The sequence below is a fragment of the Populus alba genome, chromosome 14 (genome assembly GCF_005239225.2).
Source record: "Populus alba chromosome 14, ASM523922v2, whole genome shotgun sequence".
Classification (NCBI taxonomy): Eukaryota; Viridiplantae; Streptophyta; class Magnoliopsida; order Malpighiales; family Salicaceae; genus Populus; species Populus alba.
The window spans coordinates 10,305,056-10,376,469 of record NC_133297.1 but is presented as its reverse complement, the minus strand read 5'-3'; the positions used below and the strand labels follow the sequence as shown (position 1 = coordinate 10,376,469).

The following is a 71,414-nucleotide window of genomic DNA, read 5'->3' as shown; positions in this document are numbered from 1 at the left end:
TTGAAATAAGAACAGCCAAGAAATTTCAAAATAAAGCCAATCACAACCGGCCATACTCCATCTGTTTCGCCGCCACATAACCATCCACAGCATCTTCACCGTAATAGCAATAACAACATCCACAGGCAGCAGCATAATCCGAGGAGTATAAATTAACTAGTTATATTTTAAATTTATTTTTTAAAAATTATTAATTTAAATTTTATAAATTTTAAGGTTATTAGAAATTTATATAATTGTTAACTCTAAAAACCATAGAATTAATTAGAATACACGCAAGTTAACCTGGACACTCATGTTAATAATAATAAAAAAAAAAACATCACCATATAGAAATTTTGAGGGGTAAACCTTAACCGGTCAAGTTTTAGGTTTGATTTTTAAAAATTTATCGGTTTCAAGTCTCATAAATCTTAGGACTGCTAGAGATTTATATGGTCATTAATTTTAAAAATTATAAAATTAATTAAAATATATATAAGTTAGCCCGAACACCTAAATCCATAATAATAAAAAATATATATATATATATATATATAAAAAAAAAAACCATCCACTAGATAGAGGATTTCAGGAAAAGGCAAAAACGAGACTCCATCCATAACAGTAGCGATAACAGCATAAAACAGTGGCAAAGGCAGCAGCAATAAAGGATATCAAGAAAACCCCAAACCTTAGCGGCACTAACCAGCACTGCCAACCGTACAAGTAGCAGAACCACCACAATAGTAAATAAAGATAATTAATTGTTTACTTGATTTCGGGTTTTTTATTATGCTTTACTATTTATTTACTATTTATATAAACTATTTGTTTAATTGTTTTTGATTATAAATTTATGTTTGTGTCTCGGTTGGTTGGCACCGTGTGTCAGCCTAGGGATCAAAGATTTGAGAGCTGGGAGAGGCAATAAAAACAAAATAAACAAAGACAACGTGCCATTTATCCTCTTAATAAAAATATTTAAAAAAAATGCCAAGCGCAAGGGCATAGCTCTTTGCCTACTAGCGCTAGGCTTGATCATTTTCTCTTCTTTTTTTTCTTGATTTTTTAGCATTCTGAAAAATATTCATTAGATTTGTTTACTTTTTTAATTTTAATATAGTTTTTAAATATCATTATAGATTTTATTTGAACTTTAATATTTTTTCAATTATTATGTATGTAATATGAAAACAATCATATTAATAATAAATTATTCAAAAAAATTGATTCAAAACAGGTTTTTTTAGAATTTGTAAATAGATTTAAAACATGATTTTATTATATTTATAATTTTTTTTAACTTTCAATTACACATGAAACATGGATATATTATTTTAAAACTTTTTGTTAACTTGTTGTAGCAATTATATTTGTTTTTTAAACTAGATAATTAATATAGTTAAACCTTTGTATTTGCTAAGATAAATAAGAGATTCATTGATAATTAAATAAAATTATCCTGATGAAAAAAAACTCAAAATAATTGTATTTTTAAGTTTAATAATAATACCAAAAATATTTCTTAGATTTTAATAATTTTTTATATTTAAATTTTTTTTACCCTCACAAACGATACTATTGACATGCTAACTATAGTTAATTATTTATACATGGGACAAAACCAGGTTGTTGGTTCTTTATAGTCTACACTTGTCTTGTAATGTTACTGTAATTACATTCTATAATCATTTTTTTTTCACTAACATGATATTATACTATCAATTTTTTTAAAAAATAAAACGTATTTATCACTCTTTGATCTTGTAAGGTGTTTTTTTGGATTAATTTTTTTGCACTTACATTAAGAGCCTGTTTTATATTGCAATAGTTATTTATTTTCAAAAATATTTTTTTTTTAGAAATGCATTAAAATAATATATATTTTTTTTTAAAAAAATTATTTTTGATATCGATACATCAAAATGATATAAAAAAACAAATACAAATTAATTTTGAAAAAAAAAATAAAAAATTAATTTTTTTTCAAAGCTTTTTTGAAACTCAAAACAAACTAGTATTATATTATTTTTATTTTTATTTTTTTGTCACAACCTCCTTCAAATTCTACTTTTTAATAAACCCACCAACTAACTAACCCAATCGGATTTCAATTTTTTTACCACGAGTAATTTGCAATTTCAATCTAGAGCTTCTTTTATTCTTAGAAAACGAAAAGAAATAAAGGGGGGAAACAGTGCTGTGTGGAAATAGCTTGAAGGAGGGGCCTGGCAATAACAACTGTAATTATTATTATTATTATTATCAGTACTACTTAAATACAAAATTTCGCTAGAAAACAAACGAAGAAAAGAGGAAGCAGACAAACACTTTCCTGCGTGCGCCAAACGCCAAGGCACGTGGTGACAACGGGTTCCGTCTCGACTCTTTTAGCTTGCCTAACCCCACTCCTGATTATCTACCCAAACTACCCCTCCTCTATCCAAAATGCTATTGACAAAGACACGTGCTTGTCGCTTTGTTCGTGACAAAGCGCGTCACGGCGTGCCTTCTCTGAGATCAAGTTATCCTTTAGTCCCTATTTCTTACACTCTATTATAATTTAGTCCCTTTTTCTTGAAGACCTATAACTTACTCCCTTAATTACAGCTGAAAATTGTCTTATTGATCCATTTATTTTATATAAAATATGAATTAAAGCTCTAAAATTAAATTATTGCATAGAAAACATGTTTCTTGTTTCAATTATCGGGAAAGGATTGATTCAGTATTGAATTCAAAATAAAGGGACTGGAGTATAGCTTGCTCGTCTTTTTTTTTGTCAGGGCACGAGAGTCTCAATTTTCTTTCCTTCTTTTCTTTCCAGGGTCATCCAGTGTGGGCTTTGGATTTTGTCGTATTCAATGGAGCTCTGTTGACTTTATCAGTCGTGGGTTTCGGACACGTGTCTTCCTCGTAGAGCTCGTGTTATTTGATGGGTCCCGCCCAGGTTCAGATGTCCTTCCTCGATTCCTCTCAAGAACAAGATGATACGATGATGAAAACACCTCTCTCTCTCTGGTGGGACCTTGTCCAAGGTCCCTCATGATGGGTATTATGGACTCTGGCTCTGCCACGTGTTTTATTCAGCTTGCTTTTTGAGGTGTGATTGATGTCAGCGTTGATGGATTTTGTAAGTGTTTTTTTAAAATAAATGTCTTAAAATTATTTTTAAAATCAATATATTAAAATAAGATAAAAACATAAAAAAAAATAATTTAAAATAAAAATATTTTTAAAATATAAAAAAACCATCATTTTTTTCCTCCCGCCGCTGATTTTGATTGGTGAAAAGAATACGTAGAATACAAGATATAGTATTAGCAGCCGTGATGATGTTGTTAGCAAGAACAAGGGCAAAGGAAAAGGGAGAGAAAGTGCTCCTCACTTTTACCATGAGAGACATGCTTGTATAAATTAGTGTGTACTTAAAAAGTAAATGGAGACCATTTGATTTGCTTGTTCCTTAACAAAAGTCATCAAATATAGTATTCCTAAGATTCTTCATCATTTTTTATTAATTACGACCACCACCACCCTCCTGGTCATGACACGTGTTACTTTTTAATTCAGGATTCCAAACTATGTTTGCTATTGGTCGATAAAATAGAGGGGCAAACCCACAAGATGAATGAATACAATAACATATGTGATAAATATACTCAAAATTGCAAATTATTTGCTATTCTATATGTTGCTATAAGCATCTTGTGCGTAGCTGAAAATAGCTTTTTGGGATTTATATTTTAATTAAATATACATCAATAAAAATAAATATTTGTATAAAAGCAGACCAATGAAAAACATTTTTTTTATCATGATTTTCTTTGTTGATCCATTGAATAAAATATAATAGCAACAAGAAAAAATATATTTATGAAAACTATAATGAATCGAAACCTCATGAACATATTTTTTTTTTTATTTTGATGAAGAGTTTATTAGCATCGGGAAAGCAAGTTTCGTTTAAGAATCAAGTCTAGATATTTTGTATGCAATTAAAGGAAAAGAAAAGAAGAATAATTCATGTAATAAAATTCTATAAGAAATTTATAATAAAAATTAAGAAAATAAAAATTTTAATTTCATTGAATATTTATTATTGTTTTTTTTTAATATGTGTTTTAGGTTTTATATATAATAATTAACGAAATGATTGCTAATATTACTAGAAAAATCATAATGTTATTTGAAAAATATGAAAAAACAAATAAAAAAAACAAAAGAGTAATATAAAAAGAGTTAAACATATGGGCTTTGAAGGGTAGGCAAAAAACCTAAACACGTCGTCGAGTGATTACTAAAGCCTTGACTTTCTTCATTTTGTTTTAACATGGAAGGATGAAATGACATTTACCTTTCTTTTAAAAAAAAAAAAAAAACAACATATCATGGAGTGGTTAAGATTCCAACCACAGGAGGTGATTGACAAGTCGAGGTTTGAGTTTTTAATCCAAAAACTTATTTTTTAACCTTTTTTTTAATTTTAAAACACCTAATAAATATTATGCAAGCCTTATTAAACTTATTTCCAACCTCAAAACACCTTTTAAATGGTAAAAAAACCCACAAACTAAATGGAATATAAAAAATAATCCTTTTCTTTTGGTAAGATGAAATTTAAAAATGCCTTAATGGCATGCTTCTTTGTAAGATGCACCTATCAATACCAAGATTAGCTCTTTTTTTGGGAGAGGGGGCTGAAAGATGGTTAATCGATATCTTTGTTGCTCCTCCCCCTTTCCAAGCCAGTTTTTTTTATCTTAAAACCTAGCGACTGAAACGTAAAAAATAAGTGTAAATTAAGATTTTTTAAAAATAAAAATATACATTTTCACTTGAAAATGAAAAAGGGACCTTTAATTTACTTGATTTTTAATTTGATTCTTCTTCTTCTAATTGTTTTTTATAGCATAAATTTTTATTATACTTACTTAAATTGACCTTCAACTAAAATTTAAAAATTTATTAAACACCTTAAATTTGCAAGAATTTGCAAAGAAAAAAAAATCTCAACACATAAAATATCACCAAATATAACATGCAAGGATGGAATTGAAAAAAAATAAAGTTTAATGATAGAAATGAAAATTTTAAAAATAGAAATGTTTAAAAAACAATGTGACTAAACAAACATATAAAGAGGTGAGGCACCTGGTCTTAGGAGGTTGGGCCTACACGTTTAGTTTGACATAATAGAGATAAAATCAAGTGTGCACAAGCGCATATTTAACCTTGTTTCCTTTTGATTAAAATAGTGTGGATGACACTTTATTACCATATTTTAAAATAAAAAATAAAAAGATAATTCATTGTTTATAGAGGTAAACAACACGTTGTCTACTGATAAAATCTCTAGCCACTAAATGTGGCACCTTAAGTACTTCAATAAAAACATTTTATTGGAGCTTTTTTTTTTTTTTTAAGAATAACTCATTAACACTGTGATTAACGTTTTTGGTTGTCAAAATATGATGAATTGACCCTTTTCTTTCTCCTTCCTTGTTTTTCCAGCAGCTTTCTCTTTTTTCTCAAATTTCAAGAGCTAAAATGTAAAACAAATGAAGTCGAAGACTAAAATGTGAAACTTGTTAGTCCAATGGTTATTAGTACCCAAGAATTATTTGTCTTGATGATGATGACATATTATAAGCATTTAATGTGTGTTTCAAAGTACTTTTATTGTAGAAATTATTCAACGTTAAACTGAAGTCATGGGCTCCTTGTACGCAAACTTGACTTTAAGATTTTTAAGCTTATATTTCTTACATGATCAAGTATTTATAGGATTTAATTTGGCATCATAAAATTAATTTCATTCATGATCGCCTTTTATAAAGACTTGAATGTGAATTTATTGTAATCTTCTTTTCTTGTAAAGAGTAATTATTCTTTTGTGAGAGATAAGTTAAATTGTGAAAGTGCAAGTGACACTTAAACTACTTGAGTTTATCATTTGGATACAAGCTAAAAAAAAGTTGTTTTAATTTTTTTAAAAAAATTATGTACAAGGTTTTCTAATATTTAGCCAATAAAAAACTTAGGTGATAAGTTTGATCCTTTGATCATGAGCCCAAAAAAAAAAGTGCAAGGTTTTCTAATTCTTACCTTGTAAAAAGATTAGGTGATAGGTTTAATCTTAATTCTATAAAAGAATCTAGCTTGATCTTAAGCTTGTAAAAGAATTTTGTTTAGACTTGAGCTTGAAAAAAGATTGTGTAATCATTTGGTCTCACTTGTTAAAAAGATTGTGTGTGATAATGAACACTTGAATGGAGATTTAAGAAGTAGAGTAAATGATTGTTTTAACCACTATAAATTTCATTATGTCTCTCTCTATCCCTTATCTCTTTAATTGTGCCTTTTGAGATTACTTGTTGGGTTTCGACATATTCGAAGAAACGTGGGTTAATTTTGATTCAATCTCCATAAGTTTATCAAGTCTTTCAAAACTCTTGAAACACAATGATAATAAATAAATAAATAAAATAAAAAACTTTAAGGATGAAATTTTAGTTTTTCATGTCTCATGGACAATAAAAAAGGATTGTCCTTTTGTTTTTGTGTTAACTTTGATCAATTTTTTAAATTTCTTAATTAATAAAATTAAATCTTATTTTGTAATATTAATCATTAATTTAATATTGAAATGATTTTTTAACATCGCATATACTTCATATCACGCAAACAACACAGATCATGAGATCTAATATTATTTCAACATGATAAGATGAAATTGAAAGGGACTATAATTATATAATTTTTTTTTAAGGACAAAAAAGAAGAAGAGAGAAACCAACTTAGCTACACTGTAGCTAGGTGTTGGTGGACATGAGAAGAAACCGTGAGAGATTGATGTCTTGTAGCATTTATATATATAATTAAAATATGACGGGAAAAATGTACTATTATTTTTCTAAATATAATACCATTGTGTAGATATAAATAAACCCTAATTTACTATTGTAGAAACTGCACTTCATGTTGGGTTTTTTTTAGAATAAATTTTAGAATTAGAATCTATCACTTTTCATCGATTTTTTAATTTTTATTTTCTTGAAGGGGGATCGAATTTAATTTATATGCAAAAGGTACCTCGCCTCTTGGACTATTCGTATGGGTAGAATAAGTTTTTAAATAAATTATCAACTATGATCAATACCTCGACAAGAATTATCCCTAATTACCCTTCAATTTAAAGCTTTTTTGTCTTGCTTTATCCACATGATTATTGCTTTCAATTTTTATAGTTGATTCAATAAATTCAACAAAAACAAGACTACATTACTAGGCAATCCTTTTGTAATCTTAAAAAAGAGTTCTTAATTATTATTTATATAATCTTTATTTATCTACTTGGTGATAAAAGATTTTGAGTGCTTTATTTTAAAACATTATAAGCTATGGATGTTAAATTTTTATTAGTTTCTAATATAATTCATGAATATATACCCGTTAGTATTGTTTAACAAAATTCGAATAATTTATGTGCATCTCACGTTACTAAAACTAGTAAATATAAAAGGGTAGATTATATTTTTACTCGTATATTGTATCAAACCTTACTATTCAAATTGATAATAATAACAATTTAATTATTGGCTGCGGTGTAGTTGATGCTCCTCCCGTTTTTGTTTTCTTTTGTATTTTTTATATTAATATAAGTGTTCGGGCTAGCCTGCACATACCTTAACTAATCTCATAGATCTTAAAGTTAATGATTATGTAAGCTTTTAATGGCTCTAAAGTTTGTGAAACTCGAACTGACGATCTTTAAAGAACAAATCTAGAACTTGACTAGTCAAATTATGCATCTTAGAATTTCCACCCTTTATTGTTGTTTGTGCTTGTAATTGCTTTAATAAGTGTGACATCCTTTTTTCTTCTAATATAAATTTACTGTTCTGATAATAATTGTAACAAATTTTATAATTTAAGTAGATAATAATAACATTTTATTAAATTAAAATAAATTAACTTACAAATATATAATTAAAATAAAAAGATAATTTCTAAAGAGGTTGCCCAAACCTCTATAAAAACATATTCGAGGTTTCCAGATCTCCCATAATTTAATAAAAAAGTATGAATAATGTTTTTCATAGTTTTTTCTATAGTCCCAAAATTCTATTTGGCTAATATTTAAATAGAAAAAAAAAATCAAATTTAAATTGAAAAAATTCCTATTAAATAACTTTTGAATTTAAATAGATCTTGCTGTATGTGAAGCCTTATATATATATTCACAAAAATCCTTGTGCATGTTGCACTGTATCACAAAAAATACGAAAAATTTATGAGGACAGCATTTAAAACAAATTAAAAAAAGATTACTATTTAATGGTTAAGGGTAATATTGGAACTCTTTGAAAACTAGAAGAGCAATGTTGTAAGGTTTTCAAATTATAAGGATAAAAATGGAACATTATTAAATGTACAAAGGGAAATAAAGTTCACCTTAAAAAAATTACATTGCAGTTACAAAATATATTAAAGAATATGAAAAAAAAAAATGGTGTGTTGTGTACTATTCCTCTTGACCCAATCCATGTTAATTGTATTATTCATATAAATGGTGTTTGTTTTTTTTTTCATTTATTAATCTTTTTTTACTTACAAGTATTAGCATGATTTTATACGTTGAAATATTTTTAGTTTCATTCTCTTTAATAAATAAAGTTTTGATGAATATTTTGATGATAAATTAAAGATTAGTTTCGCAAAATAGAACTTAGTTGTACTTACGCAATGAATTTTAAAAAAACAAAGATTAAATTTAATAAAAAAGGGATCTCCTTTGAATATTGGTGTGGAAAAAACTCAATTTGATCTCCAAGGATTCTCTGTCTTTTCAATTTCAATCCATGGCTTTCTAATTAGCCAATTTCAGCTATTTTCTTATTTGTTTTTTTTCAATTTTCATATGATTATATTTTTTTCTCAATTCTTTTTAATCCCCTCCTTTTTATTTTTTTTGAAATATATATATATATATATATATATATATAGAGAGAGAGAGAGAGAGAGAGAGATAGATGTCAAAAATTAGACTATGACATTCTTATCAGTGCATTTCTTTTTCTTTTTTTGGACAAAAAACATGTATTTTTTTTTTATAAATAACATGGTTTTTTTTATGGAAACCTAACATAATTAAAATAAAATATTCACAAAATTTAAATTATTTAAATAAAAGAGAAAAAATATATTATTATTTTATTTTCTTGAAGGGGGATCGAATTTAATTTATATGCAAAAGGTACCTCGCCTCTTGGACTATTCGTATGGGTAGAATAAGTTTTTAAATAAATTATCAACTATGATCAATACCTCGACAAGAATTATCCCTAATTACCCTTCAATTTAAAGCTTTTTTGTTTTGCTTTATCCACATGATTATTGCTTTCAATTTTTATAGTTGATTCAATAAATTCAACAAAAACAAGACTACATTACTAGGCAATCCTTTTGTAATCTTAAAAAAGAGTTCTTAATTATTATTTATATAATCTTTATTTATCTACTTGGTGATAAAAGATTTTGAGTGTTTTATTTTTAAAACATTATAAGCTATGGATGTTAAATTTTTATTAGTTTCTAATATAATTCATGAATATATACCCGTTAGTATTGTTTAACAAAATTCGAATAATTTATGTGCATCTCACGTTACTAAAACTAGTAAATATAAAAGGGTAGATTATATTTTTACTCGTATATTGTATCAAACCTTACTATTCAAATTGATAATAATAACAATTTAATTATTGGCTGCGGTGTAGTTGATGCTCCTCCCTTTTTTGTTTTCTTTTGTATTTTTTATATTAACATAAGAGTTCGGGCTAGCCTGCATATACCTTAACTCATCTCAAAGATCTTAAAGTTAATGACTATGTAAGCCTTTAATGACTCTAAAGTTTGTGAGACTTGAACTGATGATTTTTAAAGAACAAATCTAGAACTTCACTAGTCAAATTACACATCTTAGAATTTCCATCCTTTATTGTTGTTTGTGCTTGTAATTGCTTTAATAAGTGTGACATCCTTTTTTCTTCTAATATAAATTTACTGTTCTGATAATAATTGTAACAAATTTTATAATTTAAGTTGATAATAATAACAATTTTATTAAATTAAAATAAATTAACTTACAATATATAATTAAAATAAAAAGATAATTTCTAAAGAGGTTGCCCAAACCTCTATAAAAACATATTCGAGGTTTCCAGATCTCCCATAATTTAATAAAAAAGTATGAATAATGTTTTTCATAGTTTTTTCTATAGTCCCAAAATTCTATTTGGCTAATATTTAAATAGAAAAAAAAAATCAAATTTAAATTGAAAAAATTCCTATTAAATAACTTTTGAATTTAAATAGATCTTGCTGTATGTGAAGCCTTATATATATATATTCACAAAAATCCTTGTGCATGTTGCACTGTATCACAAAAATACGAAACATTTATGTGGACAGCATTTAAAACAAATTAAAAAAGATTACTATTTAATGGTTAAGGGTAATATTGGAACTCTTTGAAAACTAGAAGAGCAATGTTGTAAGGTTTTCAAATTATAAGGATAAAAATGGAACATTATTAAATGTACAAAGGGAAATAAAGTTCACCTTAAAAAAATTACATTACAGTTACAAAATATATTAAAGAATATGAAAAAAAGAAATGGTGTGTTGTGTACTATTCCTCTTGACCCAGTCCATGTTAATTGTGTTATTCATATAAATGGTGTTTTTTTTTTTTTCATTTATTAATCTTTTTTTACTTACAAGTATTAGCATGATTTTATACGTTGAAATATTTTTAGTTTCATTCTCTTTAATAAATAAAGTTTTGATGAATATTTTGATGATAAATTAAAGATTAATTTCGCAAAATAGAACTTAGTTGTACTTACGCAATGAATTTTAAAAACAAAGATTAAATTTAATAAAAAAGGGATCTCCTTTGGATATTGGTGTGGAAAAAACTCAATTTGATCTCCGAGGATTCTCTGTCTTTTCAATTTCAATCCATGGCTTTCTAATTAGCCAATTTCAGCTAATTTCTTATTTGTTTTTTTTTCAATTTTCATATGATTATATTTTTTTCTCAATTCTTTTTAATCCCCTCCTTTTTATTTTTTTGAAATATATATATATATATATATATATATATATATATATATAGAGAGAGAGAGAGAGAGAGATGTCAAAAATTAGACTATGACATTCTTATCAATGCATTTCTTTTTCTTTTTTTGGACAAAAACATGTATTTTTTTTTTATAAAAAACATGTTTTTTTTTTATGGAAACCTAACATAATTAAAATAAAATATTCACAAATTTTAAATTATTTAAATAAAAGAGAAAAAATATATTATTATTTTATTTTCTTGAAGGGGGATCGAATTTAATTTATATGCAAAAGGTACCTCGCCTCTTGGACTATTCGTATGGGTAGAATAAGTTTTTAAATAAATTATCCACTAGGATTAATACCTCGACAAGAATTATCCCTAATTACCCTTCAATTTAAAGCTTTTTTGTTTTGCTTTATCCACATGATTATTGCTTTCAATTTTTATAGTTGATTCAATAAATTCAACAAAAACAAGACTACATTACCAGGCAATCCTTTTGTAATCTTAAAAAAGAGTTCTTAATTATTATTTCTATAATCTTTATTTATCTACTTGGTGATAAAAGATTTTGAGTGTTTTATTTTAAAACAATATAAGCTATGGATGTTAAATTTTTATTAGTTTCTAATATAATTCATGAATATATACCCGTTAGTATTGTTTAACAAAACCCTTCTTTCTCATTCATGTTATTTTCTAGCGAACATATTCTTCATTATAAGAATGTTTTTTTTTATAAATAAAACTTAGCATTACATGAAAATAAAATCAATCAGAAAATAAAACAATCATGCTATAATAGTTTTGATGCTCTGAAATAAAAAATGAACGAATAATTAAGTTAAAAAAATATATAAAGAATTAACATAAAAAAATACAAAAAGAATTATTGTTATTGAGTATTCATGAGCAATAATTTTGAAGAATATTGCATATATATATATATTAATTGAAAATATTAACATAAAACGCTCAAATCTTAGCTAAAAATTAAGGAGAAATTGGAATGTTTTTTAAACTTCATTATAATAATCTTAATTAAGAAGAATTTTATTCTAAAATAAAAACAAAAAACAATTTTATTTTTTTAAAAAAGTTAAGGGCTAGATGTTTTGGGTTATAGAAGTCCAGGCCTTGAAAAACAATTGTTCTACGTTGTTGCGGGTAAGATTCTAACTTGAGAAAAGCTGCAGACATGATAGATATGTGTTCAAGTATAATTAAAAAAATCAATTGAGAAATATAAAGATAATGAATGCTCTTTATTAAACGAATTGAAAAATATGTGCACAAATAAATCATAAAAAATAGTTAACGCTTATTAAATATTAAAGTGTGAAATTTTGTTTTCATTTTATTTGTTTTGTAGATGAATTTTGATCTCCAAGCATATATGATTTTTGTTTTTAAAAATATATCATGCGAGTATAAATCATCTATTTAATATTTAAAAGGAGCAAATTCTTTTTAAAATTTTATTACGGTAATTAAAATAAATATTCTTTAAACTGTAATGATTTAATTTTGAGAAAAACAAATGTATTTCTCTTCTCAGAAGTACCTTTTCTTATTTATGTTTTTTTTATATATATAGAAAAATGATTTTTTTATTAACAAAATGGTTATTTGAATAAAAACTGAAAGTAATTAAAATAAATATCTGTTAAAACTAAAATGATTTAAGTTATGGAAAAAAATATATTTTTTAGTCAAACCTTCATTTTTGTTATTTATTTTAATTTAGATAAAAAAAAATTATTCTTCAAAATTCAAAATTATTTTCTTCTCCCAAAACCACGACTTCTTTTCTATCTCTCGTTAATCAATTCAATTTTCTTTCCTTTCTATGTGCCAAATTTGTTGCTAGGAGTCAAAATCCGGCAACAAATTAATCAGTTAGAAGGAATAATCATAAGAGGTGGATTTCTTCAATCCCATAGAAGCCATTTGAAGCCCATTCCGAGCATATTAAGATCAAATAGGAGGCCATCTTCTTCGTCATCTTCAACTGCATTTTGATTGAAGTTCTTTCTCTCTTCGAATCAGGCCTGTCACCTTCATTGTCGTTTTTGCTAGGGTGGGCGGCGCTCTGGAAGAGCAGAGTCCCTACTTCGACTCAAACTAACCCGAATCAAGCCAAGGCAACGAAGAATTATGGAATGTCTAAAGTGAGGGAATTAACTTCATTTCAAGCTGCTCTCTCTGTTCTGCAGATACACTCAGGATATGAATGGACTGTGTCTTTTTCTTGGAGCTCCTTGCTAGTGATTCTGGTTAAAACGAAGGGAGTTCCTGCAGTTCCTCTTATTATGTTCGGAGGAGAGTGTTCTTCACAGGATAAAGAGATGGTGAAAGAATTAGTATTAACTTCCCATGGTGTTGAGATTATACAGCACAATCTAAGAACACATAAAGCACAAGCTGAGATGGTAGGATTGGTGATGAATTTATGATTGTCGTCGTCGAAAGTTTCTAGATTTGGAGGAGCTGACGGGCTTATTAATTAATTCTCTCTCTCGAGTAATAAATTTGTTGAATTTTTCTAAGTGCTGCTATTTTGGTTCGTTGTATTTGGGTTTCTGAATTCCTGCAAGGGGAAAAGGATGAGGATGGTGGCTAAAATTTTCTTAATTTGATTACAGAATTTTTTAGCCATATAAAAGTCCTATAATTTTTATTTTTACTTCTTGTTAATACCTTTTTTCTTTATTTATTACCACACATAATTTTTTATTTATGTGATCAAATATACACATAAACTTTTCAATTTACATTTTAATTTTTTTATGTTAAAAATGCATCAAAAAAGCTTGCATGTATAAATTTTTTGTAAGTGGACAAAATATTTGACCATAAGTGATACATTATCTGATTTTTATTTTTTTAAAAAAAGCACCTACAACTTGATACAAAAAAATAAATAAATAAGGGTAACAAGGACTCTAAGAGTATCTTCAATGGGAGATGCTATTTTAAAAAGACAAATTGATAAAATAGCATTTTGAATAGTATAAATATAACATTTTTTACCATGCATATTCCAATGGAAAAAAGCCATTTGAAAAGCCAATTCTATTAGAGTAGAATAAAGAAGTGTTTAATTTTTTTTAATGATTTTGATGTTATTTTTTTTCCACACGGCTAGATTTAATTGGCTTATTCTTTTGTTGGCCCCACTTGATTAGTTTTGGCTTTTTTGAGAGATATGTAGGAATAACATTTGTGAAAGAGAAAAGGTATTTTAGCATTTTGTTTGGCTTTCCCCTTGAAATGTACAAAACAAACAAAAAAAAAAAAAATATTAGTTTTTTATTTTTGGTTATCAATTTAGCTTCTCTATTGAAGATGCTCTAAGGTGCTTCACTCCTTCACTTTTTTTTTATTTATTTTAGCTTTTTTTTATTTAATTTCATCTTCTTACTTTTCATTATTTTTTTATTTAACCTTTTTTTCTTACATAACTCCACTGGATAGATGTAAAAAAATATAATATAAAGACCAAAATAAAAACGAGAGTTTTCCAGTAGATCAAGGCTTGGGATTCAATGGTGATGATTTTTGCCTTAATATTGCCAAAAAAAAAAAAGTAGATCGAGACATTGGAAGTCTTGTAATTTTAGGTTGTTTTTCAATCTGTCTTCTTTTTTGCTATTTTAATGCTATAAATTGGTTTATTGAGATTTAGAGGGTGTTTTTTATATGTTTTCGTGTGAAAATGGTTAAAAATAATTTATTTAGCTTAAAAGTTGAAAATCTGACTTTCCAACGAGTTTCAGTAACCATAAACTAGGCAACTTGGAGATGTGTCGTTTACTATCAAATAAAGCACTGTTTGATTTTTTTCAAAGAAAACAAAAGATAGATAATATGTCACCCGCCTCTTTAAAAACAAATATAAAGAACGTTAGATACGCGGGCTAAACCTTCTTATGTTTAGGTCGAGGCATTGGGCATGACCCATCTCATTCTTTCTTTCTTTGTTTTTTTTTTTTTTTTTCGCAATCTAAAAAAACTATTTAACATGATAATTCTTCTACCCTTCAATTGTAGTTTTTAAATAATATTATAAATTTTAATTAGAATGTTAAATTTTTTTTCAATTACTATCTAACCAATATGAAAAAAATAAATAGTAATAGTAAATTGTTGATCATGAATATTTGCTTAAAATTAAATTTTTATTTTTAAAATTCATAAATATATTTTTTGCATGATTTTATAACATATATTATTTTTCTTAGCCTTCAATCACATATAAAGTATGGACACATTATTTTAATTTATATTTGTTTAACTTGCTTTAACAATCATGAAATGTTTTTTTTTTAAATAATGATTCTAGTTTAAAAAATGCCTAAAATAATCAAGAGATATTTGAATTAAAAAAAATTAATTTATATTTGAGAAAGATATGTTTCCTACTTATTTTACATAGCTTAAATTATTAAAAGCTTTTATTTTAATTATTGCTCTCTTTTATCAGGAAAAGTGTGCTTCTAATAAAAACAATATCATTGTTTTTAAGAAGATAAAAACAATTATGATGATATAATCAAGTGTTTCATGGATAGTTATGTATTAACATATGATGCAGCATTTTGATAGTAATCTGGTCATTGATATTGAATGAAAATAAAATATTTATTATAATTATAATTTTTTTTTTTATCAAAGTAAGAACCCATGATAAAAACAAGATTTAAATTATTTATTTTCTAAAAAAGATTCAAGAGAATATTTTGTTTTGTTAACAACATCCGTTTTTTTTTTTTTGTGTTGAAAAAATAAAAAATTTCATCTCACATGTAGAATGAAAACTAGTAATTTTTTTAACAGTTGGACGTTCTTTTGTTTTTTTTTTTTAAGGAATTCAATCTTTTAAAAAATATTTTGTTTTTTGTTTTCGCGTTTAGAAATGCAATTATATTCGTGTTTTTTAAAAAATTAATTTTTTAATTAAAAATTATTTTTATATATTTTTTTAAAATAATTTTGATGTGTTAATTTTAAAAATAATACTTTTTAAAAAATATATATTATTTTAATATATTTCAAAATAAAATATATTTTAAAAAGTAATACATTCAGGAGGAGTGTTTTGTCGTATCACCCATGTATGGTAACGTGTCGTTTGTCTATGATGACGATCCTGCTCTAGCCATGAACGTAGTCATGTCATGGATCGCTTTCTGGGCGATTGGATGCCTTTCATATTTCCATAATCCATATTTCGACCATAGTTTAACCGATGCTCGAAGCTAATCTTGTTATTTAGATAATTGTCATGCAAGAAAGCAATTTTTTTATTTTGTTTTTTTCAAGGAAAGGAAAAAAAAAATTTCTGAAAGAAGGATGGTAGCTTTTTTTCCTATAATAACTAGAAAAAAGGAAAAAATAAAAAAAATACAAGCAAGCATGTTCAAACAATAAATTACATAAATCTGAGTTTCATACATCTGATAATTGAAATCACATAAAAAAAGGTAATCTCATTCCTCCTCTCGCATATTCTCATCTACTCCAAACCATAATATATATTTGAAATTAGATACACGTGCAATATTATTTTTCCCGTATGTCAATAAAAAAAATTCAATGGCAGCCTATCAAAAGAAAAGGAGAATAAAAAATCAAATAAAAAAAAAGAGTCCATGTTCCCGGGCCTCGCAGGTGGCCCAGGCCCGCGCACCTAGGTTGACTAATTTTTTTTATGTTCTTTAAGTGATGGAAGACCTGTAATCTGCCTCCATGGTTTTTTTTTACAAATTTAAATATGCAACATGTTCGTTGTTTCTACTTAGATTTCAATCATAATAATGGGTAAAAATTCAATATTGATGTGTTTTTTATCGGAACCTATCCATTTTATCTCTCATTTATGAAACTAGAGGCCTAAAAATAAAGAAAATAAAGTTTTGAAATAAAATAATTGTATTTTAAAAAAATTGAGAAACCCAATATTTATAACTTGGAAGGTATGAGGATCAAGGTGAATTTTTCATGCTATTTTTTAAACTACCACACATTTTCTTTTCTTTTCTTACTTTTGTACCTTTTCTTTCAATGTTACCCTTGCTCAACAAATTTAAAGTAATTAGGCTTTAATTTAGACCCAAGAAGATGCACTTGGCAAAAAAAAAAAAAAAAATTTTGCCCGAACATAGTGGAATATGAAGGCATGAATAGTATTTTTTACTAAAATAATTTTGCCAGAACATTTAGAGTTTCATATAATATAATATTGCCATTCTTTAGCTTGTAAGGAAAGCACTAGTCCCGCGATATTATTTTGATTCAGAATTGAAAGATCTAAATATAATAAAAAATAGATGAATTAATTTACCATAAAAAGTTGTTAATCTCAATGAAAGCTAACGTAAAAAGGTGAAGGATAGATGCACATTTTAATATTTGATATCAAAATAAGAAGTTATAAACCATAATAATCCTATAAAAATCAAATCAAAATAGATTATGAAACCAAATCTTAAATAATTAAATATTAATTTTTTTAAAAAATATTAATTAAAAAAAAGATTCAAAAAATAATTGAAGTTAACTGAGGTAAATCCATTAAATTCAAGATCCACGTAATAAGACTATGATAATCTTATAGAAAACAAACTGTAAATTAATCGGAATCAACTCGACTTAACCTATTAAATCCGTGACTTGAGTCATGATGCTAGGATGACTAGATAGAAAAAAAATCAAAATAAATTTTGAAGTATGGCTCCAACAAAAACCTAATATTAAACGATAAAAATAAAAAAAAATCAATTTAAAGAACTAAGTCAACTCAAGTTAATTCGCTAAACCTCTCTCGGGTCAAGTGATTTAGATAATCTCATGGGAAATAAAATAAAACAAATTATAAGATTTAATTTTCAATCAATAAAATATCAAAAAATAAAATAGAAAATAAACCAATTAAAAGAGAAAAACAAATATTAACCGGGTTAACCTATTAAATTTATGACTTGAATTATGAGATTAAAATAATTATATAAAAAATAAATTGAAATAAATCATGAAATTTAATTTTTTTCATAAAATCAAAATTAATAAAAAAAAGACATGAAAAACACAATCAAAGTGAATAATATTTTCTGTGGGGATGCAATTTTATTTAACGGATGCTCATATTTTACTTTATTAAATTAATCTAGATTAACCAAGTCAAAACAGGAGAGGGCTCCCCTATGCTATCTGGCTTCACTGTTCATCAACGAAACGTGGAAAAAGCTCGCATGAAAAAGTCACCATCCTAATTCGAAGTCCATTCTTCTTTAGAGCCTTGTCTAATTCAAATTTCCTAGGAAGACTAACGGAAGAAGACTATATATATATATTTTAAAAAAACAAAATACTAACTCATTTGTTATTGCGATATAATCATATTTGTAATTCTTTTAGTTTTCAATTTCTTAGATTATTTTGATGTATTAATATCAAAAATAAATTTTTTTTAAAAAAATATTATTTTAATATACTGCGAGAAAACAATTTAAAAAAATCTATTACTTTTCAATTTTTTTATATAAATACATTAAAACAATAATAATTTTTAATTTTTAGAGTTTAATTTTTATATCAACAAATCTCCACATATGAGACATGAAACAGGAAACAGGAAACAGGGGATCCGTTGCATGACATAAGGCACTAAATGGAAAGTTGGCAAAAAGGCTAGCGAAAAGGGCGAGGGCAATGAGCAAGTGGTGTAAAGCTGCCGTATGCACCTGCTTTGACAGTTGTCCGAATTAGAATATCCTTAATGATGCAACGGTTGACTGAACCGGGACTTCCAGAACAACTCCCTCAATCAGCCCCCCGCACCCACCTTTTCTCCCTTCTCCTCCTCCGGGAAAGGAACTGGACAGCCCAGAACTGCTGCTGCTGCTGTTCTTTATCAGTAATTTACATTAGCTAATTAGAATGTGAATTAGGGTATATTTTGTACACGATATCCATTTATTTATTCATACCTAGTCAGGATTCGTGATACCTTTTGATTTAAAAATCAGGAGAGGTGGACAGGAGCCTATAGCTCGGGCCCCATCACCACCACCACCGGCCTCCGATCTTCTTAGTTTAGGTCCTTAGGGTTATTGCTATTAGAATAGAAGGGGTGGGAAATGGGATCCAAGCCGTGGCTGCACCCAGCTCCCACCTATCGGACCTTAGAGACTTACTGGGATTCCGATGATGACGCTCCTGGCTCTCGATGTGCTCACACCTTGACTGCCGTTGCTGCTACCAAGTCTCAAGGTCCTCGACTCATCCTCTTCGGTGGTGCCACCGCTATCGAGGGCGGGGCTTCCTCCGCTCCTGGAATCAGTTAGTTTCATCTCTCTCACACTTTTTTATATTGAATTGAGATTTAAGCAGCTGCTGCTTTACTTACTTAATTGTTTGGTGTAGGATTGGCTGGAGTCACCAATTCAGTTCATTCTTATGATGTTCTTACTAGGAAATGGACTAGGTAGGTAACACTATTCTTCTTCTTCTTCTTTAATAATTAAAATAATAATTAAATAACTTTGGATGATTAATTTTTGTTGTCTAATGAACCAGAGTACAACCAGCTGGAGAGCCACCGTCTCCAAGGGCTGCGCACGCGGCAGCTGCAGTTGGTACTATGGTTGTTTTTCAGGTGATTCATTGTGAATCAGGATTTGGTTCTTTCTTTCTTCTTCTTCTTCTTCTTCTTTTGATTTGTTCAGTTAATGTGAGTTTTTGACAATTATTAATGAAATGTATATATGGCTTAGGGTGGGATAGGTCCTGCTGGGCATTCCACTGATGATCTCTATGTGCTTGACTTGACCAACGACAAATTCAAGTGGCACCGGTCGGTTACTTTGCTTCCATTAATCAGATTTAGCCAGCAGTTCTTTATCTTCTTCTTCATGTTGCAATTTCCCCCCCCCCCTTTACTTGGGTTCTTGGCATGGAACTCATTGCTATATTTTTGTACATGTAGAGTGGTTGTACAAGGACAAGGACCTGGGCCTCGATATGGCCACGCAATGGACTTGGTTGCCCAAAGGTACCTTGTTACTGTCAGCGGCAATGATGGTAAGCATATTTTGCTGTTCTTTTTTTATTTATTTATCTTTAAGATATTTTTGTTCCTTTCCACTAAAGTAATTTCAATTGAAATGTGCTATTATGCATTAGTGTAGGGATCAAATCCTTTTTAAAAATCCTGTGCTAAAAACTGTGTTTTCCATGAATGTTCTTTGTTTGATCATTGGCATTGAATTTTGTTTGTAAGATTCAACATTTTGATAGGACTTGTTTTCCAAGTATGGGTGCAGGCCTCTGTTGTTTCTTTATACTTCTGTGAGGTTATCATTGTAAACTGTAGACATCTTGTCTTTGGATTAGCTTACTCTATGGAAGGACAGCTGTCTTATATGTGTAATTTTGAATATTTTTATGTTATTTCAAGCCAGAAGAACATATGCTGATGCTTTGTGCTTATGATTATGCCCTTTACCATGCTCTATAAACCATGCAATGGTGACTTTTCCAATTATTCTCTAGGTAAAAGAGTTCTATCTGATGCCTGGGCTCTGGACACTGCCCAGAAACCATATGTATGGCAGAGGCTAAATCCTGAAGGTGATAGACCTACTGCTCGAGTGTAAGTGTGTTTAGTACATCAACATTTGCATAAGTGTTAAACTTCCCGGTTTGTTATTTCCCATCAATTCATGTTTCATGTTTGACATGATATAGCATTATTTTGTAGGTATGCAACAGCTAGTGCCCGTTCAGATGGAATGTTTTTGCTTTGTGGCGGAAGAGACTCCTCTGGCACGGTATGATCTGTTGTTTTCAGGGGTTATAAAGCAATCAATTCCAGTTAACTATTCTGTACACTTAGTTGAGATCTGCAGTTTGTTGTGCAGTAGATATTTGTTTCTAGTACAGCAGAATTAGCATGTCAGCCTAGTGTTCTTCCTCCTGGCTATTATTTTATTTTACTTTATTTATGAATAGGCATGCCTAGTCTTGGTGTGCTCAATGTGTAAGTCCATATAAAAAGAGATGGGAGATCAAGGTAATCAAACTAAATAAAGTATTCCAACTTAACTTTGTTCAACTGAAAATTTGACGTGCCAAGACTTTTATATGGGTAGAGCCAGAGTGCACTGGCCTTTAACCCAAAACCACTAGATGCATTCCCACACCTAGTCTAAATGAATGGGACCTTTCTTGTCCTCGCCCATTTGTATAAAACACTTTTCTTTCTACAAGGGTGGTAACTGGAAGTAGGGTATAATGTTTGATAAAACACATGGAATTGTTGGATAACTCAAATTGAAACTTTATAACATGGATTGTACGCAATAAAGAAGTCAAGTGAGAAAGTAATTGTGGACTTGAAAAACTTGAAGAAATGAGCATTTGGTGCTTTTTTGTATTTATTAACCTGCTTTGAAAATATAATAAAAAGAGGTGAATTATGGTATAGTGCATTCCTTTTCCATGTTGCAATTGTGATGAGAAATCAGAGTACTATTTCTATTTTGGAATAATTTCCGTACTGTTTCTTTGAAATTTTCTGTCACCTTTTTTCCAGCTGTAACCTTTCTTCTGATTTTATGATTTTTTCTCTATTAAGGTGTAAGCAATGACATGTTGCAGCTCCATTCTCCTTGTTTATTTCTCGACCAACAGTGTTGTATTTTGGATAAAGAAATTTTTATTAATAATGTCATTACTGTTTGCATTTCAATCTTATTGATTATAAGTGCACTTAAACAGCCACTCGGAGATGCTTATGGACTTCTAATGCATAGAAATGGTCAGTGGGAGTGGACTCTTGCACCTGGGGTGTCTCCATCACCAAGGTATCAACATGCTGCGGTAAGTGATCTATATAAGTCAGAATCTTTTAATTTCTAGATTATGCGTAGATCATGAAATATATCTTTTGCAGTAAAATACTAGTTTAAAATGTTTGACAGGGCTCAATTACACAAGAGGATCTAGAAAATTGGGATTATAAGTTTTGAAACTGTCTTTTCATATGTTTACTTCTGCATATGGACACAGCACTTCATTATGAGTTTCTTCCATGTCATTCATAAGTTTGACGTTGCTTTCTATCAGGTTTTTGTTGGTGCGCGTTTGCATGTTACAGGAGGATCCCTAAAGGGAGGACGTTTAGTAGAAGGGGAAGCAGCTGTTGCTGGCAAGTTTTTTTCCCCTCAACTGTTATCATCTTTTTTCTCTACTTTTATCATCTTGAAAGATGGGTTATATTGTAATCTCCAACAATTTTTCACCGTGACTAGTGTTGGACACTGCTGCTGGTGCTTGGTTGGATAGAAACGGGCTAGTGACTTCGTCCAAAACCAGCAAGGGACATGCTGAATATGATCCTTCTGTTGAGTTAATGCGTCGTTGTCGCCATGCATCTGCTTCTGTTGGTGTTCGTATATATGTCTACGGTGGTCTAAAAGGAGGTAAAGTTTTCTTTTCTTTTCTTTTTCATTGGGAGGCCTATTGGTCAGTCTATACAGTAGCAGTCCTCCCTTCCCTTCATCTCTCCAGTTCCTATGTGAGCAGGTTTTAATCACAGGTCACTTGGTCCAAGTGACCAGCATTATGTTCAGCAATCCCTGACAACATCATAAAAGTTAAATGGAGAGGACGACTCATAGAAGTGGAATACAAGTATCTAGGAGTAGAAACTCTTTGGCCGAAAAATATGTTTAATCAACCTGTTGTGCTTGGGTTCCTTGATGATTGTTTGATTGATTAACATTACTTTAGGACATTTCACCTTCTATGGACCAAAAAATATGTTGGAGAAGTACATCGATATGTGGATTTTTTTTGTTTGGATCTTGATTCCAACAGCTTAACGTTTCTTATTTCGTACCAAGTAACTGTGTTAAGCTTTGATGTGCTATGTTTGTTCAGAGCCAGTAATTCACCAATCCTAATTGGTTGCCCTAGTGTCAACTTTAATTTTTATTGCATCACAAATATGCAATTGAAGTGCATTCAATTGTGGATCTTTTAGATCCTGGTTATTGATTATCTGCCTAATGGTAACTGAGTTTTTCCCAAGCACCCTAGAGAAAACAAGCATCTGTAATAAGTAATAACAGCAACCGGATTGGATTTATTGCAGGAGACCTTAATTATCTTCTTGTTTATTTAGGTTGTTATGCTTATTTAGGGACCCATCTATGGTTCCTTTTCTTCTGCGTAACCTGGCATTAAGCCTTAATCATGAAGGCCTCATGGAATTCATTTTACTGCCACGTGGTGTACAAACTTAAGAGATGCACATTTCATTGCCAATTACTTTGTTCTCTGCAGATGCAGTGCTAGATGATTTTCTGGTTGCTGAAAATTCCCCGTTTCAGCCAGACATCAATTCTCCCACAATAACATCTGAGAGAGCCTCAACAATAACAAGTCCCAGACTAAACCATTCAAATTTAAATTCTTTTGGAACTTCTACTCCAGATGGTGGACCGGAGATCCCTTTATCTGGTGGTATCAGGTCTCAATCATATCCCTGTCTCTCATGTCATGTCAACCTGTTCTTATATAAACTAATGGATGTATTTTCTGCTGTAGCAGCATGGACAGAAATTCCATGGAGAAATTGAGGGAGGCATCTGCTGCTGAAGCTGAGGCAGCCAATGCTGTCTGGCAAGCTGCTCAGGCAGCATCTACCAATTCTGCAGAAGAAACATCTGTATCTGATGACAACTTGCAAGCTGCAGAAGCAACTTCAGATGGCAGTGACAACGAGGCTGATGTTCGCCTCCATCCTAGAGCTGTATGCCCATTTATCTGTGGTTTATAAGAGTGGTGCAGTCTTTCTTTTTTGGCCATGTTGCTGAATCATATTGTCATGTTCTTATAGGTGGTGGTTGCTAAAGAGACTGTAGGAAACCTGGGTGGGATGGTGAGGCAATTGTCATTGGATCAATTCGAAAATGAAAGTAGAAGGATGGTTCCTATGAATAACGATGCATCTAATCCTGCTAAAAAGTTCACCAGGCAAAAGTCTCCTCAGGGCCTGCATAAGAAGGTAAGACTTGACAAATTTATGAGTATTGATGACTCTTCTTAAGTGCTTCTTCATGTTTGTTGTTATCTTGCAGATTATTTCCACTTTGCTTAGGCCTCGGAACTGGAAAGCTCCTGCTAATAGGAGATTTTTCCTGGATTCTTATGAAGTTGGTGAGCTTTGTTATGCAGCTGAACAAATATTTATGCAAGAGCCAACGGTTCTGCAATTGAGAGCCCCGATAAAAGTCTTTGGTGATCTTCATGGACAGTTTGGCGACTTAATGCGTCTATTTGATGAATATGGATTTCCATCCACAGCAGGAGACATTACGTAAGTATTACATCGTAGCTCTTATACTTGTGTGGAACGTGTCAAGTAGGGCTGATCATTTTTGGTTCGGTCTGGTTCTAGATCAAAATAAATAACCAAATCAAAATTATTATTTTTTCAAAATTTTGAACCGAATCGAAAACCGGTTCAAACTGACCAGTTTCGGTTTGGTTTGGTTTGGTTTTTTTCCTCTTCCAAACCGGTTCAGTTCGCTAGCTAGCTTGAAAATCTAGGAAATGATGCAGTTTCTGTACAAGCAGCTCATAGGTTCCAAAAAGGGGATTGCTTTTAGTAACCCAATCCTTATCAAGTAGACCTGTTTTGGTGCCCGTGAGCATCTTTTCATGAAAAACAGACATAATGCCATAAATTGAGTTCCTTAACACATCAGCCATGGCACAAGCTTTTTCATATAGAGGACTGCCTTGTTTTTTTTTGTTGTCGCAACATCTCTTCTTGTGCTTGGAGTATTCCATTTAATAGTAACTAGCCCCATCAACTTTTAGGGTTACAAGCTTGTCTTCTTCCCCATGAAAGCTTCAATAGCAACTGAAAAGGCTCCCTACCAATGAGTCATGGCTCGTTTGAGTTGAAAATTTAGTGTGTTCAAGTTCGACGAACAAGATGAAAAAGTCAAGAACGAGTTTGTGAGGTTCGTCGAGTAGGTGTTTGTGTATGTGTCTGTGTGTGTGTGTGGGGGGGGGGGGTTTTCTAGGGTTAGAAGAAGAAATTAAAAAGTAGATGGGTCTTGAATGGAAAGCTATTTATAGTACCACACTACCACCGGTTTTTTTATTTCTATTTGAACCGGTTTGATACGGTTTATTCGGTTTCAGCCTTTTAAAACTGAAATTGAACCGAACCAAATTGTTTTTTAATTGGTTTTTTTTTTCATGATTCGGTTTTCTCGGTTATATTTTTTTCGGTTATCTCGGTTTAATCGGTTTTTTGTTTTTTTTGCTCACCCCTAATGTCAAGTATGGTGCAAAGGGCTGATTAATTGGGGAAACTGGCAATGCGGAAACTGAACCATTTAATTGATGGTGTCACACATGGGTGCCCTATAATTGTGGGTTTTTAACATGGTGTTTGGACTAGGGTTTTCAAAACTATCATTTAACAATTGGTGAAGGCTGGGTGCGAGGCATGAGTGATGACAACAATTGGCTAGTTTGTCCTTTTCAATCAAGATGGGTAGGGGCCCAAAAACTATGTTGCGACCCATAGTGGGGTGTGGTTGAGAATAATTCATGTTGAAGCAGGGAAGTGTGACCTAATTCTAGTGCAAAGCTGAGTGGTTGTGTTGGCAAAAAGTAATAAAGTCCCTCTGCTTGATTGAGATTATTTATTCATGCCTTACACAAACCGGTGGCAAAACTAGTGAGATGGGGGTTTGTTTCCTGGGAATGGGGGTAGGGTAGGAGCTAGAAAGATGTGCACACAGTAATAGAGATCCATATTCTTCATATGTACTGACACTATGACATCTGATGGGTTGAATTGTTGTTGGTTTTAGCCAACCTTAATAGTTGAATAAAGGACAGCTGGTTAATGTTTCACGTTCAAATACACAAGTTACTGGTATAGCATCTGTGTTTTCAATGTTTCACACATCTTCAACTTGTATGAATGCTGTAAATATACCTCAAGAAAGGCATTGTCATCAGCAATTGACAGCAAACACCCTACCCTAATTTTATTGATTGGATATAAACCTGAGTTCTCTCCAAGATTGAGTGTCTTTCTTGTTCAGTGATCTTGTTGGTGGATCTCATCAATAACTATTGCCTTCAAAAAGGACTTGTCACTACCATAAGAGAAGCACTGAAATTTTTAAGCATTTTAGAGAAGTCTACTCCTTTTCTTTTTCGTGGCGTCCACTGACTTTCTGAAGAAATCATGTCCTTTGACACATTATTGCCTATATTCATGTAGCCATCAGCTTATGTGAAAATAAATAATAAATACATGTATGCAGGTTGCTGTTTATGTCATAATTGAGGGATGTCCATTAGTAATTTGAACCCTCGCTTTTGAGTCCCCAATTTTGACATTTTTCTGTCCAAATAGTTGTTGCTCTGTAGTCCCTCCCTCATTTGATATTTACATCTATGACAAGTAGTGATTGATGGACACCTTGTTCCATCAATTTGTTTGAAGATTCACTACATGTCCTTTAGCCTTACTTTTTTCAAGCTTCCATTTTGAAAACTCTTTACGTGATACAGGGCCTCCAGCAAATTAATAATTTTAGAACAGGTTGTGTGATTTATCTCTGTAGTTGATTAACCATACTGTTCAATTTTATGTTTTTCATGGTTTAGGTATATTGACTATTTATTTCTGGGAGACTATGTTGATCGAGGGCAGCACAGTTTGGAGACCATAACTTTGCTTCTTGCTCTAAAGGTAAAACTTGTGCTTTCAGCGAACAAAAGTTTCATATGAAGTATATATTTTGGCCCTGTCTTTGTATTGATGCTGCTGTACCTTTTATTATGATTTTGCAGATTGAGTATCCTGAGAATGTCCACTTGATACGTGGAAACCACGAAGCTGCTGATATAAATGCGCTCTTTGGTTTTCGTATTGAATGCATTGAAAGAATGGTATGGATGAACGGGCAATGCCAAGCACACACTAAGATAGTTATCCAGTAGGACCATTTCATTTTTTTTGAAAACATAAATGCGATAATAGCATTTGTTTTTACAGGGAGAGAGTGATGGGATATGGGCATGGACACGTTTCAATCAACTTTTCAACTATCTTCCACTTGCTGCACTTATTGAGAAGAAAATTATCTGTATGCATGGTGGCATAGGGAGATCCATTCATTCAGTGGAACAGATAGAGAAGCTTGAAAGGCCCATAACTATGGATGCTGGATCTATAATTCTAATGGATCTTCTATGGTATTCTTCACTCGAATTTATTTTTACTTGTGATCTGTCATTGCTTACATTAATTTGTATTGTGAAACTTCTCCTTTCAGGTCGGATCCTACAGAAAATGATAGCATAGAGGGGTTGAGACCAAATGCTAGGGGCCCTGGTCTTGTCACCTTTGGGGTATGCATGCCAAACTTTTTAAATGTTTTATGTCAGATGGTTTTTATTTATTGTGTTTGGTGTTGTATGATTGATCACAGGCAATATGTTCCCAGTCATGGCGAATACAAATAAAATTTTAACTAAAATATAGACATCCCATTAACCTTTGGTAAAAAGCAAGTTAGCCACACAAAAATTCAGAAAAAAATACTGTATTTGCTACAAACACAAGTTATTTTAATATGGTGCAATATGCATTCCTAGTAGTTTGCTTTATGCATACTGTAGTTAACTGCTGCAAGAACAATACCCTTTTTCTTTCATTTAGATATGAACAGCCAAAATCATTCCTTTCAAATTTGGAAGAAAAACAATGCCTTTTGCCTTCTACCATTAAATGTGGGATGTAACCTCAAAGATAGTTTAGGACTTAATTTGCTTCTAACGCTTATTTGGGGAGCCAAAATAAAATAATTCAAAGTTGAGAGATTGGTTCGCATTTGACTAAAAGTTGAGTAGTGTTAGCATGTTTTAGCTTGAAGATTTAATATGATACATATTGAACTAACCAGGGAATTTTGAGCAGGACCACTCAATGCTCTTTATGTTAATTGTGAAATACTAAGTGATGTACCGCATCAAAGTTCCAATGAATCTATACTCTCCCATGATAGCATCAGTTTCATATACTTCTTTTGGCACTGAATCTTTAAATTTGATGCCTTTTCAAGTTGCACATGTAATGAAGTTTTTGCTTGTGTATCTTTTATGTCATTGCAGCCTGATCGTGTAACCGACTTCTGTAAGAAAAATAAGTTACAGCTAATCATTAGGGCACATGAATGTGTTATGGATGGGTTTGAACGATTTGCCCAAGGGCAATTGATTACTCTATTTTCTGCAACCAACTATTGTGGTAAGATAAATAGCTTGAGTTTTCTCCTGCTAAACTCAAATTTGAATCCTAATGTGATGTCTTAATCCAGGGACTGCTAACAATGCTGGAGCTATACTGGTAGTTGGCAGGGGTTTGGTTGTGGTTCCAAAATTGATTCATCCCTTGCCGCCACCCCTTCAGTCACCAGAGACATCTCCAGAACATGTGATTGATGATACATGGATGCAAGTAAGACTTCTTACTTTTTCAGTGTTGGTAAATCCAACGAATCTGGAAAGCCCATCCCTTAACTTGCACATAATTGTTTCCTTCACGTTCCTGTTGTCTTTCAGGAGCTTAACATCCAAAGACCTCAAACTCCAACACGGGGTCGCCCTCAACCTGATCATGACAGAAGCTCACTTGCGTACATATGATGATGCTACAAGACCAGTTTTTGTATTTTATGTGATTTCATTGCAGCACTTGTTTTTTCTGGCACGCTCGACCCTTTTGTAGCCCAATTTTAATCAGCGCGTCTCCCACTTGGCACGAGTTTGGTGCTTGTTTTGTATTGTCAGATATAGAAGTTGCACAAGATTTGAGAATGATCCGAGGTTTAGCTGTTGTTAACCAGTGAGTGTAGCCTATATATAATTTAGCCTGCAGAAAAGATGGTATTGTATTTCTACTGTTGATAGTTTATAGGGTGATCAACTTTTGTAAAATAGACAATTTTAGAGTTCTTTAATTTATATTATATTCATTTGATTTTGATCAATGGTGTGTTGAGGCATGTAAAAGTGACTTCGCCACAGCCGAAATGTGAGTGTCAGTTCCAGCAAGCATGAGAACCAGAATTTGCTAGTTCTGCGTAATTTATTCGGAAAAACTAATTCTGAGAAGGGGCGGCAAGAAAACATTTGACTCCGATTTCTGAAACTCTTTTGCCACAACCATTGCAATGGACATTGATGCGTAGATTGCAATCTATTAAGGTAATGGAGGAAAGATGCAGGAATGTGAAGAGATAAGAGAATCCTTCACGTAAATACGATAGTGTATTCTCCCACCTTCTCTACAGCTCCCCCTCTTGCCATCCCTCGAAACAAGACTGTTGGATCTTTAAATCTTTAACATCCAGAGCGTCTGTTATCAAGTTGAGAATTAGACAAGATTATTTTAAAATAATTTTTATAAATTTAATTTAAAATCTAAGCTAAGCAAATAAGGTAAAGATTTTCAAGTTTGAACTATTATACTGAATTTAATATTAATATCAAAAGTTTTTACCAGATGATTTTTATAGAATAAAAGACAAAATCAAAATAAATTCATGAAATCAACATCTTTTATATTGACTCTTAAAAGTCGGGTTTAGCTCAAAAGCAATAAACCAAAACTAGACCAGACTCTTTAATTTTTTCAGTTTTCTAATCATTTTTTTTTGTTTTCTCAATTCAGTATTTTTTGTTTCTTTTTCCAGTTTTATTGATTTTTTGGTTTTTTTCTCACCCTACTCGGCCCCATGTCAAGCTTTATTTTCCTTTCTTTTCTTTGCTTCATAAACTGCACTTGTTGTGCTTAGACATTTACGAGAGAGAGGAGAAGGTGGCGAGTTGATGGGACAGTGCAGGCCATAACTGGGAGCAGGCTTTGTTGCCACGCGCTAGACACTAGACAGTAGTACAGTTTATTTTTTGCCTTCCGGTTAAGCTTTTGTGGATGCTGCTGTGGTGCCATGCTTTTATGTCATTTAATTTTTAATTCCATTTAAAACGACAGAGCTAAACTTCAGAACCTGAACCTGCTTATGATTGGGAACGTAATAGAAAGAACGATGCCGCTGGTAGCCAGCCACTAGCACTACATTCTAGCCCAAAAAAAGAGAAGAAAAAAGCTAGCACTGAGGTCGTGACATGTATATTTTGTTCGAATCCCACAACACTCTCATCACCCCAATCTTCTGTTCAGCTTCATAAAACGACATGCCTGTGGTTTCGGATGGGTATGGAAGCCTCACCCATTTCTCAGTCTTGAGCTCTGTAACATCCACGACACACATCTCTGATTCCTCCAATATCCTTCCATACCATTTGCCTTGCACCTGATGTACCTTTCCCTTACCAATCTCTTCTCCTTGCCCGTCTACAAGCACAACAAACTGCCCTGGCTTGCACTGAACAAATTCTGAAGCACCAATGTCAACGAAGTCTGCTAATCCTATCCCAGCCTCGGGATCTTCAAACACGCCAATTTCTGATGTGTTTTGATGGCCTCTTGAACTCAATGTGATGTTGTCTTCACTGGGGCTCTCAGGCATGTCCTGCCGCTGTGCTTGTCCAACTTGTTTTTCTGGAAATGTATTATCAACCTCCATTGGTGCACGGACATCCTTGCCTGCACGAGCTAACCTTGCTTTGCGATTGTTGAGCCTGTGGTAGCACAGAAATTGACAAACTCGTTAGACACATAACAAAGTCCAGGCCTATCGAATTGAACTTCTGTGGTATGGTAAAGAAACACCTATTTCCAGTTTTGACCTGCCATCTAGGCACCGTCTATCCAGAAAATCAGGAGGCATGTATAATGACATACTGATTGAAAAATCAACTTCATATAATGAGCAAATGGAAAAAACTCTCAAATGAGTACAAGTATAAAACTGAAAAGCCAGAAGTAATTTCTCTAGAAAAATAAGAAAGAAAAAAAAAGGTTGAAACCAAGAATGCCAGTAGAAACAACAAAAATTAGTAACTGCAGGTGTAGCAGTAACAGAAGATTTTGCAAGTGTCCTAGAATTAGCATTTAACACACCTCAATCTTTTCAGAGTTTGCATCAATAAATCTTGTAACCCAATATGTGAAAAATAAAATGTCCTTTTACCAAGTGTTCTTGGACACCTGTGTTTTACTCCTATCCTGTATAAGAAGCTTGCCATGAAAACATTGCAAAGAGAATCAACTTTTAAAACCTAAAAGAAGAGACATTTCAGTAATAACTGAATTTTGCAATTATATCCTATTATGCAACATTAACAACTAAAAGAAGGGTAATGTAAGCGTTCACATAAAAATCTTTTCTGGGAAATGGCTATATCAGGCGTCTATTTACAAGTGCAGCTGACACCATCCTCTTTTAAGCGTTTTCGGTAATGCCACATTTCATAGCCAAGAAGTTCCTTGAATGTAAACCTTTTATCCTTCCACAAGCCATATTAATTATCAAGAGAGTATAACCTGGAGAAGGGGGGATGCATTCTTAAACCATGGAGAAGGTGAGACTTCCTTACCAATTTTTCAGTTGTGAAGGTGTAACTTCTGATCCCTGGGAAGCACAATAAACTTGTTAAGCCAAAAAAGAAATTTAAAAAAATTTACAGGTGATGAGTTGGGGACACATGAATAGAACTAACTTACATAATGAATGATACAAAGGAGAATTTTACTTACATTAAGACTCAATTTATCCGCCCATGACTGTAACGCTGCTGCATTTCGCTGCATCTCAGGTTCATCTAGCAGGGCTTTCTCCATAAGTGTGATTTGATAGTCATTCATAATAGTCCGCTTCCTTTTTCTTGGCTGCTTTTCTTCAAAATGGGGACTCTCAACTTTCTCACCACCACAAACTCCCTGACAACCATTTCGTTTTATATGCTCACTTGATTTTAGGGAGTCACCATTCACCACTTGACCTGCATAAGTCTTCCCTCTAGTGGAACTTGTATCTGAACCACTTGTTTCAACAGTATGAGCATCTCTATCAATCTCTCTTAAAACATCAGATACACATGCACCAGGTTTAGCTTTGTCTTCCTTAATTGCATCTTCTGCTTGATTCCTTTTTTTTGTGAAACTAGGCTTCTGCTCTTCTTGGATAGCTGAATTCTCTGACATTTCCTCTTTTTGGATATCTGTCCTGTGGTAAAGATGTGAAGGTTCCTTCATCACCATAGGTGATCCGTATGCCCCAGTGCTTTGAGCTTCCTACGAGGAATCAAATTTGTTTGTAAGAAACAGTGTAGGATTTGATGAGAAAATCAACACCAAGAACACTTAAAATGCCTTCCTCAGAAACCACTATGATATAATTGATCTTAAAATTTTGACCTTCAATAAAATATGCAGTAACTTCTAAAGTTTCAATAATTATATGATATTAAAAAATATGCTGTCGCTCAGTTCTAAACTTTAATTTGGATTTCTGTCAAGATATCCCTTTGTCACCAATAGCAAAGCCAGAAAATTCTTTTGGTGGGGTTAATTGATAACTTATGCCACATCAAAATACATATTTTGATACACAAAATCTTGGTAAACTCTTAATATATCCAAAACAATTAACTAAAAATAATTGTTAATGAAACGGTGTACTATTCTATGAAGTGGATGATGATAGTAAATGAGTTTGATTGGATTACCATGAAAAGCATGGAGAGCTCAAGAGCAGAAGCAAAATAATTAATATGAGTAATAGAGAACGCAGATGCCATGGGAGAAAAGAGATAGATGCAATGTGTAATAGAGAACATATTACATGAGAGACAAAATATAAGTAACGAGTGAAGTTGAGTAACATCAATTGTAATGTAAAGAATCATTAGTGGAGAATCATACAAATGAACACCGAGCAACATTTCCTCTTTATGTGTATATTGAATAGACTACTTTTTTTTAATAGCATTTCATTTTTGTAGCTACTTGGATGTAATTCACAAAGCTTAAACCTGATAATTTCCTAACTTCTTACATAAAAGTATAAAGTTGAATCCACTTACATGGATCTTCTTTTCTGTTTAGTTAATGCATTGAGTTCAATCTAGACAAAATAAACAAGGTAAGTACTATCATACCTATATTTTCATAGTTTATTAATTTAAAAGGGTCAATTGACCCCATTATCATTTTCTTTGCCCTGCTTATGTTTGTCACCTTGATGACCCTCCAAATATTACAGCCAGTGATAGAACCGCAAATCAGATTTTTTAAAAACCGAGCTTTGATGTCAAATGCCACATCATCATAATAAGGTAATGGATAATTGTGACAAATAAATGAACTTGTATTTTAAAAACAAAAGATATTAACCTGAAGATGCTCATCAATAGTAAGTCTAGAGAACTTATCCAAAGATATTGACCTCTCAGATTTGATTTCCTGAAATTTTTTCAGCAGCAAAATGTTAGCACATTTAAATTGTGAGGGACATGAAAAAGGAAGTTGGAGCAGAGAGAAAACGAAAACACTATTAATTATTGAAGGACAAAACCTTACTTGAACTTGGTTTTCTTCAAAATCAGTAGGATTAATCAGTGATTGTAACTGGTTAAAGAATACCCTTCAATAAAAATTTAAATGAAAAAAGTAAGCTAACTGTATCACTGGAATTCACATAGACGGTATCGTATGCATATATATACATGCACAATGTATACACCCCATATGTGAACTACAAATTGTTAAAAAAAATTATATAAACCTACATGACATTCCAGCACCAAAAAAGACATTTGAAGTAACATACAACATCTATCCACAACTAGCTAATGAAACTGAAATCCTCAACTTCATTGGCATTACACCATGTGCTATCTTAGTTGGCATTACAACTAGCTCCTAGTTGTGCTATCTTACTGTTTTTGCTAGACATTCCTGCAGGTTAACACATTTCTCTTTTTAATTTGAGGATATTGCGATGATGCAGTGCAAGAAGAAAGTTTAAATCAATAAATTCAGTTAATTTTCAGATTGTCATTATTTATAATTCTTATGTTATTCAGGAACTTAATCTATTTCTTTTTCAATATTCAATATCAATTAGGAGCTCTATTATAATGATTTCTTTTGTTTGCTATTTCATTTAGAATTCCTATTTCATATTAAATGTTAGGGCTTTTAGTGTACCCATATAAACACGGATATTATGTATATAGAGAAGGGAGAAATAGAACGTGTGGATTTTCTTTTAATTTGTGGATTTCAAGAACTCTAGTTTCTCGTAAATATAAGAAACACCCATTATATATTTCATGGGTTCTAGGCCATTTCCCACACTTTGTCTCCTTCTCTACATTAATTTGTTTCAGATAATCCTTTCCCATGTCATTTCTGCTTCCAATCCAAGCATTGAACTTATTCTGAATTCCAGACCTTTTCATCATGCTTAAGATCTGAGAAACCAATGGTGAAGGTGTTGAACAACATTTATGTGATGCAGAGCAAATGCAATTACCAATAACGTTCAACAGTTATGGTCTACTGAGGGGAAACCTATCTAACATCTAAGAACCTCTATCCTAACAATGTAGTGCTGATTATAGCAAAAGCTGTCCAGAAGTATTCAAGGATGTTGCTATTCTTTAAAATTAAGCACAAAAAAGGAAAACAACAGCACTTGTTGCAAAACATCCTAAAAAATTACAGGAAGAAAGTAGTGTGGTTGATGTTTAACTCACCTTAACAGCTGTACATCCTCCTCATTCAAAAAGTTAGGAATTAGAGACTCTGCATGACTTAACAATGAACCTACACATGCAAGTTACTCATAAGAGACTCCACTAACTTTTATGCATCATATCTATCAAGAAGAAAATCATAGGAGAATAAAACTTACGAAGGTTCCTGCAAGCTGTTACGGCTCTTAGAGCACCAGAAGTAAAGGAAAACCCAGGCAATGATTTAGATGGGTCCATCCGCATGCACTCCAGAAACTTATGAAGGAACAAGTTTCTTTCCTGCTCTGTGGATTAGAATGAAACATTGAATTACATAATCCATTCAGCAGCCAACAGATCAATCTTGATCAATATTTACGAAGATTGTGAGAGAAGATTCACCTTCACATATATTTGGAACAAAACAGTGGAGGTTGGCAATTAGCTTCACAAATAATGAAGTTCTTTGATGTGCATACATAGCTTGGGGCATGTTACTGGGAATTAAAGTAATTTCTAAATTTATTGCATTTGATTGGTTCGCTGCTGCAAATGTGTCCAAAAACCACCCAGCTGCTGTAAATGCGTCATACTCCAGAGTACCATCTTCTTCTCTTGGTGGAAATTCAGAAGAACACCAAATTGATAAAAAATCTCCATGAGGGAGCGAAAATATAGCAGTCAGAACTTTGGTCTGTGGAGCATATTGACATTTGAAAATAGAAGAGGAAAGTCATGAATCTCTCTTCATGGCAGATGCTTTAAAGCATGATGAGTTGAATATACACAGCATAACATAATTACACGTATGTTGCAGTGACTAGAAAGATTTTAACAGCAGAGTACAACAATGAATTTTTTTGTACATTAGGTGGTATATATCTAAAATTTTAATGTCTTTCAGAGTATTTGGGCAATATGGTGTACAAAAGTTACTCAAAGCAATTTAGCAGAAGTAGCATGGTGGAACTAAGTGAGTATCATGCCTAAGAGTCCAAATGATGAACTTACAAAGCATGTTGTGATATAAGATCTAAAATTTGAATCATCTGAGAAGATATCAGCCAGACGCATTGCATTGAGTCGCAAAAGCCCCATGGGAAAAGTTCTGTCTGAACATGGACTAGGATGATTGGGATCTTTGCTAAGTGCAGCCTTCAGTAATTCAAGAATCTACATGAAAAAGTATATTAATAGCAAGCATGGTAAAACTTGGCTTCAAAATGAAACAAAGAATATTGGAAACAGTGGGTTGAGGCAAATTTGGTTTGAGGATCACCAACAAATGACACTGGCCAATATCTCTCCTGCAAAATAGATCTTTGTTCAAGATTACTGAGGGTGGAAAGAGATTATCAACTTTTCAAAATGCTTTGGTTTAGCAGATGTGTCAGGTAAAACAAATATAATTAGCGTTCCATAAGCCTGCCTCTCCACATCAAAAACCACTACATGTACTAGCACATTTATTAAACTAACCTCTAACACTACAGACTTTGCCAAATCAAGGCTCCATGGAGAGCTTGCAACCTCATCAAGGTAAGAAATGCTTTCTGCTTCACACAGATGCAATAGCTGAATAAAAACATATGATCAAACAGAAGAAGAAATCAAGGATATTTAGACAAATAAGGGAATAAGAAGTTAAACTCGATTATGATGCAGCTTAAGCCTTGCCACTGCATTAAAACTTACAATTGATAACACTTTAGCCTTCAGTCTAGATACTGCAGCTACAACTGTGAAAGAATCTACAAAAGGAGGCGTGATGTTTAACTTCAAGATGGCCCGGGCCAGAAAAAGAACACCTCCCCTTCCACATAGTTCCTGGAATAATATTATACACAGATATTTTACCAAAAAATGAAAATGATGAACAGCAAATAAGAATATTAAACATGAGATGTTCAGTTTGAAAATAAAAGTAGACTTATTACTTGTATGGATACCATTGTCAAGATCATTGATGCATATACAAGTTATAAATTATAGTTACCCTAATGCAATGTTACACAATCAAAATGTTAGTCCTGAAAATCTCCATGTTTCTCCCACTCACTTTCCTGCTTTTTCACCACATACAATCACATTAACTAGATACTTCTTCTGATTTGGTCCAGCAAGAAGTATTTCTCCATCTTATGTAAAACACAGAAAAACATTGAAGCTGGCATCTCCTGGCATACAACGTTAACCCAGACATATAGAATAAGATGGTTCTATTTTAGAAACCTTGTTCCTAAGAAGGCGCTCGCGAAACATCTTTTGCTGGCACAATGACTGAAGAGTCTGTAAAGAAGCCTCACATTGTTGGCAGATATAGTTAACTATTTGTTCAGCTGTTGGACTTTTCACGTGAAGGCCAGTATGTTGATCTGATAGCTTGACCTGAAGAAACCTAATGGCTACATGAACAGCACCAAAAGCTGCATCCATAAATATGTCAACCTATATGAGAAAATTCATTATCAGAAAGTCCATAAATGTCTCTGCCTGCAGAGCTCAAAATAAAATGATAATATGACCACAAGTAGTTGATGAAAATGAATATAATAGATCAAAGAATAAAAACAAGAGAAGATGCAATATTAGGTGGCTCATCTTTACTCATTTTAACAATCAAGTGCAATCATCTTTATTATTGTTCAAATAGATTTTCAACTCTGAATTTTGTACAATCAAGTTCAAATGTTGATGCGTATCAGCATAAGTCTTGCATGTCTAATAACAAATGACCTAGAATCAAACCCATCACACATGGAATACACGTGACCCCATCGCCAAGGTGATCTTTTTTAGGGAAGCATCCCTCCAATCAACCCATTAAAATTTTTTATATAAAATTTACAATTTTTTATATAAAATTTACAATTTTTTTATTTAATAAAAATATAAACTTATTCACGGATTGCCAAAATAAAATTCTTAGAACCCACAAAATAAAGACTGAGATATTTTCTATTTATCATAAAACATTGTGATGTCATCAAGAACAATAAACCAGAGTTGGTCATAACCAAGGCTCTAAACACAAATAAATGAAAGCCCCTTGTCAAAGTATTCAAGAAAGCCCCTTATCATTGCACATCTATTGAGTCAAGAAACATAGAACTTCCTCCAACCAAATGCTATGATGCTCAAATTCCCTGCATATTTATAAAGAATAAGGGCTGCCCCATTCCATGAATTTGGAAAACCACAAAGGGTACTCCATGAAGCCCAATCTATTATCGTCCAAAGTAATTTTGGATTACAAACATTCCAAAACCATTCCAATTAAACCCCAACTTAAATCATTGGTAACACTTAGTGGGTGTTTAGAAGTGTAGTTGTGGTTGCTTTTCAAAGTGTTTTTCACTTGGAAATGAATCAAAATAATGTTTTTTTTTTTTTTAAAAAAAATATTTTTAGCCAAAACGATTTGAAAAAAAAAATTGACGTGTTGCACTGTGTGCAGCCTTCAACCACACATCAAAACCTCTGTTCAAAAAATAGAATAAAAGGTTGTGACAGCAAACTGCAGATAGATGGTTGTGAGTTTATAGGTTCAATGTTTTATGGTGATTTTGTAGGTTGAGATGGTGGACTGGGATAGTGGTTACAATTTGAGAAGTTTGTTCTTGGGTTTTATGGTTATTGGCAGTGGAAATGTGGTGGTAATGGGAATAATTGAGGTTTCAATTGTGACAATGGCAGTGGTGAGAGTGCAAGAACAGTGGGGGCGTGGTGTAGGTGTTAGTGAAAAAGAAAAGGAAAATTTGATTTTAGCTCAGTTTCCCAACATCTCAAAGCCTAAATTAATGGGAAAAAAGGTATTTGGTCAATAGGAGGGAAAACATTCCCTTCCAAACAATAACCTTGAGCACACATGTAACTTGGGCATTCTGGCCTAACTGGTGGTGTGCTGATTCCATGTCACTTCTTAATGGACACATAGGACACTTAACTGACATCCACATTTGACTTGATTATGTGAAATTTAGAAATTGAAAGATCTATTATAACAAAATTAAAGATCACGCACTTGATTGCTAAAACTAGTAAAGTTTAAGGCACTCAATATCTCATTCTCTCAACAACAAAAAAAGGCTTTGCAGTGATCCCATGAATATAGTCAACCCATTGCTCTTAAATATCCACTTAAACAAATCATGTGGAAAATTTGTACCTTGGGATGAGCAAGCAGTACTTGAACAAGATCTTGCCATTGTGAAGATATACATCCTGACAATAAATGCAGACTGGATGCTACAAGTGCTGAATGCACAAGTAACAAAGAGCATGAATTAAGGTTTTCCTACATCACAAAAACAACCTTGGTAAACTTGAAGAGTTTGGGAAGTAAACCATCAGAAGAAAGTATTAATGAATACCTGTCTATAACCACTAAGAACAATAAGTAAATAAAACACCAGATCCAGTAGCTGCTCTGATACTTTAACATCATCAAGCAAAACCTGTATATATACGCAAAAGAGCATTAGAGAGAAATACATTTTACTTCAAGTTATCGTTCCCAAATTCTTACAAACATAAATATCTGATGGTGAAAAGAACAAATCACAGTTGCCCAAGAATAAACAAAGAGAATGATAGTTTACAGAACAATGGGTAGCATCCAAATACAAGTCCATTTAAAGATAAATAATTACAGATACTGACAACAAAGAACACAGTGCCAACTAGTTTAAAGTAACTTCCAAATGCAAGTACTTAGAATAGCTTCAGCATTACAAAGAAAAACGAAGCAGATGAACAAAAGACTTCAATATTTGATCCAAGGATTCATCACTTAAAGTAAAGTAATAGGGAGATGGGGGAACTTATTTAGAGTTAAAATTAAAATAGTGACCATCCCTACAATTTGTCAAGGTTCACAAGCACAGCAAAGCCTGACTTTAAATACATGTCCAAACATTTTCGATTGATGTGTCAAAATCCAATTGCTAAGCAAAACAGAAAACAAAACTGATGATACATAAAAATAACAATAAAGACTAGGCAATGATTGATAAAAGCAACCTGCTCGAGTTTACTGTTCCGAGGTCCTAGATCACACAAGGAATGCAAAAGCCGAATCCCACACAACAAATATCTCAACAGCGATTCATCTCTATCAGATGACATAAGCACTGCAATAAGGTGTAAAGGAAGAAAGCCTGCCAGTTTTTCCACGTCAATCTGAAAAATAATGTGATTTAAGATGCAAGATGATGTAAAATAAGAAAGCATAAGTGTGATGATGATGAGCTTGTTTCCTAACCTTTGTCGTTGATCCCTTTTCAGAATGAAAGTGAATGGTAAAATTTTCAGAGTCCCTCAACAATTTGTTAAGCTCCTGAGAGCTAAGACCGTGTAACTCTTTCACTGCTGAAATTAAATCAATGACCTGTTCATACAAGCAGATACTTGTCCATGTTAGAAAGAGGGAGTGACTGAAGAGAAACAAAAATGAACACAAAACACAGTTGAATAACTAAACAATGAAACTGATAAAAAAAGTCAGTCATGTTAACGAGACATTAAAGAAACTCAACACACAAAAATAAAGTGAAAGAAAGAAACAGAAGAGTTGGATGATTGAAAAAATAAAATGATGAACCATGTGAATTTCAGAGATGATTTTGCCATTACCCATCCAAAAGCAAATAAAAACCACAAAAAAAAAAAAAAGCGGAGTTAACAATGCTCACTTGTTCAGCCATAGACAGTTCTTCCTTAGCAAGCCTCATACTAGAGCCAAGACAAAAAAGCTGACCAGAGAAAATAATGAACCACTGCAACCAGAACAAGAAATAGAGCATGAATGCTGACAATAACGTAAGGTGCTCAAGGCTAAAAGCAGCTAAAGGAGGGGAAAGGATGAGGGCAGGCATATGAACAAAGTACAAGCCAATTCTTCAAAGACAATGAAAAAAGAGCTTATTGAAATTAATCTCCCTGAGTTTCTAACAAATAATATAATACCAGCTATTTTTGGTAGCAGACAGTGCATCTGCTCAAAAAAGTAAGAACTAAGAAGCACCCTGGATGAAGCAAATAATGTAAAGTTTGTAAACTTGCACTTGATATTCCAAAATCAAACAATTTTCTTGAATTCTTATTTCAAATTTCAGTTTCACAACAGAAATTTTTGATGTTGCAACAAAAAGAGTTACCGAGGCAGGAAAACCACCCCAAATTCTGATGTGTGTCATAGGAAACCCCCCCCCCCTTTTTTATACAAGCAACACCACCATAGGTGAATTTCCTGGACCTATGAGTACCCAATTGACTCATGGAACGGTGAATGGGAGGCCCAAACCCAGGCAGGTGATGCAAAGATGGAACTTCTTGCACGTACCAGTGATGGGAATAGAAACCGTACAGCATCTATATATTTATAGAATGTAGGAAGCCCTAACTCCTCAATTATTGGCAATGAAATCTCTAATTATTTAGGATTTAGTATTTCTTTTAATTATGTATTTAGGATCTAGTCTAAAAAGGAAAACTTAAGTTATTTGATTGTCATCTTATCATTCTGTAACTTAACTAGTTACTCCGTAATTGTGCTAGTTACAAATAATAGAGTACAATTACAGCTCAAAAAGTACACGGTCACTTTCAAAAAGTACTGTTCACTTTATGACAAGTCATGATAAGTGATTACAAATTATTAAGTACATTTACCTACCGAGCTATTAGAAATTTATCTTGTAATTTTATTATTTAACTAATTTCTCCATAAATCTGGTAGTTCTAAAAAAAATCTGATAGCTGTAAAGATTTAAGTACAATTCTGACAGTAAAAAAAATACCTAGTTACCTTGAAGAAGAAAAGGCCACCATTTACATCATGCAAAACCAATTCAAATTATCAGAAATCAGTAAATACTTTACTTAATGCATTGTAAACCTTATCTTGTCACTTTGTAAAGATGAAGGTGCTACAATTATAACGTTTTCAAGTAACCGCCACGACAAGCACCTCTTCTCAAGCAATTCTCATACTATATTTATTATGGAAAACCATACAGCCTTATTTAGTGAGTTTAAGAAATCCCAAGTCCGGAGCATTTTGGCAATGGCAATATCAAATATTAGGAATCCCCAATTATTTAGGATTTAATAACGTTTTAATAATGCATTTAGGGTCTAACCTCAAAAGGAAGGATAACTCGCTCTATTAGAGGTCAACCTCCTCAGAACAGTTACTTTGAATCGGTATAAAACTTAAATCCATTTTCTATTCACATTACAATTAATCAACTTTTGAAGTGGAACCCTGTCAGTACAGTAATGGAATGTCTCACATGCAAGTAACTCCCAACCACCACATGCCCGAAAAATTAAATCCAGATAAAAAGGAAATGTCCATTCAAATGGAAGTGGGTTTCGTTTATTTTAGACAAGATTCAAAACCCAGAAATCATAAAGTCCCTAATCACTCCCTAAACTCGATGCGGTGTCATTTTTTACTGACTGTCAAGTAACTAATTCTATGATGATCAAAGAAACACAGAATCTATTGACTCTTCCACACGGCATCTTCGAATTAAAAAATGTGAAAAATCTGAAGACATGCACTCATTATTGCGAGAGCTAAGCTGAACAAGCTATGTGTGTGTGTGTAAAAAAAAACTAGATTTCAATTTCAAAGTGAAGTGAACGTTGAAACCCTAAAATGCTAAGGAAATAAAAAAAGGGCAGAATTGCAAGCAGAAAAGGAAAAATAATGCAAACAAAAAAATAAAATTCAACAACAACAGTGAATTAAGAGCTAACCTTTTGAACGGTATCAAAGAGCTAAGCGCCCACAAAAAAACAAAGAAGCAAAAATAAATAAATTAGCGGGGTTTCTTGGTTTTGGGCGTTTGAAATTTTTTGAGGCCGTGCTGTGTGTTTGTTTATATGATTGAAGGAAAGACGGAGTGGGCTACGTTAATAAAAACCACAGGGTTATATGTTTTTTCTTGTTGATTGAAAAATGGAAAACCACAGGATTGCTATAAGAAAAAAGTGACTCCCTTTTTTTTCTCTGATGCGGGAGGTCTGATTGTTTGCTAGATTTCTTTAGTTCCTGTTTTATTTAAGTTCAAACTTAGCACTGTATATTTGAAAATATACAATTTAGTCCTTTGACCGGTCGATTTCTTATGATCGATGTCCTTCTACAAATTCGTTGTTTTTATATTTCATGGAGTAATGCATAATGAAGGAAAAGAACACGATGTTTTTAAAATCTAAAATACTCATAAATAAGGTATTTTTGGTTGTTTAGATTATAGATTAATTAAATGTTCATTTGAATAAATTTTTTCTTCTAAGTAAAGGAAAAATATTTTTGATATGTGTCTTAAGATATCTACAAAAATTCATCTTTTGAAAAATTTGAGGATCCTTGTATTGTAAAATAAATAATTTCATGGATGTGTTTTTTTAATGTAGAATTTTAAACCTTTTATTTTTATTTTGGATAATTCAAATAGTATTTATAGCTCATGAACTTTATTTTAAAAAAAAAAAAAAAAAGTTGAAGAGTCATTTTATCATGTAACATAAATGTGAGGAAAAAAAATTTCTTACACATATATTGATAAAATAATATATCTCTTACACATAAAAAAATATCTCATAAACATAACAAGAGAATATATTTTTAATACATTAATCCAGAAAAAAATATAATTAGCTTTCAAATGAGGTTAGGATCCAAAATTATCAAGTGCACCTCTAGGGCCAGGCTTGGTGGCACATCCTAAGCCCACAAGATGCTGGGTATTGGTTTGTAACCGGAGCCCACCATCCAGATTCAAGTATATAGCCCAAGTCTACAAGATATTAGATGTAGATTTAGTAATTAAACCCGTTTTTATTATAAACTTGTGCTAAAAATAAATATTTTTCTATTAAATATTAAAAAATATTGATAAATATTAGTTTATCAATGATAAATAATCACAATCAGACAAAATGGCGAGCCATGCAAGTGCAATCAACTTTTTGGGTAGTTATTAGATGTATTATTTGGTTAAAAGAAATTTTATAACTTTACATATTTTTTTTATTTTCCTATAAATATATAATAGTTTTCTCTAAAATGTGAATTGGATAGTGATGTTTGGCATTACAGATCAAATTTATTTTTTTAGCCTTAAATTAATTTTTCATTTGTTTTTAGATTATTTTGATGTATTGGTGTCAAAAATAAAATTTAAAAAATATATATATTATTATAATATATTTTTAAACAAAAAAATACTTTAAAAAATAATATCTATCTTGTAAACGCACATCGATATATTGAAATTAAGAAAAAGAAACAATAAATGCTGTAATAAGATGATAGCATGCAAGAGAAAACAAAGGGACTAAGTTGTAGGTTTTAGAAAATAAGAAACTAAGTTATAATTACACTCCAAACTGAGAGGGACTAAATAGCAATTTAGTCTCAAGAGAATCCAGAATCAAGGCCCTGAGCCTGACCGTGGGCGTGGGCTGGGGCTCAGGTACAGGCCTCTCGGTATTTGTGGGTAACAACATAGTAAAATTTATGGCATTTTAGGTCTTGGAAATTCAGAGGGATGGTGACCAGCTGCAAATTGCGTAACACTATAAAGTATAAACCGCTGATAAACCCTAAAAAGAAAATAAAAGAAACTACAATGGCAGACCTTCTTGTAGAACAACCCCAAGAAATCACCATCTCCAAAACCTTCCCAACTAAACCAAAGCTAAAATCCAAACCGAAAACCCCATTAAAAACCCCTGAATCCAAATACTGGTCTTCCTTCAAATCCCACCAAATTTCAAACCTCATCTCCTCCATCCCTTCCATCGATTTCTCACCTATATCCCCACACCACTTTGCCGCCGCCAATTCCGCCTCCCTCACTCTCTTCTCCTCCCGCACACTCTCTCCCGCCTCCACCATCTCCTTCTCCGATGTCGTCACCTCCTGCTCCTTCCGCTGCGACGGCTCCCTCATCGCCGCCTCTGATCTCTCCGGCCTTATCCGGGTATTCGATGTCAAGACACGAACGCCACTTCGTCGCCTGCGGTCCCACGCCCGCCCTGTTCGTTTTGTCAAGTACCCGTTACTAGATAAGCTCCATTTGGTGTCTGGTGGTGATGATTCTGTAGTTAAATACTGGGATGTTGCTGGAGAGAGTGTGGTTTTGGACCTGTATGGTCACAGGGACTATGTGAGATGTGGTGATTGCTCTCCAACTGATGGAGAGATGTTTGTCACTGGGTCTTATGATCACACTGTGAAGCTGTGGGATGTGAGAGTTGATAGTAAAGAATCAGTTATTGAAGTGAATCATGGAAATCCTGTCGAGGATGTGATTTTTTTGCCTTCAGGCGGAATGGTTGCTACGGCAGGAGGGAATAGTGTGAAAATATGGGATTTGATTGGAGGAGGGAAGATGGTTTATTCTATGGAGAGTCATAACAAGACTGTTACTTCTATTTGTGTTGGGAAAGTAGGGAAAGAGAGTGGAGAGGAGGCTTTGCAGTATAGGATTTTTAGTGTGGCTTTAGATGGTTATATGAAGGTTTTTGATTATGCAAAAATGAAGGTTACTCATTCCATGAGGTTTCCTGCCCCGCTTATGTCAATTGGATTTTCGCTGGATTGTATGACTAGGGTTATTGGGTCTTCCAATGGGATTATATTTGCCGGGAGGAGGAAGGCAAAGGAGGATGCGGGAGAGAGTAAAGTAGGGAATTTTTGGGCGCTGGGCAATGTAGAGGAACCGCGGGCTTTGAGGCCAACTTATTTTAGGTATTTTCATAGGAGTCAAGGGGAGAAGCCAAATGAGGGAGATCATTTGATAATGAGGCAAAAGAAGGTGAAATTTGCTGAGCATGATAAGTTGTTGAAGAAGTTTAGGCATAAAGAAGCATTGGTTTCAGTTTTGGGTGGGAAGAACACAGAGAATGTGGTGGCTGTGATGGAGGAATTAGTGGCGAGGAGGAAGTTATTGAAATGTGTTGTGAATTTGGATGATGAGGAGCTTGGGTTGTTGTTGGGCTTCTTGCATAAGCACTCGACTATGCCAAGACATTCTGGTTTATTGACGGGGTTGACCAGAAAGGTACTCGAGATGCGGGCTGAAGATATTAGAGCTTCTGATGCATTGAAAGGTCATATTAGAAACCTTAAAAGGTCGGTTGAAGAGGAGATCAGAATTCAACATTCACTACAAGAGATACAGGGTGTAATTTCGCCTTTATTGAGAATTGCTGGGAGAAGATAAAACTTGAAATGGGTTATAGTTCGCTGTAAGGTGCTCTAGTGTTGTGAAATGCTGAGGTTGTCATTATTAAACCTTGGCCGAGGTTGTCATTAGTGAAGTTCAGCAATTTTGTGGCATCTATGTTCTTATTTGGATTCTTTTCAAATTTTGAGATTAGTATTGTTGTTTTAATCAGCAGATGTGTTCTTTCTCTAATTGTAATTGTGGTTACACAAGATGGTGTTTACCCGTTTTTGAATTGAACTGTCTTTCCCGTCAAATTATCCGCAGAAGAGATGGGAAAAAAACAGTGTTTCAATCCTAATTAATATTGAAAGTGCTTTCACTGTTAGAACTACATTGTTATTTGTCCAAGTGCTTGCAGTATTCTGTCTTGAAGCTCGCAGTTATTATCTTTGGTTATGAACCTCTGCAATATTTTTGCATAACATGCTGGTCTTTTGCTGGTTAAGCTTCGGTTTAATGGTTTATGCTGTCACCACAGCCTCGCTGTTCAGAAATTATCACATAGCAGGCTCCTGGCCTTTCAACTTTTTGTTTGAAGTGTTCGTAATGCTAATAGTTAAAAGGGGGGAGAGAAACCAAAAATGAAATGAGAACAAATTTAACATCTTTTAGAACCATTAACCATAAGATGTGAGATTATTATTGTCATTTATCTATTGATATCTGAGAAAGTTGCTGGCGTTTTTGTTGTTATTGATACTCCTGCTGGTCTTCTTGTTTGATGCCTGCTTTGCTGATGATCCCTGTCCAGATTATGCATCTTTGCTCATCTTTTATTGTGACAAAACATTGATGGGCACCTTGCTGGACTTCATGGTCTGCACCCCTGCGGCTTTGTTAAAAAGCACAGCCTGTTTTTCACCTGCTGTTATCCTTCTATTCCTTGACCCTAGTTCCACTTTTGTTCGCCACCATCTCTGGCCACCGCTAAATCTGCAACTAATTAATTTGTATAATTTCATATTCATTCCTAGCTAGATAAGCAAAAGAAATAAGCACATTTTATTTATATTTTCCATCCCGTTTTCGTATTCATTTCCTGGATTACCCGGCAGGCCATTGTTTGACAAAGGTGTTCACCGGGATGAGGACAAAAAAGACATTACACAGCCAGCCTGCAAACTTGTCAGCCGGGGAAAAAAATATACAGTCCTGCTCATAGATTTATTTAATCCTTATTTTTTTGTTTTTATTTATGTTTTGAATTATTTTACAAATTTGATTATTCTTTTTAATTTTATAGTTAATTTAATTTTTAATAATATTTAGGTTTCACCCTTAATATTTTAATTTTTAACTTTAATTCTTAGCCCTTATATCTAATTTTATTTGTTTTTAATTTTTAGATCCATAATCTTTAATTCTTTTTTTTTTATTTAGTCTTGTTTTCTTGATTTTTTTTTTTTGGATTCATTTATTAATTTAATTTTTTTTTAATTTTACCTTTCAATTCAAGATTTTTTTATCCTTTGTATATTTTTTTTTTCAAATGAAGGTTTTATTCTGCTATTAACTATTTTTTTATCCTTTAATTTTTTTTTTAATTTTATCATTCAACATTTGATTTATTAAGATTTAGTCTCTTTTAGTTTTTTTCATTGTTTTTAGGCCCTGCCCAGGAGTCGATCTGGGAAAATTCTTGATTCAAGGATCTAGTGGGTTGATCCAGGTTAACTCAAGTCAATCAAATCCCTTTATTTTATAAAAAAAACCAAAACGATACTATTTTGAAAAAAAAAAATTGATGGGTTTTAACTTTTTTTTGACTGAATTTGTCTCAGGTTAACCAAAACATTGGTCAACTCGAGTTTTTAATTGTCTTGCACTGAAAGAATCCCCCCCCCCCAATTTCTTTTGAGACTTTATCCGGTCTAAGCTACTAGTGAGGTCATGGGTCAATCTGTAGGGGCTAGCCAAGTTTTAAAATAATAGCTTTTTATATGTAGTGCTCTCAATTTAGTTACTAGCCAGGGTTAGGGTTTGAAAAATTAACATGACTTGACATCATGTTCTTTCATGATTACATCCTTTGAAGTTGTTTATTTTGAAAAATAAACTTTGTTATTTTCTTCAATTTTTTTATAACCAAGTTATCCCTCTCTTATAATCTAGGTGAGAGGTTTGTTCATGTGACCCATGTTTTTTTTAGGTCACTTTTTTATATTATTTTTTATTTTGTCGTTCAAAACTTGATTTTTTTAAAAAATTAAACTTTTTGTTTCCTAATTTATCTTCTACTGGATTATTTTATTTATGATCCTACTTGCAAGTTTTGATGACCTCACCTAATTCTGCTGGTGCTTTGTTTTTAAAGTATTTTTTTCATTGATTTTTTTTATTTCATCATTTTCACATTTTAATTATTAGGGATTGACGAATCATTATTTTTTCAATTATCCTTTTATGATGTCGAGTGATGAATTTTTTTTTCTTCTTTAAAATACATTGGTTGTGCTTGAGCATTGTTTTTTTTACATTGAAAAAAATTTAGCCCCGCATGCTAAGCATGAGCCAACGATCTAGTAATAAACTACTGTTATTACCATTATTATCACTATTAGTATTATTATTAGTGATATTATTAGTATTATACCATTACCATTACATTATTATTATTATTATTATTGAAATAAAAAAATTAAATTTGATTTGAAAGGATAAAATAAAAAATTATAAAAACTTTGATAGAAAAGCAAAGGAAAAAAAAAAAATCAAAAGAAGAAGAACCAAATGAAATCAATATTATTCTTATTGGAAAAAAAATCATAAATTTGATTTCAAAGATAAAACTGAAAAATCATAAAAATTTGACAAAGAAAAAAAAAAAAAATCAAAAGTAAAAAGACTGAATCAAAAGAATTATATATATACAAATTAAAATCAAATGATTAAATTAAAAACAAATAAAAAAATAACAAAAATCAAAACTAAAAGAAATGAATTTGACACCAGGAACAATGAGGATCAAAGTTTATTTTTTAGGATAGGAGAGAAAATAAAAAGAAAAAAAGTAATCGGCAACAAACAAATTACTTTTAGAATGACATGTGTTGCTTAAAATGCATAATGTCTTCCACGCGCTAGCGTATTTTTCATTTAAAAACTATTAATGAAATAATAAATTATGTTATTGCCCTTAATTAAACCAATAATTACAAAATACTGATAAAAATACTTCAATACCCCTATTTCAATGGTTTAATTGTTTTTGACCCTAAGATCATATACATAATCTTATTCTTATTGTATATTAAAAAATTAAAAAAGACAAAACACCCCCTACCCTGCAATGTTTTTATTTATTTATTATTGTTATTCTAGGGGTATTTTTGTTCTTGGATTATTCATAAATATATTAAATTGACAAAACACCCTTAAATAAATCTATAATAACTAATTTGCCGTTCAAAAAGATAAAAATACTCTTAATTTAAAAGCAAATAATTTTTTTTTGGAAAGCCATAAACGTCACATTATTACAGTGAATAATGAATTTTATCTATAGTTATAGGAAAATCACCATTCTTTTTAATTGTTTTTTTATATTCCAGATAAGAGTATCTATGGAAAAAACAAACAATAAAACACTTTTTTTAGTTTATTTTATAATTATAACTTTAACGAAATAAAAGGACGGATTTATTTAAAAATAAATAAATCAATATATATATATATATATTCATTAATTATGCAAAATTATAGATTTTTTAAATAAAGATTTGAAAAAAGACCGCTGTTTGAAAAATAAATAAATACGGCGGCGTTTCCGAAGGGCTCCAGGATCGCAGCTGCAAATAAACGAAGGACACAACGACACCGTTTATACATTGTCCGGGGAAAAATAACTTGCGTGTCCTCTTGACCGGCTTCCCCATCAAGCAAACAATCACATATAAATACAGAAAAGCACTCCCACTCCCTCTCCCAGCCAAAGCAAAGCAAAGCAAGGAACCCAATTAATTGTCTTCTTCTTCTCAAGCTCAGAACTCTCTCTCTCTCAATCTCCATAAAGCAATCGATCAAGAAGATGATGATTCGAATCCGCAGCAGAGACGGGCTGGAACGCGTCTCTATCGACAACCCAAACATCACAATTTCCCAATTCAAAACTCTAATCCAAAACCAACTCCAAATCCCTATCCACAACCAAACCCTCTCCACTAACCAAAACCTCCTCCTAGCCAAATCCCCTCCCGATCTCCTCCAATTCACTGACATGTCAAACCCTAACACCCTTCTCTCTTCCCTCAACATCTCTCACGGCTCCATTATTTTCTTAGCCTACGAGGGCCACAGAACTATTGCGGGCCCCGCTGTTCACCCTGCTGGTTCTTTCGGCCGTAAGATGACAATGGACGATCTCATTGCCAAACAGATGAGAGTCGGCCGGCAAGAAAATCCCCACTGCGATTCGGTGTCGTTTGATCGCGATTGCGCTAATGCGTTCCAGCATTATGTTAATGAAACGCTCGCGTTTGCTGTTAAAAGAGGTGGGTTTATGTATGGAACTGTGTCGGAGGAGGGGAAGGTTGAAGTCAATTTCATATACGAGCTGCCGCAGCAGGGTACTGAAGAGATTTTGATGCTTTTGAGGGATTCTGATGAAGAAAAAATAGTGGACGCGATTGCGGCGGGCTTGGGGATGAGGAGAGTGGGGTTTATATTCAATCAGACTATAATGCATGACAAAAAGGATTATACTTTGTCGAATAGGGAGGTTCTTCAGGCGGCGGAGCTGCACGCTGAGAGTGAGTTGAAGGAGTGGGTTACTGCGGTGGTGAAGTTGGAGGTGAATGAGGACGGGGGAGCTGATGTGCACTTCGAGGCGTTTCAGATGAGTGATATGTGTATTAGGTTGTTTAAAGAAGGATGGTTCGAGACGGAGATTGGGGAAGATGTGGATCCTAAGTTGTCTATAATGAAGAAAGATGTGGTTGTTGGTAGCAAGGATGTTAAGGAGGTTGATAATGATTTCTTCTTGGTCGTTATTAAGATTCTCGATCATCTGGTATGTTTTACATCTCAGTCTTTTGCCTTCTTTAGTTATTGCCTTTGTTTGTTTGTTTTTTGATATTGTTTTTATATTTGTGCTCTTATACTTGACTGGTTGCTTTCTTGTTTTCTCTTCTCTTCATTGATTGATAGTTGACTTGATAAAAGTTCTAAATGGTCCATGAAAGCTGACTGTAATACACCTTTTGACTTGTAGCTTTGAATTATGAACTTGCTAGGAGGTTCCCTATTTCACCAAGTTAAGCTGCTTCTTGACTTATCCAATTTCTTAGTGAGGGGAAGGGTTTTAACATTCCGGATAATGTTGAAAGCAAATAAAATGAGGGGAAAAAAAGAATGGAGTTTGAGAGCCAAATGATTAACATCTTATCATATGAATTAGAGTACTTCAGAGGGAGTTGGGATATGATTCTATTTTTGGGTCAGGGCTTAACATTTTGCTGCCCACGTATTCTCTTGCTCGTGCTTGCACAAAGTATTACTTAGGAAGTGCTGGCTTTCACTTTTTTTTCTTTGTTATGTTTACTGAAGTACATCTAGTTTTTGAATATCAACTTGCAGTCTAAGCTTTGAAGATCCTTTCTCTTTATATGTGGGGTGATATTGCTAGTTATCTTGCTATGGGGTTTGTGAATACAAACTTCTAAGCTCCAAGAAGGATATATCTGTTTTGTGAGGAAAAATTCTCTCTTTTTTCTAGACTTTCTGCAACTATATATGTGTTAATGGCTAAGCTAGAGTCATTGGAATTGGTTATCAATTTTTACTCAAACCATTCTACCTCCAAGTTTACTTGTGCAGATTGCTAGAGGTGAACTTTTTTTATTTTCCTACGTGGTCCTTTTCTTTTTACTGGGTCTTGGATGACTATGTTCTTTGTTTGTGTTATCAAAAGTGAGGTTGCACTGAATCTAATAGGTGTGCCTTGTGCAAGTTATCTTTGTGTGAGTGAGTGTCTGCGCATGTGAGGAGGGGGGGGGGTTGAGGAATTGTAAGAGCCATCAGGTTAATCACGGGGTTGAGGAATTTTAAAGGCCAGCAAGTTAATCATGTGATGTTTGAGGGTCTCATATAGGTAGTTTGCTCAACAAATATTGAGAAATAATGGTCAACCATATTTGATAACTACAAAGAGTGGAGATGTCTACAAGCTATAAATATGCTAGACAACAAAGATGGCAATGTCGTGCATCCAACAAATCATTATATTTTCTGGATGGGGGTTTGTGGTTATTTTATTACTGGCATTATACAATTACAGTTGTGTTATATTTTATGCAAAAACAAGATGGAATATTTGTTGTCGAGGTGCATTTAGTTTGCCAACATATACATGAAAGGTATGATTATTTGGAGTATTTGAGCTTCATATTGTGAGAGAGCCAAAAAAAAATTTTGTGTAGCATGATTCTTTTAGGGTGGTCTGAGCATGATTCTTGCTTCAAAACAAAGAGAAGCATTTGAAGGGATGGTTTAGAGACATAAGTGGTGCCAGGTGAGGGATTCTGTTTTAGATGTGCAGTCATGCAAGCCTTGGAGGGAGATTGGGTTAGAGTATGAAGCAGTCTCCTTTGGTTCTTCAAAAAAGTAGTTTTCAAACGTGCTTTTCAGTCCTTCCAAATATTTATCAGATTCAAAGTCATCTAGCAGTTGTATAAAACAAGTGATATACTTTCCATGGTATATTGTTGATTGTCTTGAAGAATATGTGCTGAGATGGTGTTTCTACATTACAGTAATGAGGGAAAAAGCAGCACTTATCCTGCAGCATGAATTACTGTGGGACCAAGCCTCCTAGCATACAGCATTCATAGGATGAGAGGGCTATATACTACAAGTTGTTTAGTCCCTGACGTGTGTGATATAAATATTGATGTCTCATGCCTGAAATTTATTTGATGCCATTTATTCAATTTCCATTCTGGAAATTCAAGTGTACAAATGGCTCAGATCCACCAAGAAAACAAATGGGTCAATAATCAGTGGGCCATTTGTCAGTTCACTGCCCCGTTATTTGAATCCGGGGGGGAGGGGCTTGTATATCAAATTCATGCAACAGTTAAAAGTTTGAATGGTTTAGCATTTTCTGTTCTGAGTAAGTTCATCGGTGATGCTAGATCATGCTTGTTGTTTACATAATAATTCTTGATATCTCAAGAACTTATATTTTTTAGAGCATGACACGTGCAGAACTGCTTGTTCCTTTTTTTGGCCGAGACATGAGAATGATACTATTCGTCTTATGTTAGTATTAGTTGATATTTAATCTAGATTGTATTCTCTTATTCGTGGAAAAAAAACTCTGGTTTTGACAGAAAGATGCAGGCTTAACTAGGGGAAAATGAAAATTGAACAGCATTAATATTCAGTGGTGGTTTTGCTTGGAAGCCTTTCATTCCTTTGATTCTTTTTTTTCATGCCATAATGAATTTCTAAGATACAAACAGCACAATCCTGGATAGTATATCTTTTCTGCTGCATCTTGTGGAGAAGTTCAATGACTTTTCTCGTGGATTATTTAACGCAGGGCCCTCTTTCAACAACCTTCCCCATTGAGAACAGGATTACCCAAGTGACAATGAGAGCATTGAGGAGTCATCTGGACCGTGCAAAGAATCTTCCATTTGTGAAGAGAATATCTGATTTTCATCTCTTGCTATTTCTGGCCAAGTTTCTAGACCTCAATTCTGATGTTCCAGCATTGGCAGAGTGTGTGCTTACACAGACAGCAGTACCAGAAGGTTATCAGCTCCTAATTGAGTCCATGGCTAATACTTGATGTTGCTTGAATACCCGATTCTTGGATCAATCCATCTTGTCCCCCGTGGCAATTTCTGTGCATCAATCCCTGGAGCTTTTTATATTACTTCTTGGTGTATCATATGGGGCTAAAGGGAGCGTTCTGCCTCAGAATTTAAGTTATACAGTGTCTATACGTTCAGCCATTTATATTTATAAATTTAAAGTGTCTTTTCATTAGCTGGTTTGATAATAGGTGTTTGGTGAAACGAGGCAGTGACTGTAGTTTGATTTCTTTTAGTAATCGGAAATGCTTGATGTTAGGACTGTGTTTTCATAATGTTTGATTCGAGTAATTTTCTGATCCAGCATCCATGCTTATCCGAAGTATCCACGACTAGGGTGGCAAAGGGCTGGATTTGAAATACATTCATATAAATGCTCTGTCTGAAGTGTCGAGGACGAAAGATGGCAATAGATTCATAGCACGTCCGGATCTAATTTCACCCCTCGTGGACTCAGGCTCTCACATCTAATCCCAACGTGTTTGGGTTCACGGGACTGTCACGCCCTATTAAATGGTGAAATTGCAACGGACAAATAATCTGTAAGTAGTAAGTACAACATCTTTATAATTTATTGAAGCACGTTGAGAACAACCACCCAAGTAATAAATGGGTTTCTGGTTCCATCACCAAGCAATCCTTATTCTCTTGCTTCTTGCCTTTCATGGGAACAGCAAAAGACAGTAACACCATGTGACAGATGACAGCTTAGTTCGAATTGACATGGTGAAATACTCTCACCAAGTAATATGGAATAAACTATTTAAACAAGAAAACAAAAACTTTCAGGAATTGATAACGCTACACTTCTTTCTGATCTCCCCTGACGTGCCATGAAGAACCCCGATTGCTCCCATTCTCTTCATTGGTTGCGCAGATTGTCTGAAGAAAACATTTGAGTTAAGCAGCTCTCCAACAATCTTGTTCGGAGTTCTGTTTGTTAGAAGGGCTGCATCGGATTGGAAGAGACCCTCTCGCTGCTTAAGTATAGCGAAGTAAGCGGTATCGAAATTCCGAGAGCTGCCAGGGTCTATCTCTACCGTGGTTGCTGCGTCGTTAAGAATTTTGCATTTGGGTTTTTTAAGAAAGCAACGTATGTTGGGTTCAGGGAAGGGTCTTCGTCTCCTTTTCCTGTGAAGTTGTAAAGCCGGTTGCTGACCAGGTTGCGGTGGCCTGCTCCAATGGTGTGTCCCCCCGCATGCAGCATGGTATTCAGCACGTCAAGTTCCTGCTCAATGAACGTGATCGCTCTTGAAAACTAACTGTGTGTTAAGTTCCTGCTTCGTTGCTTTATACCATACCTGATAGTACAACTAGATCATGAACAGTGAGACCTTTGCTCTTGAAACTTTGAAGGAGCGTCGAGAAATTGAAGAATGGGGAAGGAATGTCTGTCAAGGCCTCCAAGCTTCAGAGACAATCTTCTACCCACAACTCTGGGTTTTTGAACTGCACGCGTGCCAAAGTTGTTGGGACCGAGTTTGAGAAGGCGTGAAACTTGAAAGAATGCGAAAGTATGAGTTCTATTTCAACTTGCTGTTATAATATGCATGATAATAATGGCTACCAGAAAATTAAAATAGATTTTTTTTATTGGTATTTTATGATGATATTTACTCATTAAATTTGCCTATTGCTAACTTCATCGGTAAACACTAATAAATATAACTTTATCGCTTACTTCTAAATCGAGAGAATTAATTTAATCAAAATAAAAAAAATCAAACAATACAATAACGTGTAAGTTTTTATAAACATTATCGTTACCGATAGAATTATAGTGAGAATTTTTCTTGACATATATTATTTGTCTATAAAATCACTCGTTTTTTTTTATTACCAATAAATTTTTTGATAGATTAAAAATTATTAATAAGTTTTTTTTGAAGGCTAGTTTTTATCTGTAATCCAATCAAGAAATACTCACCTATGATATATTAAAGTAAATATCGACAGAATATTTTGTCGGTAAAATTATTAAATGTGCCAGTGGATTGAGTAGAAAGACTAGTATTTTGTAGTACCTGGAAGGCAACCGAGTCCCTAGCAGACAAGGCCAAAATATCAGCTTAAGATACCTTTCCTGGACATGTGTATCAAAGCCTGCCAAAGACAGATTTGGAATTGCATCTTTCTCCGCGGTGTTATTTGCTGTTGAGTTTACTAAAACAGAGGCATCGCAACCCTGCCTGCAGGATTTAATCAAGTTCCGATCCATGTTACATCTCAATCAATGCAAATTATTAGGAAATTAATTAGAAACAGGTAGATCTTTAAATGCTTATCCATGTCCACCGCCTGTTCACACAAGATCCTTCTGTCAATTGTGCTAGCAAGGAGGTGCCAGCAATTTTTTTGCTCTAATACTGTGGAAATATATAAACCGGTCACATATGCTAAACCTAATGTGTTCTTAGGAAAGATGTTAAGAGATCCTCTCTGTAATTATATACACCGATCACACATTTTGTTTAATTTGAATTTATGTGTTGCCCTGTAAGAATCTAATACTACACCTGCAATTATACAGTGAATGTATAATTCCTTTTATTCTTAAAAACAAAACAAAAAAAGAGAAAAAGCATTGCAATATATAGATCTATATATATATATGTTGCTTTTGGCAGCATGTGCGTGCATGCATGGAGAAAACTGCGAGTATTACAAAAACCCAGAAGACTGCATTGCTTGAGTATTGCTTACCCCGACGAAGCAGCCATGAAAATGCGTTCTCAATAGCTTTGCAGGCAACGCGTCTCCAAGTGAGATTAAAGGTATCTTGTAGAATTTCTCCCTCAACCCCACCTGCAGCCTGACAAAACCCAGAAACAGTCAAGACTACTACTACTTACACAAGCAAAGATTAAGGAGCCTATCTTCATATCGATCTTAGTCGACCTTGATCGAGCACTCCAGCTAATTCCTTCTTAAGAAATACTAAGATTACAATTACAGTATAGCTCTTCCTTTTATAGCAGTGAAATGGAATCTTTCCCATCTAAGATCCAGAGATAACACAATCGATCCATGCTGTGAATACGATGACCTTTGTCAAGCACGCAATATCATGACAGCCGACCTTTTCCAGGTCAAAACAAATGATAAAATGGGGCAATTACCTTCCAGATCTTATCAGCTATAATCTTTACCAGCAACAACGGTGGGTACAGATGGATGAGGCGTATATAGTAATTAAAGAGTCATCTCCATATATAGCTTTGAAAAATTACTTGAGATACAAGGAACGGTAAAATTAATGAAAATTAATGCTACATCTCAACTATTTTTTATTTCAGAATAATCCTATAGTCTAATTTGTTTGTATTGGAAATTTATGCTTTCCTTATTTTATCTTCTTACATCCTTCATTCACTAGAGCATATATAAATTATTCTATAAAATAATTAATAAGGTATTACTAGTTATTTTTTCTATTAAAATATTTGTTTTTAATAAAATTCCCATTTTTTATAAAGAATTATAAAAAAGGCAAAGGACATCCGATAACAAAGGTCAAAATAACTAGTAAATAATAATTAGAATATGAAAACATTTTTCTATATATTCATATTTTGTTTTAATTATGATGATTTTTAGTATTGTGATTCAATTGTATTTTTTAAAAAATAAAAAAATATTTTTCATATTCTATTTAAAAAATAAAAAAATATTTTTTTGATATATTAATATTAAAAATAAATTTAAAAAATAATAAAAATATTATTTTAATATATCTATAACAAAAAAAATATTTAAAAAAAACATCAATTACCATACTCCAAATAAACACTCAATGATGGTTTACCAAGTTAGGAGCCAAATCTCGGAGTCCATTCATCATTTGAGGTATAATAACAACACCTTCCTTGTCCCATGCCATGATAATTGTGTCATGGCCAGCATTTTTTCTTGAAATAATTGACAATTTCAATCAAAATTAATTATCTCATTCATTGAGAAATTATAATACGTACATATAATATTTTGTTATATTTCTTAATAATTTTTTTTTTAAAAAATAGCTATTATATATCACCCAAATATGCTAGAAATTGCAAAGTAAAAGAATTATTTTATTTTTTGATTGGTTGACTTTGTAGTTGCCATTATTGCACATATTAAGATCTCAACTTGCATGTCAGCTGTTAAGTGTCTGCTGTATCGCTATCAAAATCATAACACTAACAGCTGGTTTTGAAATGCTAAAGATTGATTTCATCTGTTAAAAAGTTTAAAATTGATTTCAATTACTATGTTTAGGATTAACAGTGAAGCAAGGCATTGAAATTCAATTTGTTAAAATATCCACCGCTATAAATCACAGCTCAAGAGTAACAAAAACATTGAAAATACTGTTTTTTAAAAAAGAAAAATAAATAAATCATGGGATAAAAATCAATGGAACTCCGTCATGATTCCTGCTACAGTAGCAATAGCTGGGTCTCAATTGTTTTATCATATTTTTATGTTATTATTGTTTTATTAATACAACTTTAGCATTATTATTAGAAAATAATATAAATTATATATTGAAACATCACCTATTAGCTTAAGCTTAAGCTTATGAATTGAATTAGTTCTTTTAATCCGAGTTCCTTGTATGAACTTTCTCGTTTATTTTACTGGAAAAGATGCAACAAATAATTTTGAAAATACGAGTTAGAGTGATGATGCTAGAGAGATGATGGAAAAGTATGTTGTGAGATAGATGTAACAACAGTCTCAATGAATCGCCTCAACGTAACACAAGGTTTGGGAGGAACAAACCCTAAAGATGAGAAGCCTGGGTTTTTGATTAAGATCTTGCAGCAACTCGTGCCACTCCTGATCTTGGGCTTGGCTCTTGTCGTCCGAACCTGCACCAAAAAAGAGGAGAGGCTATGATTTATCAGGATCTATCCTTTTGAGGGGTTAAATATGGATTCAATCAGTTTAATTCTAGAAACACTCTTTAGTTTTGTTTCTCCCTGTTTGTGCCGAAGATGCTTTAATTTAGTTTAAAAAATAAAAGTATTGAAAAATATGATCAATAAAAAGCCTAGAAAAAACTCACTAGAATAATTTTGGTTTGAATTGGTTTGGTAGAGAAAAAACTAAATTAAATCGAAATTAAATTGGCTTGAACTGATTTTTTATTTGGTTCAAAAACTTAAAAATCAAAATTTAATTTAATTATTTATTTTAATCCGACCAAATCAAAAATATTAAATCCGTAATTTCTCTAGCCACGGAATCCAGGCTTGAAAATTGGAACCCGAAATGATTATCCTTAAAAAAAACAATCTTCCTCCCTATCATATTTGGGCTGGGCGCGTTAACTTTATGGGGTAGTTATTAATTTGTACAAAATGATGGACGCCCACATAATCATCAATGCAACGTAGAAGAAGCTCTCAGTACAATATATATATATATATATATATATATATATATATATATAATACTGTGCTTCTTATTACACGGTTTCTCTTTGTTTTCTATAATAATAATATATATAATCTTCTCAAGGGGCAGCATAGATATATTTGTCTGAAAATCATCTTTGAAAAATACAAAGATAATGATGTTTCAACTAAAGTAACTAAAAAAAACTAAAATGCAAGGAGACAGAAAAAGAGGACCGTAACGATCAAATACTTTTACATCTGCGCAGTGTTTTTGAAATTCAAATACTGCTACGACTAGCCACTGCCCAGGTGGTGGAGAGAGAGAGAGAGTGGGAGATTCACCCGCCTCCGATTGGACAAGGTCCCTTTTCGTGGGGCCCGTGTAATTATTATTATTATTAATTATTATTGTTATTATTTACGTGACCAAAAATTAATGCATTAGGCTACAAGACAAGCAAGGATTAATCTGGTCTGCTAACGCTCCTTCTCTAAAGATGGTTTAGACGCCTGGCTCGCTTCCTTTCTTTTTGTGTATGCAAATAAACTTTAATGACTTTATGGAGAAAATGGCCTTTTTGAAGGTGAAGCAACGGGGACATTATTATGCAACCCCGCATTTTCATAATTAAAACTTGTCTCTAAAGGTAGAAAACCATATCTTTATTTCACCGCCTCTATTCTCTGTTTTAGGGTTTATATTTACGTTTTTTTTATTATTTTTATTCTGCCCCTGCAATTTGATGAATCGAGGTTTTTTATTTTAGAAAAAAACTGATACATTAAAATATTGTAGAATATACTAAAAGGCTAGGCTTAATTACTGTGGATTTGCACTGTCTAGACACGCATAACAACGTGGATTTATTGTTTTTTTTCTAGAAATTTATTTTCATCATCTAAGTTTTATTTTGTGAGATTTGATCCAAATTAAAGGTTTATTGCTTTTGATTTCTTGATGGAAGGTGAAATTGAAAAAAGAGGGACCAAAATGAAAAAGACATCAAACATAGGTGGTGTGCTAGAGATTACATATAAATAGGCTTAGGTTCTTGATCTTTTAAAATAATACAATTTATACAATTTAGATTTCTTTAAATTTTAAAAAATTAATTTTTATACACAAGTTCACTTGTGTTGTTTTTTAGTTCTTAATTAGAGAAATGAGATGAACAGGGTTGCCAGGTTACACTGATGAAAAAAAAAGTCATCGTTCACTTCATTTTATAACCACCAAAATGAGTTTTCTTGATGTTTACAGATTTCATAAGATGAAAAAAGCTTCATGGTGATTGTTTAGAGCTTCAATGTTGCATGAAAAAACACATTTAAGTAGACAAAGCCAAATTCAACCCAGTTTGTTTTAGGTTTTTGGGTCAATTTTTTTATATTTGGAGTTGACGAAATGGTTTGTGGGTGTTAGTAAAGTGTTTTTTTATTTGAAATGACTTTAAAATTAGATTTTTTAAAAGTGTTTTTTTAATATTTTTTTGATATTAGAATATCAAAATTTTAAAAAATACAAAAATAATTTGAAGTAAAAGAAATTTAAAATTTTTCAAAACCATAGTTAACCACAATGTTAAACACCACCCAAATAAACTTAGAAAAAAAAAAAAAAAACTCAATTGAACCTTAATGTATTATCTAAATATCAGTTGAGTTTTAGAGTTTTTGATTTTATCAATTTCACCTTGAATATAATTGACAATAAAGAACATTATCCTTCTAAATATCCATCGTCAACTACTGCTAAGAGATTCTATCTTGCACTAGCTTCTAAATATCCATTGACAGAGATATGAATATGAATATGATAGGGACTAAATTGAAAATTTCCCACTACTTTTTCATTGGGGAGAAAAAGTAATTTCAACCGTTACTTGGAGAATCACCATTTGATGCTCTTGAGCTTTTAAAACGGGTCTTCAACGTTATAACATCAAATCGTAATTTCAACAGCATGTATTACCAAAATGTTTTTAATCCATAGCTACAAGTAAGGTTTCCAAGGACAAAATTAACATAGTTTTAATAGCATGTTTAATTGAGCTATTTTTTCCCTTAATTATAAATTAAGTTCTTAAGCCATTGAAAATACACACATGATTATTTATATTCAACCACTGATTTTATTTTTTATATATATTAGAAAACAGAATGTAAAGATTCTATAAAAGACGCCATCTCCCAACCGGGTGCCGGTAGACTCGGCGCCGAGGCCAAGAGAATTGTGGGGATAATCTAGGTAGGGTTCTAGGTAAAGCAAAACACATTTACAAAGGAAGAAGAAAATAAAAAGCAGTGATATACTTTTTTATTAATTGTCTCTTTCCTTTAATCACGAGGATGACCTAAAAAGAACTCCATCGTTGTTGGAAATATAAAATCTGTGTCCTGATATGATGGACCGTCCAATGCATGAAACACAACGGTCCTTTCAGCACTATACTCCTCCCTCGGCTCTCTCTTTCAGAGGCAATAAACTGCCATAAATGTAAGCTTTTTCGTGGAAAATGGCATGACGAAACAACGGCTATCCCATCACCAAAACAAGGACACGAGCATGCTCCTATTCTATTACTGCTCTAACTTTTGTATTATTTTAAAGATAGTTGTGTATTTTTAAAAAATCATTTTTGTTATTAGTATATTAAAATATTAAAAAAAAATACAAAAATACACACATATCATAATTCGATTTTTTTTTTTTTTGTGTGTGAGAGATACAATAAGTAGAAGTTAACTTTCAACAACTTTTACTTAATTTACCTTAACGTTTAATTAATTAAGTCTCTCTCTAGAGATAAATGATTTGCATGTATTGTCAAACAAAGGCCTTTACAACACGTGTACAAAGAAATCAAGTCGACAGTAGATTGGGTAGCTAATTTTGGATCATCTAAAAATCTCATTAATTAGGACCACCCAATGCCTCTCTTTCAGGATTGTATTTAATTTTGTACTATATCAACTGATTACATTTACTCGTTTGGTTTAATTTTCACGGGCTCTTAAGCCTTTATTTTTTTTATTTTAAAAAAATGCCTTCTCATAGGTCCATACAAGAATTCTCATGTATATATATATTCAAGTAAATAATTAAGTCTATATTTCTTTCATAGTTAAAACTACTAAATAGATGGCTTGTGATATGTTATGAGATTTCAGTCATTGATTTTAATGAGTTTAATTAGTTTGATTAATTTAATAATATAATTAGAAAAAAAAAATTGACAACAAATAAAATTAAAAAAAAGAATAATTCAATGTAAAGAATGAACACTTGCCAGTATTATGGAAATATATCTTTACAATGTTTCTAAAATATCTCAATGGTCTTATTTTTTTAATAAAATAAAAATTAAATAGGAATGAGATAATGCATAAAAAAAAAGAAAAATATATGAATCTCAATTCCCAACAAATAAAATGATGAATGAAAAAATTCAAAATAAAATAATTTAAAAAACAAAAAAAAATTGATTAGAGTCTGTTTGGGCTAGCTTATAGGTTAATTTTTAAAAATATATCATTTGAAGGAACCAAACATTATAAATTTTTTATCATCTAGCTTGAGAAAAAAAATAAACCAAATCTATAACCTAGTTGTGGGCCTGAGTAATGTCGTGGAAGTAAAATTACGAATATCAATTCTCAAATCAACATCAAATTAAAGGGTGAGATTATAAAAAAATAAATAAAAAGCAACCAAAAAAAAAAAGCTTGAGTCAAACCTAGTGAACTTGATAAATTTATGTCTTGAGACATGATAACAAGATAACTCTATAGAAAGGAAAGGTAAAAAAAAAAAAAAAAAAATTACTAATTTCCAACAAAACCAATGATGATAGATGAAATTAAAAATTATTGAAGGCAACCCGATCCAACCTTCAAAACTTGTGATATGTATCATAAGGCTAAATCTCAGCATAAAAGGTAAACCTAAAAACAATAATGTCAAATTCTCAACCGATCAAAATAACTAAGGATAAAATTAAATAAAAAAAAATATATAGATTTGAAAAGAATGAAAACCAAATTTCACATAACAAAATAAAACCAAATCATATGGGATGAAATTGAAAAATAATTTCAATTAAAAAATAATAAGAAAAACTAAAAATAACAATTAGGAGAATGATGATATAACTTGATATAAAAATCAAATGTTAGAGGATGAAATTGAAAAAAATATATATTTCAATAAAGGATTCGAAACCAAACACAAAGCAATTAAAAGAATGACAACTAAATTTAATATAAAAATTAAATGTCAATTAATGAAATAAAAAAAAATCCAATAAAGAATTCAAGACCAAATACATTGTAATTTGAAGAATGCGGACTTAATTTGATTCAACAAACAAATAACCAAACTTTTTTTTTTTTGCAATAACTAACATGTTTTTAATTGAAGGGAAAAAAAGGAAATAAAGAAGAAAAAAATATGTGGCCAAAGCTCAACCACTAGTCTTCTAATAAAATGCTCTCATCATGATGATGAGGTGGGGATGCGCATCGAACATCGTCTTAGATGAAGACATTCAAAGTTGTTTTAAAGCCGTACGCGCTACTCAAAAAGCACGGGCAACACGCACGTGTTGGCATGTGCTAGTCACACGCTAGGCTTTTTTAATTTAAATTATATATATATAAAAAAAACCCTGATTATCCTTGACCCTACATGAAAATAACAAAAAAGCCATAATAAAATAACTAAAGTGCCCTTGCATCCATGGCTAAAAAAAATTGTTAGGGGCATTTGAGTAATTTCACAATATAAAAATTAAAAAAACTCAAAAGCCCATTGACATGAGTAAAATGTTTTTTTTAAGAGTAATTTAATAAATACATAGTATTAAAAAAATATATAAAAATACCAATTAACCCTACGTTTTCTTGTAATAACCGATAGATCCCATGAAAAATATCTTCCAAGTCTACCTTCCTGTGCAAATCCAGTAAAATATGAATACATGCACGACGATAAATTACCAAGCACTTTTAGCTTTTTGTTTCATGAAAACGAATTCCTGGAATGGACTTTCCCATGTTTTGGAACGATTGAGCAATAATTTGTATCACGGGCTCGACGAATTTTCCGCTTCTATACTTGTTCTCTTTGGTTTTTACTCTATAGCCAGGCCCACCACCCCCACCGACCTTCGGACACATCAGATGAGACAGCAGTAGCTAAGACAATCTAATCTCGCACACAAGTAAAATGATGTTTTCTTGAAGGAATCAGAACGCACGTATTCCATATATTTTAGATTGTTTTAATGTACTGTATTAAAAATAAAATTTAAAAAATAATAAAAAATACTATTTTAATAAAAAATATTTTAAAAAATAACTAAAATGTATTATATTTTAGTGTATAAGGCCTAATTAAAATCTCAGCCAGAAGGCAATAAAAGTATGGCCATGAGCAATTAAAGAGTTGATTAGAGAATTTAATGAAATTCGATGGGATTTGTTGAATGGCATTAACGGTAATATCAGCAAGCAATGAAGTCAAAAACGTCAAAAGAAAGGATACAGATAAAGTTAAATTATACAAGTAAACAAGAGAGAGAGAGAGAGAGAGAGAGAGAGAGACCTTCTAAAATTTGAAACGAGTGGCCGTTTGAACTACAAACTTTGTAAGAAAGAGAGGAAGCGAGCTAAGAGCTTCAAACTTCAGAAATAACAAACACCTTCTTCTCTTCTCTCTTCTTTTTCTTTCTTTACATACTTCTCTATAGCTGAAATGACAGGTCTTGTAATGGTGACAAAGGGAGGTGGATGTGGCGGTGGTGTTGGTGGTAAGGGAACGAAAGGGACGAAAAGGAGTGAATTACAAGATCATCAAGAGCAAGTGCAGAACCAGCAGCTGTCTATGATGGCATTTGTATTGACAGCTATAAGGAAATCTCTTGTGGCTTGCCGCATTGAAGATGGAGGAGATGATGTCATCCCAACAAGCAGCACCCTCCATCACATGGACATTGGCTGGCCCACTAACGTTCAGCATATAACTCATGTCACTTTTGATCGCTTCAATGGCTTTCTGGGTCTTCCTGTTGAGTTTGAGGTTGAGATCCCTTGTCGAGTTCCAAGTGCTAGGTACTTAGTTTTCTTCATCTTCCGTCTTTTTTATTTCTGTTTTGGGGAAGGTGACTTCAAATTGGTGAAATTTGAACGGGGTTTCATTTTTGTTGGGGGGCGTGAGGGTCTAGATCTGAGAGGGAGAAAGATGCAAACTTGTGTTTGCTCTGGCTCTTCAAAGTTCAAAGGGGAGATTTGAAAATAAGCTGAGATTTTTAGCTTCAGTTGGGCTAAACTTTCTCCTTTTTGGTCCTCCAGGTGGGGTTTTACTACAGGAAACCTTCTTAAAGCTTCTGAGGAAGACAGATGGTTAAACTCCAGTTTAAATTTTCTAGGTTTATGGAATGAAATGAAGTTCATTTTACTTATCTCCAGCTACTCCATGCGAATAAAATCTTCTTTTGTTAAATTCAATTTGCTTCAGCTGCTCAATTTTTTCTTAATATCTAAAATTGGGGACTGTTTCAGGATATTTCATACCCATTGAAGTTTCCATAGCTAGAGAAAGAAAGATAATGGGAATGATTACTTATATTTAATAGCTTTTGTGTACTCTTCTGTTCAATTTTCTTGCATAGTTTGTTTTTTGTTGTCACTAGTCCATTTGTATAGATTTCTTATTTTCTCAGTTTATTGTGTGGTTTCTATGATTTGCAGTGCCAGTGTGTTTGGTGTCTCAGCAGAATCAATGCAATGTTCTTATGATTCGAAAGGAAATAGTGTTCCCACAATTCTCTTGCTGATGCAGGATAGATTATATTCGCAAGGCGGTCTAAAGGTACTGATTATAATACCATTTGACATTCAAATAGTTGGGATTTTATGCTTACATTTCAATATTGAATGAATTTTGCTTTTTATTTTGGGTGGTTTTCTAGGCAGAAGGGATTTTCCGCATAAACCCAGAAAATAGCCAGGAGGAGCATGTGAGGGACCAGCTGAACAGGGGCATTGTGCCTGATGATATTGATGTCCATTGTTTAGCAGGCCTTATAAAAGCCTGGTTTAGAGAGCTTCCTTCCGGGGTGCTGGATGGGCTTTCTCCTGAACAAGTTCTGCAATGTAACACCGAGGAAGAATCTGTTGAGCTTGTTAAGCAATTAAAGCCAACTGAGGCTGCATTGCTCTCTTGGGCTGTTGGTCTTATGGCTGATGTTGTCGAGGAAGAAGATTCAAATAAAATGAACGCTAGAAATATTGCAATGGTCTTTTCTCCAAACATGACTCAGGTATATTTCCATTATTTCTTAACATATCAAAGTCTTTTTTTATTGCAAAAGGAGAAGCTATGCAATAAAATGATTCGCTTTTAAAATCAGGAAATATTATTGTAGCCTTACATGTTCACTTGATGGTAGTAGATTCATGTTTGGCTACTGTGTTTCCAAATTTGTTTGACATAATTGAACGTTTTTTCCCCTTGTCAGATGTCTGATCCACTGACAGCCTTGATGCATGCTGTACAAGTAATGAACTTGCTCAAAACCCTAATCACGAAAACGCTGCGAGACCGTGAAGAGACTTCAGGTGGAGAATATTCACCCATGTCGTCTCATTCATCTGGTCACCAAACTGAAACCGATGAGGAATTTGACAGTCAGCACGACATGGAGACCAGCTGTGAGCTGAGACAGGCACCATCGGACTATGATGATCATGCCCATTTCAGCACTGGCAGTGATGAAGAAGCTGACGACGATGACATTGAGTCATCAAGTGAGGTAGAAGAAAGCTTCTCGAGGCAGTTGGACGAGGATAAAAATTCCACTGATATGTTTGTGGAGCAACCAGCAAGTTTTTCTGGGTCTAAAATGGAGTCTGGACTATCATTCACTGATAGCAAAAATGAAAATTCCAGTTCTGCCTCGAGTGATGGAGAAGATTCAAGGGCAAGTGTGATAACTGTAGGACAAAAGATTGACATCAGAAGCCAATCCAAAGGATGGAAAGACACTGAAGATGATAAGCAGACGATTGACAAGTCATCTGGGTGCAGTGAATCTGTTTGACTGAAGTTTCCCTCAACATGCTTAGGAAAACGCTTTGTTTGCAGATTTTGGTTTGCTCTCTCCGACCATGGTTGCTTCTGTAAATTAATACTGAATTAATTCTGTGTGCTTTGCTTGAGCTAGGCTAGGAAGTGTCCAGTTGTGGTGGATTGTTAAAGAGTCATGATTCAGCTTTGGGCTGAATTTGTGCTCATTCTGTCAGTTTCAGCACAGAGCTGAAAACTTTCAATTTATGTTTCATCGGAGTGCATTTCTAAACTCTGTAATTTTAGGCTCCTCTGTAACACGTTCTCCATGTCTGATTCCGTGTTCTCGGTCCAACAGACAAATCTGATCCTGAGTACACTGTTACTTGGTTCACTTGTTCTACGTGTGTGCTTCATTTGCTGAGCTAAGTTCATCTATGGTAAAGTTGGGAGCTTTAGCTGAGTGCTTTGGTGTGCTGTATCGAGGCTCTATTATAGTATCATAGAATATTGCATAGACTCGTGAATACCTAAGAAAATCAATACTCTCATATTACTAGACATTCACTCTCACCGTATATATATTGATTACCATTGTACCCTTTTTGAGTCATCATTTCTCTGCTTTTCAATTCCACCATGCCAAATTGAGCTTCACCCTTTCAAGCTCTATAGAGCTGATTTCTACCTTTATAAATTAGGCCATCTTATCATTGTCCAAACTCTTTCCTCATCATTCTTCTTAGTTTGTCTTGACTTTGATGGTTCTATAACAAAAACCTTGACTTTTTTAGATAAAGTGAAGAAAGCTGTTTTTTTGCTTAAAAATCCATTAAAATAATATTTATTTATTTAAAAAAAATTATTTTTGATAATAGTATATTAAAATGATTTAAAAACACTAAAAACAAATTAATTTAAAGCAAAAAAAATTTTAAATTTTAATGAAAAGTAGGTTCAACCTTAATTTTAAATGGTTCTTAAAGAGTGTTTGGCTGTGCGTTTCAACCTGCATTTCGTCAAATTTTGAATTTTTTTTTGTTGTTAAAATTGAGTGCGGTTTGTACTTTTTGGATCGTTTTGATGTGCTGATGTTAAAAATAATTTTTAAAAAATAAAAAAAATATTATTGGCATGTATTTTGGCATGAAAAACTATTTGAAAAGCAACCGCTACCACACTGCCAAACACACTCTTAATCCACCTCATCTTCCTCTTAATTTCTCACACCCTCCTTACCTTCCTCTCATCATGTTGTCTTTCACTCATTTGTGTCCTCCTTACCCTTGTTTTTCTTGAGCATGATTAGCATCCTTTTTTTACTGTCTCTGAATCATCATCTCTTATTAAGGTCAAATGATATTCTGAGTGGCGATCAACTATAGCTATCGAACTCTCTTTCTTAGCTTCTAATGATACTTATTCTTTAATGCCATATGATCTAACTATAAATGTGATATATTGTAAAATGGATATATAAAATTAAATGCATGTCAAATGGGACTCAGTGTTACAAAGCATTTGGTTGCCAAAAGCTATCTCATTAATAGGACATGGTTAATTTTCAAGAGATATTTAGTCTAGTGGTGAAACCTTGTGCTATTTAGACAATGCTATGTGTTGATGTTACTCGTGGCTAGTTAGTACACAACTTCATGTTTATAATGCTTTTATTTTTAAAGGATTTCTTGATGCATATGTGTTTATGGCTTAACCTTATGGCTTCATTGATCATTGGTTATATACCATGTTTGCAAACTCATACATTACTTTTATGGTCTCAAATAGACACCTAATGCATGTTTTAACTAGCTTGGTTAGTTCTTGGTCTTCTTGGGTTTTCATAGTTCCAGAGCTGATACTTCTTGGTTAACTCTTCATTCTACTAAGGCAATGATATTTTACTAACTAGTGATACTCCAACCTTTCTAAAGTATCTTATTACAAGTTTGGGTGCTAAGTTTTACATTTGTGATCTTGGACCTTTACATATACTTTTTTGGAATTGAGGTTTCTTCCACCAACTGATTTGCTTCTTTCACAACAGCTATTCATTACTGATCTTTTTAAGAAAACTAGCATATCATAGTGTAAATCAGTTAATACATCTATTGTTGTTGGCTATTCTTTGTCCAAATCAATTGACGCTTCTAATTTGGATCCTATACAATTTAAATAGTTGGTGGGTGCTCTTCAATATCTCATATTCACGTGATATGATATCTATTTGGTAATTAATAAGGCATGCCATTTCACGTATTCTCCCATTGATGTTCATTAGTTGGTATGTAAGTGCATTTTGCGCTATCTACTTAGTACTTCATCCTTCATATTGCACTTGGCTCATCAAAATGATCTCTTTCTCAATAGATTTAGCGATTCTAAACTGGATGATAATGTTAATGACCAAAAGTCCACTAATGGTTATACTATTTTTCTTTATCACAATGTGAACTCTAAGAAATCTGGCAAACAACTTAGTGTAACTGACCTTTCTATAGAAATTGAATATAAAGCTATTGCTAATGTTGTTGTCAAACTCAAATGCATCATAACTCTAGCTCATGAACTTGTTATTTCCAAAACAATTCTCCTTGTCTATGATGTCAAACTTAGAAGCCACTTATTTATTTGCCAATTTAGTTTTTCATGTACGCATAATCAGATTGTTAATGTGCTCAATAAATCTCTCTTGTCATCTCGGTTAACATTTCTTCAATACAAGTTAAGTATAGTGATAGCTTTAGATCCATTTAGCCCTAAATACCTATTGTATTATTAGTAAAATATCTATTATATAAAGATTCACTAAACAAAACACATTAGGATTAGTTAAGGTTATTTGAGTAAATCCCTATGCGTGTGGTACATATATTGATTATTAGAACAGAACACAAAGTAACTATACGGAATCATAGTTCATGACAATTTCTCCACTTTCTCTCAAGTTAATTATCTCCCTTGCTCTGTTACTATGAAGTTGAGATTTTCTGAAAAATCTTGGCAACTGCAGGCTGTTTTGAATTTTTGGATCTCCGGGTCCAGATAGGATTTCTAGATTGTTAGAGTTGAATGTCCTCTGCTCCTTTTTACTTCCAAATTTATGGTTTCTTAATGTATTGAGATGGCCTTTTTCTATTTTCTTGCTCAAAAGGTTCTTTAGACTAACTTTTTCTCTGGACTAGCTCCATGATTTGGTGACTTATTAGGCATAGCTCCATGAAATATATGAAATAGGATCGAGAATTTGCTCAAAGCTACCAGCTAATAATCCAGTTTATGAGAAAGCTTGGAGAATTACACAACCCGCAGTACCATCAAAAACATTTTTTTTTAGATTTCTCATCAAGTAAACTCCTGAAACGCAAACAAGTGGGATGTTTGCTGGGAGCATGCACAGGCTAAAAGATTCAGAAAAAAAAAAAAAAAAAAAACAGCTGCTATTGCATATCATTTGTACATTTGTAATCAACAAGACAAATTTACTGTGTTTAACCTCTCACCTCTCTTTCCTAAACAGGGGAAAATTCATTAAAAAACAAACAAACAAACGAAACCCATTAAAACTCAGAATGGTCTGAAACTTGAGTTAGAAAGGGAAAAGGAAGGAAATCCTGCACAGTTGAATCGATTAGGAAGCCAAGCAAGCCTCCCAAAACAACCTATCCTTCTCCTTCTCGTTCATCGATTCATTGCTTGAATCCACTGAAACACATGACTTTTGCTTCACTGGTAATCCATGGACATGATGAACCCATGATTGACAAACCTCAACTCCCTCCTCCTCCTCCTCCTCGCCATCATCATCATCATGATCATCATCAACCGCATTGTAATTGACCTGGTATGCTTCAACCTTGCTGCAGGCACCGTTAATGATGTCACTAACACAAGAATGGTCAGATGTATCACAGCTACATGATTCTGCATCATCATCATCATCAACAAGATCTATAGTGGACATGGTGGGATCGGAATCAACCTCAGAATCACCCGCAGCTTCCACTAGCAAGAAAG

General features: G+C 32.6%; 6 protein-coding genes and 1 pseudogene across 9 annotated transcripts in view; 4 read left to right on the top strand and 3 right to left on the bottom strand.

Annotated features, from left to right (window-relative positions):
• Window positions 1-18,778: 18,778 nt before the first annotated feature.
• LOC118041416 (serine/threonine-protein phosphatase BSL1) lies at window positions 18,779-29,217 on the top strand. 2 transcript variants are annotated; one of them, XM_073404554.1, is made up of 21 exons: window positions 18,779-19,462; window positions 19,547-19,607; window positions 19,700-19,778; window positions 19,897-19,976; window positions 20,109-20,203; window positions 20,675-20,774; window positions 20,883-20,952; window positions 21,902-22,003; window positions 22,250-22,328; window positions 22,432-22,605; window positions 23,471-23,657; window positions 23,738-23,939; window positions 24,027-24,194; window positions 24,268-24,506; window positions 26,831-26,915; window positions 27,017-27,115; window positions 27,222-27,421; window positions 27,502-27,577; window positions 28,340-28,475; window positions 28,546-28,685; window positions 28,790-29,217. In XM_073404554.1, exons 1-21 carry the CDS (start codon window positions 19,261-19,263, stop codon window positions 28,871-28,873), a joined length of 2,658 nt encoding a protein of 885 aa, XP_073260655.1. In that variant the 5' UTR covers window positions 18,779-19,260; the 3' UTR covers window positions 28,874-29,217. The 2 variants fall into 2 exon arrangements, with proteins under 2 accessions (XP_073260655.1, XP_073260654.1); XM_073404553.1 differs by having other exon boundaries at window positions 23,735-23,939.
• A 1,007-nt stretch (window positions 29,218-30,224) lies between these two features.
• LOC118041417 (nodulin homeobox) lies at window positions 30,225-42,930 on the bottom strand. Of its 3 annotated transcripts, none has more exons than XM_035048738.2 (18): window positions 42,641-42,930; window positions 40,567-40,650; window positions 40,137-40,262; window positions 39,896-40,054; window positions 39,247-39,330; window positions 39,042-39,170; window positions 37,106-37,321; window positions 36,569-36,700; window positions 36,353-36,448; window positions 35,885-36,046; window positions 35,276-35,567; window positions 35,053-35,178; window positions 34,895-34,964; window positions 33,714-33,777; window positions 33,528-33,596; window positions 31,890-32,426; window positions 31,730-31,764; window positions 30,225-30,871 (listed from the first exon to the last, which is right to left on the bottom strand). In XM_035048738.2, exons 2-18 carry the CDS (start codon window positions 40,603-40,605, stop codon window positions 30,337-30,339), a joined length of 2,871 nt encoding a protein of 956 aa, XP_034904629.1. In that variant the 5' UTR covers window positions 40,606-40,650; window positions 42,641-42,930; the 3' UTR covers window positions 30,225-30,336. The 3 variants fall into 3 exon arrangements, with proteins under 3 accessions (XP_034904629.1, XP_073260653.1, XP_073260652.1); XM_073404552.1 differs by lacking the exon at window positions 42,641-42,930 and adding an exon at window positions 41,217-42,611; XM_073404551.1 differs by lacking the exon at window positions 42,641-42,930 and adding an exon at window positions 41,032-41,103.
• A 1,503-nt stretch (window positions 42,931-44,433) lies between these two features.
• On the top strand, window positions 44,434-46,456 carry LOC118041418 (protein SLOW WALKER 1). The gene has a single exon (XM_035048741.2). It carries the CDS (start codon window positions 44,440-44,442, stop codon window positions 46,117-46,119), a length of 1,680 nt encoding a protein of 559 aa, XP_034904632.1. The 5' UTR covers window positions 44,434-44,439; the 3' UTR covers window positions 46,120-46,456.
• A 3,571-nt stretch (window positions 46,457-50,027) lies between these two features.
• Window positions 50,028-54,205, top strand: LOC118041419 (NPL4-like protein 1). The gene is made up of 2 exons (XM_035048742.2): window positions 50,028-51,133; window positions 53,666-54,205. The coding sequence occupies exons 1-2, from the start codon at window positions 50,153-50,155 to the stop codon at window positions 53,915-53,917; spliced, it is 1,233 nt and encodes a 410-aa protein (XP_034904633.1). The 5' UTR covers window positions 50,028-50,152; the 3' UTR covers window positions 53,918-54,205.
• Window positions 54,203-57,822, bottom strand: LOC118041708 (peroxidase 30-like; annotated as a pseudogene).
• Window positions 57,823-64,921: 7,099 nt separating this feature from the next.
• On the top strand, window positions 64,922-67,689 carry LOC118041420 (rho GTPase-activating protein 2). Its single transcript, XM_035048743.2, has 4 exons — window positions 64,922-65,440; window positions 66,080-66,200; window positions 66,301-66,651; window positions 66,850-67,689. The coding sequence occupies exons 1-4, from the start codon at window positions 65,085-65,087 to the stop codon at window positions 67,429-67,431; spliced, it is 1,410 nt and encodes a 469-aa protein (XP_034904634.1). The 5' UTR covers window positions 64,922-65,084; the 3' UTR covers window positions 67,432-67,689.
• A 3,131-nt stretch (window positions 67,690-70,820) lies between these two features.
• The window catches only part of LOC118041421 (uncharacterized), an 827-nt gene continuing 233 nt past the window's right edge, over window positions 70,821-71,414 (bottom strand). Inside the window, exon 1 of the mRNA XM_035048744.2 lies at window positions 70,821-71,414. This exon is cut by the window's right edge and continues 233 nt beyond it. Within this exon, the coding sequence (XP_034904635.1) occupies window positions 71,029-71,414 (386 nt within the window). The 3' untranslated portion in view covers window positions 70,821-71,028.

Coding starts and splice junctions, on each gene's coding strand:
- LOC118041416 (XM_073404553.1), top strand. CDS start 19,261: ATGGGATCCAAGCCGTGGCTGCACCCAGCTCCCACCTATCGGACCTTA. Junction 20,775..20,882: donor GATAGACCTACTGCTCGAGT/GTAAGTGTGTTT, acceptor ATTATTTTGTAG/GTATGCAACAGCTAGTGCCC. Junction 22,004..22,249: donor CAAGGTATCAACATGCTGCG/GTAAGTGATCTA, acceptor GCTTTCTATCAG/GTTTTTGTTGGTGCGCGTTT.
- LOC118041417 (XM_073404551.1), bottom strand. CDS start 41,070: ATGACACACATCAGAATTTGGGGTGGTTTTCCTGCCTCG. Junction 35,179..35,275: donor TGTTCCAAATATATGTGAAG/GTGAATCTTCTC, acceptor TCTAATCCACAG/AGCAGGAAAGAAACTTGTTC. Junction 33,597..33,713: donor TTGAAGAAAACCAAGTTCAA/GTAAGGTTTTGT, acceptor AAAAAATTTCAG/GAAATCAAATCTGAGAGGTC.
- LOC118041418 (XM_035048741.2), top strand. CDS start 44,440: ATGGTGACCAGCTGCAAATTGCGTAACACTATAAAGTATAAACCGCTG.
- LOC118041419 (XM_035048742.2), top strand. CDS start 50,153: ATGATGATTCGAATCCGCAGCAGAGACGGGCTGGAACGCGTCTCTATC. Junction 51,134..53,665: donor TTAAGATTCTCGATCATCTG/GTATGTTTTACA, acceptor TATTTAACGCAG/GGCCCTCTTTCAACAACCTT.
- LOC118041420 (XM_035048743.2), top strand. CDS start 65,085: ATGACAGGTCTTGTAATGGTGACAAAGGGAGGTGGATGTGGCGGTGGT. Junction 65,441..66,079: donor TGTCGAGTTCCAAGTGCTAG/GTACTTAGTTTT, acceptor TATGATTTGCAG/TGCCAGTGTGTTTGGTGTCT. Junction 66,652..66,849: donor TTTCTCCAAACATGACTCAG/GTATATTTCCAT, acceptor TCCCCTTGTCAG/ATGTCTGATCCACTGACAGC.